At 36.2% G+C, this 72089-nt stretch overlaps 3 protein-coding genes across 8 annotated transcripts; 2 read left to right on the top strand and 1 right to left on the bottom strand.

Moving 5' to 3' along the window:
- Window positions 1-35286: 35286 nt before the first annotated feature.
- LOC145957054 (uncharacterized) lies at window positions 35287-36396 on the top strand. The gene is made up of 4 exons (XM_083073281.1): window positions 35287-35517; window positions 35585-35689; window positions 35769-35841; window positions 35922-36396. Exons 1-4 carry the CDS (start codon window positions 35354-35356, stop codon window positions 36078-36080), a joined length of 501 nt encoding a protein of 166 aa, XP_082929407.1. The 5' UTR covers window positions 35287-35353; the 3' UTR covers window positions 36081-36396.
- A 27488-nt stretch (window positions 36397-63884) lies between these two features.
- LOC109792637 (spindle assembly checkpoint component) lies at window positions 63885-66320 on the top strand. Of its 3 annotated transcripts, none has more exons than XM_020352057.3 (9): window positions 63885-64015; window positions 64114-64283; window positions 64361-64423; window positions 64528-64547; window positions 64627-64671; window positions 64781-64842; window positions 65136-65272; window positions 65363-65451; window positions 65984-66320. In XM_020352057.3, the coding sequence occupies exons 1-9, from the start codon at window positions 63940-63942 to the stop codon at window positions 66111-66113; spliced, it is 792 nt and encodes a 263-aa protein (XP_020207646.1). In that variant the 5' UTR covers window positions 63885-63939; the 3' UTR covers window positions 66114-66320. The 3 variants fall into 3 exon arrangements, with proteins under 3 accessions (XP_020207646.1, XP_082928586.1, XP_020207647.1); XM_083072460.1 differs by having other exon boundaries at window positions 65351-65451; XM_020352058.3 differs by lacking the exon at window positions 65363-65451 and having other exon boundaries at window positions 65988-66320.
- LOC109792638 (retrovirus-related Pol polyprotein from transposon RE2) lies at window positions 65770-71835 on the bottom strand. 4 transcript variants are annotated; one of them, XR_014433040.1, is made up of 2 exons: window positions 70428-71750; window positions 65770-66256 (listed from the first exon to the last, which is right to left on the bottom strand). XR_014433040.1 is itself a non-coding variant. In XM_083072461.1 (2 exons), the coding sequence occupies exons 1-2, from the start codon at window positions 71533-71535 to the stop codon at window positions 66129-66131; spliced, it is 531 nt and encodes a 176-aa protein (XP_082928587.1). In that variant the 5' UTR covers window positions 71536-71835; the 3' UTR covers window positions 65770-66128. The 4 variants fall into 4 exon arrangements, 2 of the variants coding, with proteins under 2 accessions (XP_082928587.1, XP_082928588.1); XM_083072461.1 differs by having other exon boundaries at window positions 71133-71835; XR_014433039.1 differs by lacking the exon at window positions 65770-66256 and adding an exon at window positions 69896-70121.
- Window positions 71836-72089: the final 254 nt, after the last annotated feature.

Below are 72089 nucleotides of genomic sequence, written 5' to 3'. Positions count from 1 at the left end.
ACGAAAAGCGAGGTACTCACCACGGCGGCCTGGGCGACTTGCTCAGCAACCTGGGAGAGGGAGCAACTCGCTCAGCAGTCTCCGTAGCGGCCGTTTTGGGAGCCTCCCCGGGCGGAGGGCTCCCAGTAAGGTCGACTGCGCCGGCATCAGCAGCCTTGGAGGTCACCTCCTCCGTCCCATGAGGGGTAGAGGTCCCCCCGACCTCTTTCTCGTCCCTCTTTCTTTTTTGGTTGATCTTCAGGGGGGAAATCTCCTCTTCTTGAGGCTCGGGGACCTCTATCTCGGCAACGTTGTAGCGGTGCTTCAGCTCACGCCACTTGCTCTTGCCCATTATGCCTACAAGCACAAAAAAGAAAACACATCAGCAAAAGAAGGTTACACAAACCCTAACAATCTAAAGAGGACGAGATACTCACTCTCTAGGCCCCTCTCCTTGTACGCCGAATTCGCAAGCGACAGGACGAGCTCGCAATCCAGCAGGCGAGGAAGCGGGGTAAGGTTCTCAATGGTAGCCTTCTCTGAAGCCGTCAATTTCAATTGGCCCACCCCATGAAACCTAGACGGTTTGGGGCACCAATAGAAAGGGAACTTCGACAACCCGCCGAAGTAGAACGCCCCATCCTCCAAGGGGTCGACATCCACAAGGATAACCCGAAAAAACTCTTGTTTATAATTTTTGTATGACTGGGAGTAAAGAGTGAATAAACCCCCATCCCTACTCCCACTCAGAGACAAAACGCCATAAGGCGGAACGCCTATCTTCAGCTAGTAAAAATGAAGAAAGACGGGAAGGCACACCTCTATACCTAGAGCAGAACACAGGACTTGAAAAGCCCTCAAAAAACCCCAACTGTTTGGGTGCAACTGGCAAGGAGCCGAGTTGATAAAATTCAAGAAATCACACTCGAATTGAGTGAAGGGAAGACAGACACCTAAATCCCTAAAGAAGCATTGGTAGACATAGAAATGGGGAGGGTCAGTAGACTTCCCCATGTACACGCCTCCACCGGCCCGACAAGGTTCAAGTCGGATCAGTCGAGAGACGGAAGGGTCACAAACTCTGTGCGATTTCCAAATCGCATTGACCTCAAGAAAGGACCGAAAAACACTTTGAGCCTCCCCCATCTTGTGCCGAACCCAATCGTAGCCAGGGATGGCTGGAACGAGGTCCTTAGGCGGGTTCACCACCTTCTTTTTCTCGGCAGCGGCCGTCCCGGTAGCCACCGCCTTGCCCCGCACCTTACCCTTGCCCTTGGCAGGCACGGAGGATCCAGAACCACTCTCTGCAGCCATAAAGAAAGCAAGAAAGACTCAAAGAAGGAGAAGATTGGAGAAAGGAGAGAGAACAGAGAAATCGAAGTACCTGGTACCCCTTTGACAAAAGAAAGAAGCAATAAGGAAGGAGCAGAACCCAGTTGTCGGGAATGGCGACGGAAACAGAGAAGACAAACAGAAGAGAGAGAAGCGGCGTGCACGAGAAGTTGAAAGAGTGAAAAATGAGTAAAGTGAAAAGGGAAGAGGCGCGAGTGAAAGAAAAGGGTTCCTCCCAAATTCAAAACAGTCATGACACGTGTCAGTCAAGGGGCACATCTGACGACACATTAATTGAGAACCATTATGACAAAGGCAAACCATCATTACATAACCTTCACTCCCATTAACGCGCCACTTGCACGTTTTCGGAAAATGACCAGTTGCGACACATGGCATCTCGATAAGAAGGCGTACGCGAAGGGTCACAGCCACTTGACGAGCTCGGTCTTAACTCCTTGACTGATGGCAAAGGTAGGAGAAGTGGATGTGATTCTTCTCCTTAGCTTCACCTTAGCTTGAATCTTCTTCAAAGGAGATGGAGACCGAATCTTAAGAACACTTGAAGGATGAAGAATTCTCGGATGAACTAGGCCTAAGCCTTGGATGGAAGCATCCAAGCTTAAGGAGCAAAGGATTCCTCACTTCAAAGAGAAGGAAAGAGATGAACTCTCCTAGGGTTTTGAGGTGAGAATTTTTGGTGACTTTGAAAGGAAACTCGGCTCAATGGCTCTCAAATTTCATTCAACTCAAAGTGAATACAATGTATGGGAAAAACACTTAAGTAGGCTTCCGGTTATGCAAACTTTGGGGGCCTAAATCAAAGGCTACATGTGGCGCCCAAAATTTGAATTCAAATTTGAAATTTGAATTCAAATTTTGGCTCCCATGTGCTTGGCAGAAAATTCAGGTACTAAAGGTGCATCTAGGTTGAATTTGGAGTGTCATTTAGGGTTAATTTGAGTGTCACATGTTCAGCCACCAAAGGTGTTAAACATGTGACTCAAATGTAACTTAAATGGCTTCCAAATTAAACCTAATTTAACCTAATTAGCCTACTTTAGTATTCCTTGTATTTTCCTATTCTAATGACCTAAATACATTGGTCAAACAAATACAATGGAAAGGAAAAATTACAAGAATGAAAATGAGCCCAATATTGGGTACCAAAAACCCAAAGGCCCATGAAGCCTAAAACTAGGCCCAACAAGCCTAAAACCTAAAATGCTACTCTATGTGGTCCAAAATACAAGACCAAAATATATTCAAACTAAGCTAAAAAAATATAATAAGAATGTTCATATCAAGATAGGCCCATGTTGAAACTTGATTTGGGCCTTCCAAGCCCATTGGGCCCATTGGGCCTTGATTGGCCCAATCTTCTATGTCTAGCCCACTCCTCTTGGATCTTTGAGTGTGTCACCTCTTGCATTCCAAAGTATGATTCCATCATCCCCTTCCTCTTGAAAAGGATTTGTCCTCAAATCTAGCGGATGCATGGAAGAAAAATTAACACCTACATGTAAAACATGCAAGGAATAAGAAGTGAGATGATAAGATAAAAGATCATGGATCCTAAGAGGAGTCCTTCTATCTAACCTAAAGAAAGATAAAATATCAAAATTAGACTCTCTAAAACTAGAACTAGGCTCCTCTTCTAAGCTTAACCTAGAAGTAAAACCTAAAAATGTAATGACAATATGACCATGACAATGGAAAGAATGATTTTTAAACACTACAATATCTTGCCTAAAGTACCCTAAATGGTAACCTAGGCTTTTCCTAAAATATAAAGAAAACACTACTAGAAAACGTCCTAAACAATTTTGGATTTGGTTGTTTACTAGATACTCAGAATCATATAAGCTATATTTATCTTGTAGGGAAGGAATCATATTAAGTTCGAAAGAGTAAGAACTTCCCATAAGAGCAAACATAGAATATAGATTATTACAAGTTGTATCTATCAAACAATGAAAACCAAAAATTGGGTGCTTTATTAAGACTACAAAAATACTTTCTCCCTTGTGCACCTCCAAGGAAGTAGTATAAGGAATAAAACTAGAAATAATCCACTCCTCCTTCACTATATCTTGAAGTTGAAAATTCTTGGTTTGAATTTTATTTTGTTTCTCATTTTCAACTTTAAGATAAGTGGCAGAATTAGGATAAGAGTTAAGACTTTTATGAATAAAGAGAGTTCTTTTTAAGGCTTGTTTGGAAATAAAATAACTCTCTTTGGTCACAAAGGTCTTAGTGGAGTCCCCTTTATCCACACTCTTTCCTTCTTTCCTTTCTTTATTTCTTTTTCTTTTCATTTGCTTTTGATCCTCAAACACTTGGGGTGGTGTTAAAGGATTAAAAACAATTTCCTTATTTTTATGAGTGAAGGATATTTTGTTAGTGAGGCCATCATGTATAGTGTGTTTATCAAATTGCCACGGCCTACCAAGCAAAATATGACAAGCTTCCATAGGGATCACATCACATAAAACTTTGTCTTTATAATCACCTACAGAAAACTTGACCTTCACTTGTTGATTTACCTCTAATTCCTCACCTTCATTGAGCCAATGAAGTTTATAAGGTTGAGGGTGAGGAATAGTGGTAAGGGCTAACTTGTTAACCAACCTTGTACTACAACAATTTGAACATGATCCACTATCAACAATGAGAGAACAATTTCTTTTGGAAACTAAACATCTTGTGTGAAAGATGTTCTCTCTTTGTGATAGTGAAGTGGGACAAGGTTGACTTCCAAGAAGCCTTTTGATCATAAGAAGATCACCATCAACAGGATATGACTTTTCAACTTGATGATCTTCCTCACTAGTCTCACTATCACTTGTAGTGGTAGAACTAGATTCATCAAGACTACTATAAATGTCTTGTCCTCTCAAAATCATAACTTTTTTAGTTGGACATTGAGAAGCTATATGGCCTCTCCCAAGACATTTAAAGCATTTGATGTCACTAGTTTTACTATTAGAAGTGACAACATTTTTATTTTTTTATTTTTCTATTTCTTTTTCTTGACCCTACTAGAGTTTTTAGAAGAGTCATATTGACCCTCCCTCTTGTCTTCCTTCTTGTTATAAGAGCTAGTTTGAGTTTTGCCTTTGAAAGAATTTTTTCTCAAATTTTGTTGTTCCACTCTTTTACAAAGTTGGACCAAATCATCAAGGTCCCTATAAGGGAGTAACTCAACCCTATCTCTTATATCAAAATTTAGACCACTCAAAAATCTAGCAATGGTCAATCTTTCTTCTTCCCTTATCCCAACCCTTATGAGATACAACTCCATTTTCTGTCTATACTCCTCCACACTCATGTTCTTTTGTTGGAGTCTTTGGAGCTTATCCATAAGCTCCCTACTATAATAAGAAGGTATGTGCCTTCTTCTCATAGCACTCCTCAATTCATTCCAATAAGTGATAGGAGGGTCATTGTGAAGTCTTCTCTCTCTCTCCAAGGATGTCCACCAATACATAGCTTGTCCTTGGAAAGCTAAGGTGGCCAAGGAAACTTTTCTTTCCTCACCTACTTGATGACAAGTGAAGATTTGCTCCCCTTTCATCTCCCAATCTAAGTAGGCATCCACATCTTCTTTTCCATGAAAGTAAGGGAGATCAACCCTTGATTCCCTCACTTTGGGTTCCTTAATGACTCTTCTAGGTTTGGGTTGGTAGTATGCATCAATATTCAAACTACCCTCATTTTCTTGGCTTTGAGAGTCATTGGAACTCTTGGTTGAACTTTTTGAAGAACTATTTTGACTTTTTCTTTTATTGATTTTTTTTAAAAGTTTTTCTTCTTGTTGCTTAATCTTGTTTATCTCTTCCTCAAGAGCAATAAGTTGTACTTCTCTTTCAATCTTTTATTTTTCTTTTTGAAGTACCTCTTGTTGCTTCCAAAGTTTTAGTGCTTCAACCTCCTTGACAATTCTTTTAAAACTTTTAGGAGATTCAAAGTCACTACTACTTTGAGAAATATGACTCATGATTAAGCAATAAGAATTTTAAATGCAATGAAAAAGAGATAAATTGTTTTTGGTATTTTCTAGGAACAAAAATAACACTTGGAAGTCTAAGTGTACAAGTTGCACTATCAAGGGAGGTGAGCTACTAAGAGCCACTTAATAACCAAGCCTTTTCAAGTGGAAATCACTAAACTCCTTTGTGGTATTTTCAATTCCCCAAAACTTTTCACAAAATTTTTTATGATTATGCTTTTCACAATTTGTTTTTAAAGCTAACTAAGCGTGACAAGTAAAAGCTACACAATGCTAGAAGAATTAAGGAAATAAAAGTAAACACAATTAAGATGAAACAACTTAAAGGAAGCAAGGATAAGCAACTAGTCGGTTTGCCCTAAGTGGAAGCTTGAAACATATGAAATTTCCAAGCCACTTCCACTAGTACTACACGTGAGTAGGCTATCAAGGATTAGATATACCTGACCAGCTTCTTAATACTCCCTCCAAGCTTTACAAATTGGTTTAAAATACAAGAGAGATTGCAAAAATTTAAACTAGCCTAGAAAGCAATAACTGGTGGCTTTAGTGACCAAGTTAGTGAAGGATTTGTTGTCCAATTTTCTAACACTTGTTTAAGTGTTTTTATCCGCCACTATCCCTTGAATTAATTTGCTCCTGGACCTGCACAATGAACACAACAAAAAATGGTTAATGAAGGCTGCTCACAAGGTGAAAGGAATGGTCACTCTTGTGAAGGTGGTTTAGAAAAAGTTTGGTCACTAAATTAGGTCAAATTTGTAGTCTTAATGTCCAAAACTTTTCTTACTCTTTGTTGAGTCAATGCTTGATCCTTAAGCAAGGATTTGAGGCCACTTCCAGCACAGAATGATTAATGAAAGAAAACAAGACAAGCAACAAAAGCACAATTTAAGAAGCTTATACCAAAATTGGAAGATTAAAGTGTATATGACAAGACTCAAAGATGTCCAACAAATAAAACTGAAAAATAAGACTCCAAAGAAAGCTAGCACTCAGTTAGGAAGGTTCCTAGATAGGTACTAGAGTAGATTAACAACACACAAAAAATTTGAAAACAATTGGATAAGTATACACAAAGTAGTAGTCTAAAGAAAATCAAGGAATCAAGTGAATTTTTCTAGTTTGTACTCTTCTCGGCTTTTTCCTTTTAAATTGCTTTATATATTTTTTTTTATTCTTTCTTTTTCTGAATTCAAATTAAGATTCCAGAGAAGGTATTTGCCTTTTGTTTTCAAATTTTTCACAATTCCAAGTTATAGAAACCGAGACTACAAGTTGATCAAAATTCAAGTGAAAAATGATGAAACTAGTGCACTAGTTTTTAGGTTTCTTGTAATGGATTCTTTGTTCACTTTTCTCTTCTTTTTTTTTTTTTAACTATTTGAAACAATAGGCTCTGTATTTTCCTCTGTTTTTCAGCCTCTATGCTTTTAAAATTTGAATCCAAAAAGATAGTGCACTAGAAGTAGGATTAAGCACTTGAAAATTTAAGCAACACAAATTTTTTTCAAGAATTTTCAATAGGAAGTGATTTGAAAACTTAAGTACACAAAGGAAACCTAACTCTAAAGAAATTTGCTAGAACTAATAGCAAATTATGAACTCAATAAGGTAAAATAAAAATCACATATAGGTAGGCAAAAGATTACACAAACCGAGACCAAACAATATAGACAATGCACTCAAAAGAAAATTAGGTTAACATGCTATTCAAGGAATTTTATAACATATAAGGACCAAACACAAACTCTAAGACAAAACAAGAATTAAAAACCAAAATCTAATGCAAATGCATGAGGTCCAATCACGGACACTTACAAGGAATGGAGAGACTCAAATAAAAGCAAAAATAAGCACAAGCAAAAAGGTCCTAAACAAGTTGATTGTGGAAGAAATCAAGAACAATCAAACAATGGATCTATGGAACAAATTTACTTCAAAACAATTAGATCCGAATAGAAACTCAAAGAAGACATACAAGAGTACACAAACAGAAAAACAATCGGACAAAACACAAGAGAACTTATCTCCTTGAAGAACCTTGCTCTGATACCAAAAATGATGGCAAAGGCAGGAGAAGTGGATGTGATTCTTCTCCTTAGCTTCACCTTAGCTTGGATCTTCTTCAAAGGAGATGGAGACTGAATCTTAAGAACACTTGAAGGATGAAGAATTCCCAGATGAACTAGTCCTAAGCCTTGGATGGAAGCATCCAAGCTTAAGGAGCAAAGGATTCCTCACTTCAAAGAGAAGGAAAGAGATGAACTCTCCTAGGGTTTTGAGGTGAGAATTTTCGTGACTTTGAAAGGAAACTCGGCTCAATGGCTCTCAAATTTCATTCAACTCAAAGTGAATACAATGTGTGGGAAAAACACTTAAGTAGGCTTCCGGTTATGCAAACTTTGGGCGCCTAAATCAAAGGCTTGTCGCCACCCGCTAAAACGGACCTTGGCATTCGTGACGATGGTTGGACTCTTTTTAAGTTTTGAAAAATGTTGGATTGTTAGAATGACTTATTCTCAAACTGAGACCTCATCGAACTAACAATTTTATTAAATGATTCACCAATCCATGTTAATCCCAAGCGGGACCCTCCATGGATTAGTGGTTTTCGCAAAAAGAAGGGTTCTTGGAGTCGCCACCAATGTTTTACTCAAAACATTGGAAAAAGGGATAAGGCAATTGATTTTCGCAAATCAACCTTGGCCATTACAACCAGAGTTGGGTAAGGGAGTCGGTTACGTGTGGGGAAGGTGTTAGCACCCCACAACGCCCCTTTCGGGTTCCCTATGACGGATTATTTCATAAATAACAGTGTAAAATTACTAAATTACCCCTATTTATTAGAAACGATTATAAGCGGAATATTTACATGATGAAAATTCTAAATATGCAATGCAACAATTAGAAAGCGGTAAAAGAAGGGATTTGGAAAAGAAACCTTTGAAGCGTGCTTTTATATATTTAAACAGACGTTAGGAGGCTTTTTGGCGCTCCTTCCCACTACACGCTCGCTCGTTCCTTTCCTAAAAATAATTTTTACTCCGGAAATCAAAGAGATTTCCCTTCGACTAGTTCGAATCCTCAAGCTAAATGCTCAGAACTCAAGAACTTCGTCGGATCGGCTCTCGGAGAGATTTCTAGGGCAGAACACTGCTCAAAAACCCCAGAATACTCAGCCAGAGGGTCCAAAAGTATGGAAAAAGTGTGTGAGGACGTGCCAATGACGTCCTATTTATAGGATTGAGGCGCAATACGGCCTGGGAGGTCAATACGGCCCGTACTGGGTTTTTGAACTACAGTACGGCCGTATTGAATTTGGTACGGCCCTACTGAAGTTCAAAAACTTCAGTACGACCGTATTGATTTCACTACGGCCCGTACTGAAGTTTTTTGAACTACAGTACGGCCGTATTGAATTTGGTACGGCCGTACTGAAGTTCAAAAACTTCAGTACGGCCGTATTGAGTTCACTACGGCCGTATTGCAGTTCAAATGGCTCAGTACGGCCGTACTGAACCTCTGGGAGGGTGTATTGAGCTCCAATCCTCGCACACCCTTATTCTAAGCTACTCTAAGACTTCTAGACCTACAAAGAATCATCCTAGGGTCTTCCAGGAGTCCTCCCAGTTGACTTTCCTTCGGTCTTCGAGAGTCTTTGAGCTTTATTTCCGACCCGGAAAATTTTAGGGGTCTACAAGGCTACATGTGGCGCCCAAAATTTGAATTCAAATTTGAAATTTGAATTCAAATTTTGGCTCCTATGTGCTTGGCCGAAAATTCAGGTACTAAAGGTGCATCTAGGTTGAATTTGGAGTGTCATTTAGGGTTAATTTGAGTGTCACATGTTCACCCACCAAAGGTGTTAAACATGTGACTCAAATGTAACTTAAATGGCTTCCAAATTAAACCTAATTTAACCTAATTAGCCTACTTTAGTATTCCTTGTATTTTCCTATTCTAATGACCTAAATACATTGGTCAAACAAATACAATGGAAAGGAAAAATTACAAGAATGAAAATGAGCCCGATATTGGTACCAAAAACCCAAAGGCCCATGAAGCCCAAAACTAGGTCCAACAAGCCTAAAACCTAAAATACTACTCTGTGTGGTCCAAAATACATGACCAAAATATATTCAAAATAAGCTAACAAAATATAATAAGAATGTTCATATCAAGATAGGCCCATGTTGAAACTTGATTTGGGCCTTCCAAGCCCATAGGGCCCATTGGGCCTTGACTGGCCCAATCTTCCATGTCTAGCCCACTCCTCTTGGATCTTTGAGTGTGTCACCTCTTGCATTCCAAAGTATGATTCCATCATTGACCCACGATCTTCGGTATCACGGCGTGGAATGACCTCAGAACACGCATTTGGAGATCTCGGTCTAGACGAGATCCACAATCCAACCAGATCATAACTGATCTCAGAAGATTTCGGTCCAGACGAGATCCGCTATCTAATTAGATCATAGCTGATCTCAGGCCCAAGGCCCAACGCAACCCTAACTCACACTAAGGTACATGCATTACTTATACGAGACATCTACTCATACAAACCCTAACTTTAGCATCGGAGTCTTTTTTGCAGGTACCGCCCCCATCTTGGAATACCAACGTACCAGTAAAGGAGGCTCACCAATATTACTCGGCGGATCATCTCTACAGCAGATCTCCGGTAAGAACAGAAACCATCAAGCATGGAAACAAGAGCCAACATAACAGATTCATAAGGATTAAAAATGTAAGAACACCAGGAATGAATAAACCTCAATGAATGCATTTAACCGAGTTAGAGAGTATTACAATCTAGCCTTCCATGGAGGAACAAAAAGAAAAACGAAAAATAAGAAGAAGAACTACAGAAAATAAGCTACAATAAAAGCAAGCACACCAAATGTTGTCCAAAAATGGTGTCTTTCAAAATTCGTCCAGGATCCAAAAAGGGAGTGATGACTATCTCCTTTGTCCCCCTAGGTTGACCTAAATAAATTGACCTAGGTCCCCCTATGAATTTTTGAATTCGGGTCCAACTATTGGGCTGACCTAGTTGGCCCATTACACACCAAAATACGAAATAGAAAACTAAAATAAAAACTATGCTGAAGTTGGTCCACGTGGCAGGTCCATGTGGCAGTGCTCCTAGTCCAATAAGTGATTCCAAGTCCTCTGCAAAATGATTATGAAATTAATTAGGCTAATAAATCCAATTAAATGAAGTTCCAGATTAATAGCCCAATAAACCTCAAAACAATAAAATATGGCAAGAGAAAACAATTAGACACTAACAATATTTAATAGGAGATTACAAAGGTAGGAAAATGCACAAAAATTATAATTTATCATGGACTTGGACGAATCCAAATACGTCCATCAAAGTCTACACTTCCAATTTCTAAAGATGGATCAATAGAGGATGATGATCCAACAATTGCACTATCAGTACCATCAATGTAAGGATTTGTCTATGGTTTTTCAGTCATATTTGGGGATTGTGTCAAAGAAACATGAGGGGTAAGTATAGACTGGTTAGTTTGAGGAACTAAATGTGGTTGGGAAGTGGAAGTAACATGAGGGGTAGGTGTAGCTTGGTTACTTTGGGGAGTTGTAGGTGTTTGGGAGGTGGAAGCATGTGTAGGTTGTGTAGTACAATGTGGGGGTTCTCCAATACAATGTGTTGGCTGAGAAGTAGAAGGTGGTGGCATATTGGTGGTACCTCTACCTCTCCCTCTTCCCTTACCTCTACTAATACCTCAACCAGTGCCTCTCCCTCTTCCTCTATCAATCATGTTGTTACTCACAATCTATATACACAATGTACAACATTAACAAATGAAGTTTATTAAGACATCAATAATAAGTTCAAGATTAACAAATAATATCTACTATATAGTAATACATGGATATCCACAACAACCACAAGATTATGACATCAAAGTCTATTAATGTACACATATCAACAACAATTACAACATTACTTGATGTCAATATGAAACATGAAATTAAGTTAATTCTTCTTTTTCTTCTTCTATTACATAAAAGAGTCAATATGAAACATGAGATTAAGTTAATTTGAATCTATATCTTTATAAGTTTCATCATAATCATCTTCATTACTTGATGTCAATTGTATGTCTTCTTCTTCTTCTTCTTCTTCTTCTTCAACTATGTCATTTGGAACTTTCTCTGCTATGCCCATAATATCAACAAGACTTTGTTGAAAGTTATCAATTGAAACAACTAAAGGCATTTGTTGTAGATCATCATCTTGGTAAGTAACATTTGTTTCAAATTTATCATTTCCTAATGATTGAATTATATTGTGTGCCTTGGTTTTTATGACACCAAACCAACCTTGTTGTCCCTCAAGAAAGGATGTAAAATACATGTTACAACCCAAAAAATTTTGATCTTGTAACCTATGGTTTAGACATCCTTTCAAAAATCTCATCAATTAAGGAATGCCTAGACACCAAACTAATCCTTAATTAATGGTTTTGAAAAATGAGTTCATGGAGTCGCCACCAATGTTTTACTCAAAACATTGGAAAAAGAATTTTTTTTTAAAAGCCCAATAATGGCCTTGATAATCAGGATTGGGTTCGGGGGTCGGTTACGTGTAGGGAAAGTATTAAGCACCCCTACGACGCCCTTTATCGGCACCCTTATGATGAAGTTAGTATAGTAAAAATAATAATATAAATACTTAATCCCCTTTATGAATGGTTATTTACATTCTTAAATTTAAATTAAGTGATTGACCCTAAAATGTCTACATATTTGCTTTTATTATAACAATATTTAAAATAAAAGAAGTGAAAGATAGAGCAAGAGATTGATGAGTAATACCTCGTAGCAAGCTTTATTAGATCTTCAACTATGGATACTTTTAGGCACTTTTTAGCTACCTTTCACACTACAATATGCCTCACAAAACTCAAGAAATACAATAAGAGGGAGAGAAAGAAATTTCAAGCTCTAAAGAGTCTTGGACAAAATTTTCTGGCCTTGAGAACTATGCCCGAGTCTGCTATTTTGGAACGGGTCATTTTGGATCCAACCTTTATGTGTTAATTTTGTAACTGGAACGACCCGCTCTTAAACTAGAACGGCCCGTTACAGAGATGAGTTTAACACATAACTGACTATGTGGAACGGTTGTGCCAAACAAGGAATTCAAGGCCTTTTTAATAACTTAGAACGGCCCATTCCAATTTAGGAATGACCCGTTCCAAACTTAGGTTTTATCCTTTTTTTAGGAAATTGGAACAACTCATTCCAAACCAGGGTTTTAGGGCCTTTTTGTAACTTGGGACGACCCATTCCAGTTTAGGAATGGTCGTCTCAGTTTGGGAACGGCCCGTTCCGGGCTACTAAAACCAGCTTATTTGGGCTTTAGGTTTTCTGATGTCATGTCCTATTGTTTTCATGCTTCGGGAGCTCCTTGTCTTTATAGTTAACATCCATTTCCTTGTTTTTGTTTGTCTGGACGAAATTGGGTGTCTACAGCTGCCCTTCTTTACTTGTCCTTTGGAATAGTAATGTGTTACTTTTACAAAGGCAAGTAAAGACATAGACATTTCGTCCGGGTCTTCTCTTCATCTCAGTGGTGCTGGCGCTTCTACGTTTTTTCCCTTAGATAGGTGTATTTGCTCGTATCCTCACCCTTTAGAGCAGTTGAATGTTGGTTGTGTACTCTATTGGGTAACAAGGTTGACAAACTATACACCTGATCTTTAGTCTTCAAGTAGATGCTCCATTGTTTCTCTTGTGATAGTGCGTTCTTTTATTTGTAGCTTGTTAAAGAGGGAGTATTTTCGTAGCTCAGCTTCTCCAGGCTGGACTGACATATAGGGCTTCAGTCAGCCCAATGCTAGTTTTGGGGTCTAGAAACCCTTTGTAGTATTTTCGTAGCTCAGCCTCTCCAGACTGGACTGATATTTTAAGGCTTCAGCCGACCCAATGCTAGTTTCAGGGTTTAGCAACCCTCTCTGTTGTTGTAGTATTTTTGTAGCTCAGCCTCTCCAGGTTGGACTAATATTTTAAGGCTTCAGTCGGTCCCATGCTAGTTTTAGGGTCTAGTAGCCCTCTCTATTGTTGTAGTATTTTTGTAGCTCAGCCTCTCCAGGCTGGAATGATATTTTAAGGCTTCAGCCAACCCCATGCTAGTTTTAGGGTCTAGTAACCCTCTCTATAGTTGTAGTATTTTCGTAGCTCAGCCTCTCCAAGCTGGACTGATATTTTAAGGCTTTAGTCGGCACAATGCTAGTTCTAAGGTCTGGCAACCCTCTCTATTGTTGTTGTTGATGTATTCTCATTGGTGTTGTGGGATGAAATAATGCCCCTAGGTGGTTGGATAGGAGATGCTTGATGTGCCCCTGTGTTAGTGGGTAGAGAAGTGGATGGCTGGCAGGGATTCCGTTGCTGCCCCTGCCATGTGAGTATTGTGATGCCTCTTTAGGCGTCTGCTTGTGGTAGTTTTTTTTTTGAATTTCATTTCTTTTTTAGCTTCGCCTTTTTCATATTCGAAGCTTTCCTTTTTCTGCTATTTTTCTAAATGCTTCGGCTTTTTCAACATGTATGAAGCTTGCCTTTTTCTGTCTATGGCTGGTCATTATAAGGGACTTGCTTGATCTTGTATGATCTGTTGTGAGGCGAGAATTTTGCCCCTTCACATGTGGCTCCCTTCTTGATTGCTTTCTTTAGGGGTTTTATTCGTGATGCATGCATGGATTGAAAATGTTTGTAGCCTACTGCCATTTTGGATAATTCCCTTTGGATGTGAAAAGTTATTTATTTCAAGTGCGTGCGTGCTTTTTTGTATTCCATACATACGCGTTTAAGCTTTTTTAGAAATCTATTGGTATCAGGCGGCTTCCCTTTACCCCTTTAGTCCTCCTTTTTTTTTGTTTTGTGTATTTTTTTTGAAGCTTCGCATCGACTTTTGCTTACTTTAGGGGCCTGTATAGGATTGCCTCGTTTATTTAACTTCTTTTTACTGGGCTGTTTCGATTTTTCCTTTTAATACCAAAAAACATCATTTAAAGATAAAGGGTTAAAAGAAATAAGAAGAATGATATTTTATTGCAAATCAGAAAATTTCGAGGAGGGTTACAAAAGGAGGTTTGAAAGAGAAAAGTTGGCTAAGGTTGGCCAGTGTCTAGGCTTGAGCGATCATGGCTTTAAGAAACGAAGCTTAGCATTCTCCTAGTCATCTAATCAGCACCACTTCAAGTAATTACTTGACTTCTATAGAGGGTTGATGGGGTTTTTAGTTCGTTCATCCGTTTTGCTTTAACGCCCTTTTTTTTAGCTTAAGCATAGAACTTCTTCACGGCGTCAGAGTTTACTGGGTAAGCGAGTTCTTCACCATCCATGTTGGTGAGGATTAATGCTCCTCCAGAAAAGGCTCGCTTGACCATGTATGGGCCTTGTAGACACCCAATTTTGTCCAGGGGCATACAATCAACAAGATAGGACATTAGAGGGCCCAAAAGCCCAAATCAACTATTTTTAGTGGCCCGGAATGGGCTGTTCCAAAATCAGAACGGGTCGTTCTCAAGTCCAGAACGGGCCGTTCCGAGACTCCTAAAAAGGCCTAAAATTGTAGGTTGGAACGGGCCGTTCCAGACCAGAACGGGTTGTTCTAAACCAATCAAAGGGCCTAAAATTTGTACCCCAGAACGGGCCGTTCTCATTTTAGAACGGGTCATTCTGGTTCCGGGAACGGGCCGTTCTGATTTCAGAACGGGCCATTCTAGGGTGCAAAAATAATACATAGCGTTCGAATCCGGAACGGGCCGTTCCGAATCCAGAACGGGTCGTTCCGACCCACGTCTAATGCTTATAAATAGAAACCTCGGCCAGAGTTTTGAGGACCCCAAAAATTTTGTCCAGGAATTTAAAAAATTTCGTTCAGACTCCTTAGAGCTCAAAATTTCTCTCTTTTTCTCTCTCCCCCTCTCTTTTGTATTTCTTGAGATTTTGTGAGGCATTGTAGTGTGAAAGGTTGCCACAAAGCACCTAAAATCTTCCTGTATTGAAGATTCAATAGAGCTCATTCAAGAGGTATTTCAGTTAATCTCTTTCTTTTTTTTATTTCTTCTCTATAATAAATATTGTTATAATAAAAATAATCATATAGACATTTTAGGGTTAATTGTATAATTTAAATTTCAAGCATGTAAATAGTAATTCATAAAGGGGATCTAATATCTAATTCTTATCATATTAACCTCATCATAGGGTACCGATTGAGGGCGTTGTAGGGGTGCTTAATACCTTCTCTACACGTAACCGACCCCCGAACTCAAATGCCATCCAAATGCACACTAAATCACATGTTAATGAACCAAGCACATGGCCGGACTCCAAAATTTAAATTTGAATTCAAATTTTGGTGCCTAAGGTTAGCTTAAACCATACCATGGTTTAATTTAACCTTAGGTTAAGTCTAGCTTGTCACACACACTTCCTAGGCCTACATATTCACTATGGTCGTAGCATGTAAACACTTTTGGCATATATGAGATTCATTTCTTCTAAATTGAGTCCCCCACGGAAAGTCACTCTCTTCTCTTCCAAGGAGAACTCTCTCCTTCTTGTCTCCTTGAACCTTCCTTTTTGGAGCTTTAGGAGTTCTTTCCAAAATTGCTAGCATCATTGAGTCAACCTTGATTCTTCAAGCTAGTTTCGGCCTTGAAGCTTATCTTGGTTCAAGCTTGAAGAATTTCTTCCATTCGGTCAAGAAGCTTGCCATATAGGAGCTTCATCAAGTGGTATCTAGAGCATTGGTTTCATCAAGAGATAAGTACTTGATCTTTTGGTGAATGTTTTCTTTCTTGATCCTACAAATTTGTTTCACATGTTCATGAGTAGAGTCTCTTTCTAGATCTAATTTCTTCATCTTATGATAGATATAATTTTCTTTTGTTTGAAAAGTGATTCATATCATTTTTCATGATTATTTGATCCGTATGAATCATAAGCCATAAAAAACGTTAGGTTTCTACCTTGAGTGCGTTTTTATTTCTTGAGTCTTCTTCATTGAGTTTTGAATTGGTCATATTCATGTGTTTAAGTCATTTAATTTTTGAATCTATTCAATTTTTCATTAGAAGTCATGTGTAGTTCTTACTTGTTTCATAATTCCTAGTGTGCGCTTAAAAAAAAATTGTGTGATACATGAACAATTCTGTTTTGACCGAATACTAAATGTGCTTTGGTGCTTTTGATTTTGAATCATTGAGTTCATGAATTACTATTAGATCATTAGTAATTCTCCTTAGAGTTAAGGTTTCTTTGTGTCATTTGGTTGTCTAATTTTTGTTTTCTAATTTCTGTGGATCTAAATCTTTTGAAATTAGTTGTTGGAAAAGTGTTTTTGAATTCAAATTTTGAAAGAAATTCAAGTTAGGTCGTGGCATATGGATTGAATTGTTGAAGCAAGAAATGCATGAGATCATTTCATGACATTTAGGTGTAATTTCAATTACATCTTGTAAAATTCAAATTTCAAATTCAAACAATCCGGTGCTACCTAGCTTGTAGTATGTGACCGAGAATCATATGTGAACTTTCAAAGAAAGAAAAAGGCAACTCCTATATAAAAAAAATAATAATAATAAAAAACAAGACATGTATAAGAAAATGATCATATAAAAATAATCAAAAAGCCAAAAAGGAGTTCAAAATATTTGAATCAATTCGGTCAAGGAGTTTTATGTTATAAAGAGTGAGCAACTATTTCAACTTTGAAACATTGTGATCTCTTTTTTGGTATTGTTGATCTAATCTAGCACTATTCTTAGGTATATTCCTTCTTGAAGCTAGCTAAATCTTTTCATTCAAATTCATATCTCTATTCTACTCTTTGCCTTCCTTGATTTCTCAAATTAATTTGGTTGTCCACTAGCTATTTGAAATCTAAATGTTGAATCAATTGGATGCTAACTCTTCTTGTTAGAAACTAAGGCTCCAAGGGTCATCAAAAGGAAGCTAAGGTAGCTTTGAAGGAGGTGTTTGAATTGAAGGAGTTTTGGATTTTCTTACCATAGAAATCATACTCAAAATTATTCACTCAACTCTAAAAAGCATCTAGCAGTTGGCGCGTTGGAGTGAAGGAGTCATTCGGCCAGATTTGATTCAACTAGAATTTTTTAGAAAATTTGTAACAAAATCTGGAAAAACATAGTTAGGAGATAGAATTAGAGACGAAAATTTTTACATCACAAAATTTCTGTCACTAAATCCGTCGCTAAGTCTATCTCTAACTCGGTGGCTATTTTCCTTTAATCTTTAAGCCACCTTTATGATTCAGTTTTGTTTTAACGTTTAATTTTTAGTTGTAATTGATCATTTGGAGTGTCTTGGGGGTGTTTTAGGTACACAACCATCTCTCCATAGGACCATTTAGCTTGCGCTAGTCTTGGTGAAGTGGTCCTTGAAGGTCTTTGGTACCTATCAAGCTTCACCTTTAAGGATTCGACAAGTTAGTTCTTTATTTTCAGCAATTTAAATTGATAATTGAATACTTGTTCATCTAGTTAGTTCACTATCACAAGAAAAACAAAATTTTCATTAAACAAATTGTTTTTGGTGAAGTTTAACTACAAGGGGGATTAGTAATTTTTACCCAAAGAGGCTTGGTTGTTAAGTAGCTCTTATTAGCTCACCTCCCTCCAAGGTTCAATTTGTATACTTAGTCCTCCCAGTACTTAGTCTAACAAAGACATATTGAAGCTCAACTTGCAATCTTAGAGGAAGAAACCCGAATTTTGAAGCAAAAGGAAGAAAATTTACACATGAAGCACCGAAGTAAACATGGTAGTTCCCATTCCCATTGTTTAACCTTAGGGGTTTCTATCCAAGAAGAAAGCCTAGCATTAGGTAATCATTATCAACCACCCCCTAGAAGGACTCATAGGGCACCCAAAGTAAAGGAACCCAAGGTGGATCTCCCTTATTTTCATGGAAAAGATGATGTTGAAGGGTACCTTGATTGGGAAATGAAGGTTGAACAAATCTTTGCTTGCCATCAAGTAAGTGAAGAGAGAAAGGTGTCTCTTGCCACTTTGAGTTTTCAAAGCCACACCATGTATTGGTGGACATCCCTTGTTAGGGATATGCATCTCCATAATGATCCTCCAATTCAATATTGGAATGAATTGAGGAGTGCATTAGACACATACCCTCATATTATACTAGGGAGCTTATTAATAAGCTTCAAAGGCTCCAACAAAGACACATGAGTATTGAAGAGTATAGACAAACCATGGAGCTATATATGATGAGGGTTGGGATTAGGGAAGAAGAAAATCTTACCATTGCTAGGTTCTTGAGTGGTCTCAACTAGGAAATAAGAGATAAAGTGGAGCTTTTGTTAGAAAAGAATGGCACAATCCAAGAGGGGGGTGAATTGGATTCTATGACACTTCAAAAAATTTCAGAGTATTTAGGATCTTTATTTCAATTAAACTTTTCTAAAAATGAATTTTCAATGAAGTTCCTTAAAGACTTGTTATTGAACAATGAATTCTATATGCTTTCTTGATTAATCAATAATGAGGTTCAAAGTTAATACCAATATGTAATGCTTTGATTCAGTTCAAACCAATGTTAATCATGCACACATGTTAATCAAGAACAATCTTCTTTAATGTACAATCAAGATATTACACAAAGTAAAAGATAAGAGTAAGAGAAGATTGCACAAGTCTTTTATCCTGGTTCAGCCACTCCACATGTGACCTACATCCAGTCCTCAATCATAACCTAATCAAGATTTGTTCCACTATCTTAATGAAAAAGGTTTACAAGCATACCACACATGCATATACTCCAACATTCAAGATAACCACTTTCTTGACCTCAAGAAAGCACCCCTTGTAGAAACCCACTACAAGAATTCCTTACCACTTGAGAAACCCTCTCAAGATATACAAGTATTCACAAAGAATTAAGGAACAAATTCACCTGGAATTCAGAAGCAAATCTTAATCTCTTTCCTTTCAAGAATGTGATGATGATGATCTTTTCTCAAAGCTTTTCACAAACATTTTTCTTCTTGGATTCACAAAGAAAACTCTCTAAGATTGTCACAAAGACTTCACAAAAACGCTTTTCTAATTTTGATTCTCAATTCTAACTCTTGTTCTGAAGTTTCAAAATGTTCAAACTATTTATAAAAGTTTCAGAACTAGATAATTGATTATTTTAAAGAATAATCGATTATTTTGTTCTTCATAATTTCTGGAAATCAACCAAGAACAATTTAATCGATTATTTTGCTGGATAATCGATTATTCCAGAGAGTCATTTCTAGGATAATCGATTATTTCACAAATAATCGATTATTGCAGCAAAGCATCCCTTTTTGCCTGTTGCTGGAATAATCGATTATTTTGATATAGATTTAGCTCATGCACACAACACACACAAAAGATAAACTCAATCAAAACAATTTTATACACTATAAACTACTCCTATTACATAGCATTTTCCTTTGACTTTGTTTTTGACTTCTTTGTTGTTGATGTCCTTGGTACACACTTGTTATCATCAAAACTCTTCAAACTTCAGAGGTGATCAATCTCAGGCTCTCCAATCTCAACAATCTCCCCTTTTTTGATGATGACAAACCATGCTAAGCTTGATGACAAACCATGCTAAGCTTAAGCAATTTTGTTCATTTGCTTTTGCCTTTTACAATCAAGACCTGCAAAACAACCAGAACAAAACCTTTCTCCCCCTTTGGACATCATCAAAAACAAATCAAGCTATGTATGTCCACAACACACAATATGAGCCATATGCACACACCTTATATGCTCAGATCAATACCAACAAAAAAAACTGATTTGAACAAAACAGAGGTATTGGTCATTGATAAAACTTTGTGAACTCAATTTATAATCACCAGCCAAATTTACCAGATATAATCCAATATCACAAATCAGAATCATTAGATCAACAACTCAAACATGAATTGGTCAACCAAAATTACAAGTTACAATCCACAATTCAGAATGTTACAATCCAAAAACATTATCAATTTGACTCACCAAATATCAAATATCAAGATATCAATGCTCAAAAAACAGAACATCACCATGCTCAAAAACAGAGCATCATAGCATCAACCAACCAAATCAAAATTGTCACACCATCAAAACCAATATATCAGCAATTTAAAACTTCAAATACCATCAGAAATTAAATTGTTCAACAGATTAAAGCATTCAAATTGTTCCGGAATTAAAAGTATTACAGCCAAATTGAAATTAAAATTCAAAAAGAATTTAAACTTCCTAATTAAAACAGAACAGAGCACTAACCAATCTGAGTCCTCAGGCATCCCAAGGTGAGTCTTGAGTCGGTTAACCTCACGGTCAAGGTCATCAAACCTATCAAGAATACCCGAATACATTGACTTATGCCTTCTAGAGATCTCCATCACAGCATCAAGCTTATTAATCATAATTTGCTCGAATGGAGAGAATGGCTTAGGCTCCGCCTCTTGCTCCCGGTCAGGTTCAGCTTCGACCTATGGTGGCTGGTCCTCGTCATGAGATGGAATGCCATCTTCATCTGTCGCCAGTTCAGGGGTTAGAGGTACATCTCCCTTGAATACCCACTTATCTTCCTGTTTGAGCATCCCCATGTGATGCAAGGAAGATTTCTCAATCTTATTAGAAGCATGGAGAATTATTTTCTTCTCCCCTGTCAAGTCTACCCCTACATTCTCAAAAATTTTAGACAGTAACAGAGCATACGGAATTGGACCATCCTCTTTCCGTCTTGCCTTCCACATACAATCATTCACCACTGATACCCAATCAATCTTGATTTTCTTTTTAATCACATGCATTAATAAAATGTCATCCCTTGACATTTGGGCATGGTTATGCAAACGTGGTTTTAACATCCAAGCAATAATAAAGGAAATCAAACGGGACAAATAAGTTTTAAAGACAATAGTAACCAAGTTAAGTTCAAATAAGTTTGAACTTCCCTCAAGATCAAAAATAGAAAATAGGACACCATGAGATGTATCCAACAAATCATACAAATCAAAAGTTGGGTGCTTTATGAGGACAAGTAAAGTAGAAAGAGTTTTAAAGACAGAAGGCTTATCTTCCTTAGGCACCACCAAGGAAGTAGCACAAGAAGTGGGACTAAGTGAAGTCCACTTCTTCTTCACTAAATCTTGAAGTTGAGATTCTTTTTCTTTAAAAAGGATTTGTTTTTGAATCTCCACTTCATGACTAGTGGCAACGTGAGAGAAAGAGTTAAGGTGTTGATGAATGAAGATAGTCTTTTTTAAATCATTTTCAATGGGAAAGTGACTCTCTTCAAGCATAAGCCCTTTGGAAGAAACATTATCCTCCTTACTCTTCTCTAAGAGTGTTGGTTGTTGTTTTTCATTTTCTAACCACTCTTGAACTTTTTCTATATTTTTCTTTATTTTTTCTTTCTTTTTTATTTTCTTTTCTCTTTCTTTTCTCTTTCTTTTCTTCTAAGTCCTACCTCTCTTGTTGTATTTTCTTCCTCATGCATACTCCTAGGGACTCTAACTTCTTTGCCTATTTGAGATCTAGTTGGAACAATCCTAGGTTTGGATCCACTAGTTTCTCTCCCCTCAACTAATTTTGCAAGTAATTGTTTTATTTCCTCCTTATTCCTAACATTTTCTTTTTCACTTTTTCTAATTTCTTCCTCTCTTTTTATGTGTTCCTCTTCTTTTTTTCTTATGTACTCTTTTAACTCTCTAATCTCATCTCTAACACTAGACCTAGAACTACAAGAGTTATGACCATGTACACTAGAATGATGACTCATCTTTGATCAAAAAGGTTTTCACAAAACTGTTTTCAAAAAGGTTTGAAAAAGGTTTTCACAAAGAATGAGTGACAAAAAGGTTTTCACAAATGGTTTTCAAGGTGCAAGATAGGTAGAAAAAGGCCTAAGTGTACAAAGTGAACTATCAAAGGGAGGTGGACTACTAGGAATCACTTAATAATCAAGCCTTATCAAGTAAAAATCACTAAGTCTTTTCTACTTTTCTCACAAAACAATTTCGCACAAAAATAAAGTGTGTGTGTGTGCATGTTCCCCCTAGTAGGCAAAAGCAAGCCTTCTAAACGGAAATTGAGACAAAAATAAAGTCCTAAGCAATTATACTACTAAAAGCTTTAAAACATGCAAAGGAAAAATACTTAAAGCATATACTAGTCGAAGTCCTAGGTGAAGGTTTTCAAATCACCTTCAACTACACGAACTAAAACCAAAATGAAGAGGTTTAAAAATGGCCAATTACAAACCAAGATAAAAGAAAGCAAAGGCCAAAATACAAAAGGCCGAAAATTCACAAGAAAGAAACAATTAGGAAAACAAAATTTTCAAGTCTTCAACTCCTCCAATTTGGCTCCCCTTCACAAGGAACAAACAAAGTTAGTCCTCTCCTTTGGTGTTTGCACTCTTTGAGATACGATATCCTTCTCCAAAGCACTTGGTGATGGAATAACACTAAGGCCAAAAAGACCAAGAGGTGATATATTGAAGGAGGCAAGAGGAATGGGTTAGTGTTGAAAAACCATAGGAGGAGTAAGCCTACTTTTGGGCCTTAGCTCCTAAGTTTTTATAACATTTATTTTTATTCCTATTTTTGCCCTTTTCTTTTGTATTTCCCATTTTACTCTTGTATTATGGGGTGGTTTAGATCATAGGTTTTTAATTTTGGGCTAAGGTATTTAATTAGGGAGCTAGACACATTTTTGGTGGTGTTTGGACCTATTTTTGGACTTAGAAAGGCTTAGGCCCAAGTGGAGGGCAAAGGTTGCATGATCTTATCATACACCTAGATGTAGCCTAACTAAACCCAAAGATTCCATCCTTGGCCACCAAGTTGCATCTAGGGTTAATTTGGATTTCATTTGGTGTGCATTTGGCACCCTAAATGCAACCCTAGATGCCTCCCACTCCTATAAATACCCTAGGCACCACACCTTGTAAATACTTTGGATATTGAATATAAAGAGAGCCTTTTATGCCTTTATATCTTTCCTTAGTCACCCTTGGCTAATTCGGCCACCTCCCTCCCATCTCCACCTTGAGAGAAACAACCCTAGAAGTGGCCTTCATCACCATGAAGTGAGCCAACCCTAGAGTACCTTTCTCAAGCCTTTCATCAAGCACCTTTTACCCAACCTCCATTTTCGTCCATTCCATCATCATCCACCCTAAAACCTTGTGCCACCTTTGAAGAACTTGATCCTTGGAGAAGGCGTCCTATTCTTTGTTGATCATCTCAAGTTTATGCAAGTAAGGATGCCATCATGTGGTATCTAGAGCCTTGGTTCTTCAAGGGTAACACTTTCTTTGTCTCTACATATATTCGGTCATGTCATGTCATCCTTGTTTGTCTTCTAAGTGTGCTTAAATGAATCATCATAATTGTCATATTTTGATGATCCATAAATCTCCTTTCTTGTATTGATTCATACCATATCTTCCTTGTGAATCATCTTGGCATTTTAGGCTTTCTTATTTAGGTTCTTACCTTTTTCTTTAAATTTTTTAGTTGCTGGAAATTTTGGGCTGCATGATATATTAATGCTTTTTATTTTTTTAATCCATCCGGTTTTGTCATAAGCTTGTCTCTTTGAACTACCTTGAAAGAAATTCCAAGTTTTTTATGCTTAGCCTTTGAAATGAACAAAAAATGACATGCATGCCACTTGTTTGATGAAATGACCGTGAGTCCTTGATGTGCTTTAGAGAGTCAATCATGCATGCTAATTAGTTCTAGCATGTTCTACATTCCTAAAGTATCATGTGTGATTAATTTCTTTGCACATACTTGCTTTAAAATTTTTGGCCACTTTGTGTAATCCTTCGTGCACTTGATATGCCTATGTTTTGTTTGATGTTTTGAGTATGAAAATAACTTTTATGTGCATATTTTTGCTGCTGGACATTTCACATTAAACCTTAAGAAAACACTAAAAAATTGTCTCATTAAGCCATCATAAGTCACTAAAAAGGATACTCCAAAAATTTGCTAACCAAACCAACAAACACAAGTGTAAAACCCAAGCAAAGGAAAGGTATAAACATTCAAAAAAAAAGAATAAATAAAAAAGAGTGGCTGGACTTTTGGGACAATAAAACCGCACCTTAGCCAAGTATAAAAAGGAACAAAATCAAAAGAATCAAAGACAAAAGAAAAAGGGAACCTTTGCTAGACTTGTGGAGTTTTGGACCAAATTTTCATACCTTGGCACATGGAGTTATTCTTGGAATTTTGGATAATGCTTATTGACTTTATGAGACATTTAATCAAACACATTAAGTGCATTACTTTCTTTTAAGCCTATTTGATAAATTCTATTCTAGTGCCATTCTAGGACTTATTCTCTTGTGTGCTTACCTCTCTTAATGTGCCTTAATTTTAGTTTTGTGTCTTCTTTCTACTCTTAAGTTTATCTTATCAATTCCACTTGAGTTTAGCCTTTTTAATTGTGCCTTTTTAGTTTTTCTTTCTTGGCCTCTTGTACTCTTGGATTTTGGTTTCTTCTTGACCTAGGTGTGGAAAGCTTCTAAACACCACACACTTTCTTGGTGGATTGAGTGGAGGGTCTGTCCGATTTGAGTTCAAGGAGCTTTGGAGGATTACACTAAATCAAAGATTGCAAACACCATTGAAAGGCTAACCTTGGGTTTTCATTGTGAAGGGGTGGAGATTTGAAGACTTGGAGACACAAAATTTTCTTTTCTTACTTGTTCTTTCTTGATTAAATTTTTGGCCTTTTTTTTTATTTTGGGCTTTTGCTTTCATTCATTTTGGGTTGTAATTGGCCATTTTAAACCTCTTCAATTTGGTAGTAATTTTGTGTAGTTTGAAGGTGATTTGAAAACCTTCACCTAGGAATTCGACTAGTATATGTTTTAAGTTGCTTTCCTTTACATGTTTTAAAGCTTTTGGTAGTATAATTGCTTAGGTCTTTATTTTGTCTAAATTTTCGTTTAGTAGGCCTTTCTTTTGCCTATTAGGGGGCCGTGCACACACACACAAGTATTGTGAAAAAATTGTTTTGTGAGAAAAGTTTGAAAAGGCTTAGTGATTTTTACTTGAAAAGGCTTGGTTTTTAAGTGATTCTTAGTAGTCCACCTCCCTTGATAGTTCACTTTGTCCACTTAGGCCTTTTCATACCAATCTTGCATCTTGAAAACCTTTTTTTTTTGTGAAAACCTTTTTATCACTCATTCTTTGTGAAAACCTTTTTACCAACCTTTTGAAAACAAATTTGTGAAAACCTTTTCTTGATCAAAGATGAGTGATCATTCTAGTGTACATGGTCATAATTCTTGTAGTACTAGGTCTAGTGTTAGAGATGAGATTAGAGAGTTAAAAGAGTACATAAGAAAAAAAGAAAATGAGCACATAAAAAGAGAGGAAGAAATTAGAAAAAGGGAAAAAGAAAATACTAGGAATAAGGAGGAAATAAAACAATTACTTGCAAAATTAGTTGAGAGGAGAGAAACTAGTGGATCCAAACCTAGGGTTTTCCCAACTAGGTATCAAAAATCCAAAGAGGTTAGAATCCCTAAGAGTATGCATGAGGAAGAAAATACAAAAAGAGAGGAAGAACTTAGAAGAAAAGAAAAAGAAAAGAAAGAAGAAAAGAAGAAAAGTATAGAGAGGGTTAAAGAGTGGTTAGAACAAGAAAAACAACAACCAACACTCTTAGAGAAGAGTAAGGAGGATAATGTTTCTTCCGAAGGGATTATGCTTGAAGAGAGTCACTTTCCCATTGAAAATGATTTAAAAAAGACTCTCTTTATTCATCAAGACCTTAACTCTTTCTCTCACGTTGCCACTAGTCATGAAGTGAAGATTCAAAAACAAGTCCTTTTTAAAGAAAAAGAATCTCAACTTCAAGATTTAGTGAAGAAGAAGTGGACTTCACTTAGTACCACCTCTTGTACTACTTCCTTGGTAGTGCCCAAGGTAGATAAGCCTTCTTTCTTTAAGACTCTTTCTACTTTAGTTTTCTTCACAAAGCACCCAACTTTTGGTTTGTATGGTTTGTTGGATACATCTCATGGTGTTGTATCTTCTATTTTTGATCTTGAAGGAAGTTCAAACTTATTTGAACTTAACTTGGATACTTCCCTACAAGACAAACTTAGATTATATGAGTTTTCTAGACTCCTCTTAACACCTTTTTCCCATATGTATCTAACAAATAATGCAATACAAAGTTGTTTAGGTAATTTTTTAGTTAAGTTTTCTTTATTTTCCAATACATACCTAGGTCACTACATTGGGTACCTCCAACAAGATATTTTAGTTCTTAGGACTAGTGCTTTAGTGTGCTATAGTTTTAGTCTTTTTAACTTTTTAGGTTTTAGTTATACACCTAGACTTCACCATGGGGAGGATCCTATCCTTAATATTAGAGAGTCTAGTCCTTTTAGTTTAAACAATCTTTTTAGCATTTTTAGTGGAACTCCTCTTAGGATACACTTTCCATTTCTATCATATACTGTCACCTTTAATGCTTATTTTTATGTTTTTGTTGGTCATGAGGCCCACCATGAAGAACCTCTTGATTTGAGGTCAAATCCTTTTCAAGAGGGAGGGAATGATGGAATAACACTAAGGCCAAAAAGACCAAGAGGTGATATATTGAAGGAGGCAAGAGGAATGGGTTAGTGTTGAAAAACCATAGGAGGAGTAAGCCTACTTTTGGGCCTTAGCTCCTAAGTTTTTATAACATTTATTTTTATTCCTATTTTTGCCCTTGTCTTTAATTTCCTATTTTACCCTTGTATTTTGGGGTATCTTAGTCATAGGATTTATTTTCTTTTGTATTTCCCATTTTACTCTTGTATTATGGGGTGGTTTAGATCATAGGTTTTAATTTTGGGCTAGGGTATTTAATTAGGGAGCTAGACACATTTTTGGTGGTGTTTGGACCTATTTTTGGACTTAGAAAGGCTTAGGCCCAAGTGGAGGGCAAAGGTTGCATGGTCTTATCATACACCTAGATGTAGCCTAACTAAACCCAAAGATTTCATCCTTGGCCACCAAGTTGCATCTAGGGTTAATTTGGGTTTCATTTGGTGTTCATTTGGCACCCTAAATGCAACCCTAGACGCCTCCCACTCCTATAAATACCCTAGGCACCACACCTTGTAAATACTTTGGATATTGAATATAAAGAGAGCCTTTTGTGCCTTTATATCTTTCCTTAGTCACCCTTGGCTAATTCGGCCACCTCCCTCCCATCTCCATCTTGAGAGAAACAACCCTAGAAGTGGCCTTCATCACCATGAAGTGAGCCAACCCTAGAGTACCTTTCTCAAGCCTTTCATCAAGAACCTTCTACCCAACCTCCATTTTCGTCCATTCCATCATCATCCACCCTAAACCTTGTGCCACCTTTGAAGAACTTGATCCTTGGAGAAGGCGTCCTATTCTTTGTTGATCATCTCAAGTTTATGCAAGTAAGGATGCCATCACTTGGGACCTCACGGATTTAGTCTCCACTCAATCCCCCAAAGAAATTTTGCTAAGGGTATCTTGGAGATAGTACTTCACCTACACTCAAAGACAACAAACCAACCAAGAACAAGAAGGAGGCCAAAGGAATAAAAACTGAAAAATCTCAATTAAAAAGCTAAAATCAAAGAGAGATTAATGAGACAAACATAATAATTTCAAAGAAGACAAGCAAAAATTAAGACACATTAAAATGGCTAGCACTCAAAAGAGAAAATCCTAGAATGGCACTAGAATGGAGTAAGTCTTTAAAGGTTTTGCAATTGTAAACTTAAGTCCTTTTTGGTGAAGGTCCAGCCACGGTTTTGTGTCTCAAAGAGGATCCAATAAGGTCCAAAAAGTCAGTCCAAGTCCAACTCCAATGTGCAAGGGTTATTAGGTCAATGTCCACAAGTCTAGCAACAATTCCTTTTGTTTTCTTTTGGCCTTTTGGTCACGTTTTTTTTTCAATTTTTCTGTCCAGATTTTGTTTATATTTTCTTTTAAAATGTTGCTTGGCTTTTACACTTGTGGGTGATTAAAAATGCAGCACATAAAGGAGTCAAATTTAGAGAGACAAGTGGCAACACATGAATGGGTGATGAGGCATATTGTGAGTGGAGTGTGTCTTGTACTATTTTTTCTTTTTGTGCAGATTTTTTTAAATGATTCCAGCACTCACACACAAAATTTAATCACTTCACACATGTGCACAAAGGACAAAAGAATAATCATGTAATGATGTGCATGGAAAGGTGGCTAATCATGTATGTGTAGGAAGCAAATAACACATAGATTTCAACACAAATTTGGAGCATGCGAAGGACTAATCAACATGCATGAATGACTTCTAAATGGTGCAGTAAATTTTCAGCCACCTCATGGAAAAGCACATACATCAAATATTTTCATTTTTTTCATACATCAAATGGGTGCATCATACATATAGATATTTGTCTTCTTGAGATGGGTGAGAGAAACACACTTTTGACAAAACCTAAAAGGTAAAAAGGATCAAAAGGAGATGCAATATATGTTCTTCATGTTCTTGAAATATTTTTTCCAACAAAAAAAATGAAAAGCAAGAAATGGCATACAAGAACCTAAGACTCAAGAAAAATCCTAAAGCACAAAATGAGGCTCATGAATAAGAAATGAACCATGGAGTAACATAAAAGAAATTTATAACAAGGTTTTCATGGATGACAATGGACTCAAAGAAGACGCCAAAGAAGACTCAAAGAAAGAAAAGACTCAAAGAAATGGAAAGGAAGCTAGTTACCCTTGAAGATAACCTAAGCTCTTGATACCAAATGATGGACTCCTTCCACCAAGGGGATGATCAAACGTTCAATGGTGAAGAGGAGCTCCTTTCCAAGGCCAAGATGATGACCTTAAGGTTGGATGTTCCTTCAAGGGTGAGGCAAAAGGAAGGTGGGCGTAAATGGGTTGATTTGGGCGAATATGAGAGATGAAGGGAGGATGGTGTTTTAGGTGCTTCTAGGTTGGCTCTCTTCACTAAGTGGAGGTGAAGGCCACTCAAGGAACCCTAAACTCACTCAAGGGAGGAGATGGGAGAGGTAGGCCGTGTAGGCCAAGTGACTAAGGAAAGGATTTGAGGCAAAAAATGCTCTCTCAAATTCATATAATCCAAAGTATTTACATGATGCATAGCCTAGGGTATTTATAGGAGTGGGAGGCATCTAGGGTTGCATTTGGAGAGTACATGAACGAAATTCATAAGCCAAATGCACACCAAATGAAATGTAAAGGAACCCTAGATGCAACTTGGTGGCCAGGGATGGAATCTTTGGGATTAGTTAGGCTATATCTAGGTGCATGATAAAACCATGCAACCTTTGCCCTCCACTTGGGCCTAAGCCTTTCTAACACCAAAAATAGGTCCAAGAGCCACAAAAAATATGTCTAGGTTTTGTTCCCACCCTAATCAAATACCTTAGCCCAAAAATAAAATCCTATGATCTAAAGCACCCCATAATACAAGGGTAAAATGGGAAATACAAAAGAAAATAAATCCTATGACTAAAATACCCCAAAATACAAGGGTAAAATTGGAAATACAAGTAAAATAGATCCTATGTCCAAGATACCCCAAAATAAAAGTGATAGCAAAACTAGGAGAAGTGAAAGATGTTCTTCTCCACGGATTTGCTTAGGCCGGATCTTCTTCAATGGAGGATGAATTCTTCAACTCAAGAACACTTGCAAGCTATGAACTCACGGATGAACTCAACCTAGAACTAGGAGGGAAGCATCCAAGCTCAAGCATCAATGGAGAGCACACTTCAAAGAGAAGGATTCTAGGTGAATTCCTAAGGCTTTTGAAGATGAACTCAAGGAGACTTTGAGAGGAAACTCGGCACTATGGCTCACAAATTTCATTAAACATTCAAAGTGAATACAAATTGTTTTAGGAGGGATCATATAGGTCACCGAAATTGGGAAGCCACTTGGCGCCACATGATAGGTCACATGTTGCCGCCAAGGTTTGAATTCAAATTCAAATTTGAATTCAAACCTTGTGTCACATGTGCATAACCGGTCATGTGTAGCTAAATGCAAATTAAGTTGAATTTAGTATGTATTTAGGGTTGCATTTCGGTGTCACACTTGTGAAGCCAAGGTGGTGCCAAAAGTGTGACCTAAATGCAACTTAAATCCATCCTAAATTTAACCTAATTTGTCCTAACTCAAATGAACTACTAATCCTCCTTAATCCCTAATCTAATGACCAAAATACAATGGTCTAGTGAATACAATGAATAGGAAAAAATATAAGAAGAAGAATGAGCCCAATATTGGGTATCAAAAGCCCAAAGCCCAAGAAGCCCAAAATTAAGCCCAATATACCTAAACCCTAATCTATGGTCAAAATACAAGACCAACAACAAAGTAAATTCCTATGCTAAGAAAATACATTCAAACATGGTGTTCATTCAATCATAGTCCAAATGAGAAGCACCCTAGGCCCACCAAGCCCATTGGGCCCACTAAGCTCTGAAGCAGTCAAATCTTCAAGTAATCTCCTGGCCATTGCTCTAGTGGTTGGGCCTTTAGCCCATGCTCTTCCATCAAAAAGGGTAAAAATGGAAAATCAATGACAAGGGCAAAATAGGAATAAAAATAAATGTTATGCTAATAAAAACTTAGGAGCTAAGGTCCAAAATAGGCCTCACTCCTCCTATGGTTTTTCAACACTAATCCATTCCTTTTGCTTCCTTCAATACATCACCTCTTGGACTTCTTGGCCTCAATGCTATTCCATCAAGCTTTATCAGCTTGCCCTTCACAACTGATTGCATGATGCCTTCATTGCTTGTTGCAAAGCAAAGAAATAACCTGATCAGTTCAGGGTAGTAAGGTCCCTCCATTTCCAAAAAATTCCCAAGTTCTTGGTGCTCCAGTAGGGTTGGAAAGCTAAACCCTTCATTCTTGAACCACTCCAACTTAAGGGTCTTGGGAGGGATGATTCTCCGACCCGCATACCACTCAAAGTAATATTCTTAGGTTTTCTCATCCGCGAACCATTTGGAGATTAGTTGCCCTGAGGGAAGAGGATGCTTGCTCCCCCTCACTTCCAGCTTCTTGGGTCTTTTGGAGGAAGAAGCCATGAATGGGTCTTGGTGGAGAAGAAGAGAATGAGAGAGATGAGGAGGTTAGGGTTTGAGGGTTTGAGAGAATGTGAGAATGTGAAGAAATGAGAGGTTTTGGGGGTTCTTATGCTCTAGCACGTTTCTAAGTGGGGAGGTTTCTCAACTGAAGAGTTATGGGAAGTTTAAGGGTTTGGCGCGCATATAAATCGTTCAACATGCTTCAGGAATGTCTAAGGTCACCCAGATAATCGATTATTTATACAAATAATCGATTATTTGTATCAGTAAAACCCTTTAAAAACACTATCTGCTATGAATAATCGATTATTTTTAGAATAATCGATTATTCCAGAGAGTTGTTTTTCCTAACTTTGCCCAGATAATCGGTTATTCTAGAGGCCTTTCAAATTCCTCTTCCCAGATAATCGATTATTACCCTAGATAATCGATTATTCTAGAGACTCTTGAAATTTTTCATACCAGATAATCGATTATTTCCCAAATAATCGATTATTACAGAGGCTCTTGGAATTCTTCATCTCCCAAATAATCGATTATTATTATGGGTTCATTTGAAATAATCGATTATATTTTAAGATAATCGATTATTCCAGAGAAGTTCTGCTTCTCAGAATTTTAACCTTTCAAATTACTCCAAGTCTAATTTGCTCCTTGAATACTCTCTTTTATGCATCAATGTATCATACTCATTTCAAACAATCATACAATTACTCTCAAATCACAATCAATTCGAACAAGATTCATTGATTATCCCTAGTTCAATTCTTAATTGGTTAAATCTTTCCCTTGGTAGAGGTTTTGTAAAAATGTCAGCTAATTACTTACTAGTCTCAACAAACTCTACAACACAATCATTCCTTTAGACATGATTTGGGATTTTGGTCAAATTTATTGCACTTGTATTGTCACATCTCAGAGGTATTTTATTTAGCTCAGTTCCATAATCTCTTAGTTGTTGCTTCATCCAAAGAATTTGAGCACAACAACTCCCAGCTGCTATATACTCAGCCTCAACTGTACTTAGTGCAACCACTAGTGCAAAAAGAGACTTTTACGTCACCTAAATGACGTCGGAACAAGGCACCACCGATGTTATAAAAATGCGGTGGCAGAATGGTAAATAATGGGAACTAATTTACGTCGGACAGAGGGGGGTCCGACGTAAATTATCCCATTAACGTCGGAGTTCTCACTGTCCGATGTAAATTTACGTCGGACTACTGGGGTTCGACGTAAATTTACGTCGGACAGTGAGAGCTCCGACGTTAATAAGATAATTTACGTCGAGCCAACCCTCACCCGACGTAAATATGCCCCTAAAATCAAACGCGCACTCCACCTTTCATTCCCGCGCTCCCTGTTTAGAAACTAATAATCCCTTTTCTCTCAATCTCTAAGTCTCTCAGTGCGTTTGTTTCTACATTGGACGTTTGTAACTCTCTAAGTGTCTGCACATTACACGTTTGAGGTTAGTTTCTTGTCTACGCAAATTTTTTTTATTTTCTGCTATTTGTTCATCTGGAACGGCCCGTTCTGCTTGCAGAACGGGCCGTTCTGCTTGTAGAACGGCCCGTTCTCCTTGTAGAACGGCCCGTTCTGCATGCAGTACAGGCCGTTCTGTTTGCAGAACGGGCCGTTCTTCTTAAATTTTTTGTATTGTAAATTGTTTATCTAGAACGGCCCGTTCTGATTTTAGTATGGGTTATTCCAGATAGGTTTCTGTTTGTGTATTATTTGTTTTTTTATTAGTTATTTTGTTGCTATATTGTTATTATATTTTTTATATTTGTCTATTCAGTTAATTCATTGTTTTAATAATGAAAATTTAATTTTTTCAGGATTATGGAGGATTCTGGGTCTGGAAGTGGAAGGAGGGAAGGTAGATCTGTCACCCGATTGTCTAGGTTGACAGCTGGACGCATTGCCAAGGAGAGGACACCGGTTGAGGTGGATCCTCGTTCTGGCAAGGCATCAGGCCCAAATGCTGCCAAGTTTAAGAGCTATTTAGGAGTCCTAGCTCGACGACATGTTTCTATTATCATTCCATCATGGGATGACGTTCAGGAGGTTGACAAGAACCTCATGTGGCAGGATATTCAGGTATATACTTTCACATCCCTTGAATATTATATAACTTAAATACATTATTTATTAATTGTTGTTATTTTCATAGAAAAATTTTGACATTCCCAACACTCAGGTCATGAGGAGGAAGATGTTATCTGCCCTGGCCACCAGGTGGAGAGACTTCAAGACTTTCTTGACACGGGAGTATGTATTTGGAGAGCGACAAAATGAGACTCCCTGTCTAAAGTACCAGATCACTAATGAGGAGTGGATGCAATTTCGTGCCACTCGATTGGACCCTTCGTGGCAGGTTAGTTATTGATAACTCTTACATTGACACAAATACTTAAGGTATATTTTAATTAATCTCATTTTCTTTTTTGTATTATTGCAGGCTAAAAAAATAGCTGCCCAAGAACGACAGGCCAAGAATGATGCACCCCATCTATTGTCAAGAGGGGGATATGAAAGAAAAAAAAAAGAAATGAAGAAGGCTAGGGCAGAGGCAGCAGGGGTTGAGTCTGCTGACCGTGTGGAGTCACCTCCCCGCCATGAGATGTGGATAGCAGCCCGGACAAAATCAGATGGGCAAATGACTTCTGAGTCTGCAAGGGTCGTTGCTGATAAAATAGTAAGTAAAAATATACAAACTAAGACTCTTCATTTCAACTCATTTAATTCATAAGTGTAGTTTAGGGTATACTTATTGTTAATATGTTGTAGGAGGGTTTAATTGAGCAGAGCACCCAGGGCTCATTTGTTTCCAATGGTCGGGATGATATCCTCACAACGGCCATAGGAAGGCCAGAGCACGGAGGCCGTGTGCTTGGTGTTGGTGGTTCTTGGAGCCACCGAGATTTCTTTGGTGCCCGATCATCGAGGAGCACTATTGACTCTTGCAGTCAAGAGGTTATGCAGAGAATGGAGCAGAGATTGGAGATGCAGTTTGAAGAGAAATTGAAGAATATTCAAAAATAGTTTGAACAGAAGTTTGAACTTTTGGCTCGTTCTCAGCAACAGACTGCAGTTGCTCATGATGGTGTTCGAGTCAGCACTAAAGGGAGTTGTGCTGCTCCAGATCCCTCACTGGATCAGACTCACACTGATGTACCAAACCAGTGTGAGTTATATGTTGAGGATGACCCCCCACGGTTAGTGGCTATTGGCCGAGTATTTGAGGGTGGCTCAACCATCCATGGTGTCCCTCTACAGCCAAACTGGACACGGGTTGTGGTTGACCAAGTTCAAGATGCTGCTGCTCCAGTTCCTTTGCCCAATATAGAGGTTCAACTAGTGGGGCAGGCAACCGGCACATTTTTAGCTTGGCCAAAACGTTTGGTCATGCCACTTTCAGCACGGGCAAAGGTAATTATATTATTGCTCTTTTATATTCTTATAATTCTATTATTGTTTAACTAATTGTGATTATTTCTTTAGGATTTTATCAATCGTGGTAAGGAGGTCATGAGAGAACCTCATGTTGATGATGCTAATATCGCAGCAGCTGAGGATGATCCCATATCTAAGCTTCTAATCATATTACCACGATTAAAGAAGAAGCCAATTCAATTGCAGTGGGACATTAGAGTTTTTGGAGTTGATAGCACTGCTGTTCCACTATACATATCTATGCCTGATGCATTAGAGATTGTTGGGGAAACTCCATGTTAAATATTTCTATCATACAGCTGTGGGCCATGTAAGTCATATTTTCTTTTATGAGTCTAAATTTACAATAATTACATTTAACTTATAATAATTATTTGTGTTAGGTACATGGACAAATTGAGTGTGGAGCATGCACAAGCAGAAGTATATGGATTTATTGAGCCTCAATCCATCCAAAAATCAGGAAACACACAGGTCCAGATCCAACAATATATGCAAACATGGATGAGTGACTCAAGAAGAGATATATACATGGCTCCATACATTGACGGGTTAGTTTTTTAATTGGTTTTTTAATCATGGTAATTTTATAACTAATTTTTTTGTCATACAATGTAGGTCTCATTGGCAGTTAATGGTAATCATTCCTAAGGAATACACCGTGGTGTGGTTTTGTTCACTACATCGAAAACCAAGCCACGAAATTAAATGCCAATTACAAGGGTAATTAAATTTTTTCATTATGTTTTAAAACTGTAATTATATATATTGGCTAACATTTGTTTTTATTTCAATTAATTAGAATCGTGTCTGGAGTTAATATTTTAAGTGGAAGAGCCAGATCATCAAAGTCATTGCATTTCATATACCCTAAGGTTAGCAAATTAATTCATATAGTCAATAATATTTAAATTTATTGACTTTGGAAATAATAGTTATTTGTTTCTCATTTTAGTGTAATAGGCAACAAGACTCGTTTGAATGTGGCTATTACATCATGTATTGGATGAGAGCCATAGTTTCTGCGGGTATTATTGATTCTTGGGCGCAGGTAATTCATATCAAAATTTATTTAAGTATATTTACCTTTAGGATAATTAACATTGCATATTAATGACACTTAAATTAATGTTTCAGGTCTTTCAAGATCCATCTCCATTGCCCAAAGATGAGATGCTCAAGATAAGAGAACAATGGGCAACTTTTTTTCTTCAAAGTATATCATAGTTAGATTTCTAAGTTTAGTTAGTTAGATATTATGTTTATAGTTTGATAGTTAGTTAGTTTAGTTAGTTAGATAGAATTGACAAACATATGTTTTATAGCTTTTTTAGAATAATAGGATTTACATTGTCATAATTTATGTTTTTTAAGATTTATATATTATTTTCTTTTTGTCATTCAATTTTGAAATATAATTTGAATTTCTATTCTGGACTGCCTGGTTTAGATTTGGTATTCTGGACTATATATATGCAGGTGTTGGGTATATAAAAAATTTATAAACGTTTTAAAAAAAAAAACCCATAATTTTACGTCGGACATGGCTTGCCCGACGTAAAATTACTTCGGGCCTTGCAATGGCCGACGTAAATTTACGTCGGACAAGCCATGTCCGACGTAAAATTATGGCATGCTTGTTGTCCCTTTTTACGTCGGGCTGGGATAATGTCCGACGTAAATTTACGTCGCGTTTTAGAGGCGACGTAAATTTATGTCTCCCGTATTAACGTCGGAACCTCTTCCAACGTAAAAGACCCTTTGTGTACTAGTGAACACAAGCTTGCTTTTTGTTATGCCATGAGACAAGTGCACTACCTAGTAGGTGACAAGTACCACTTGTGCTTTTTCTATCTAGTCTACACCCAGCATAGTCTGAATCTGAGTAGCCTATCAGACTTAGTGAGACTCCCTTTGGATACCACAAACCTACATTAGTTGTACCTTTCAAATATTTAAGAATTCTCTTTACACTCTTCATGTGAGATTCTTTTGGATTAGCCTGAAATCTTGCACACAAGCACACAGCAAACATTATATCAGGCCTACTAGCTGTCAAGTACAAGAGTGATCCAATGATACCTCTATACTTTGAGTTATCAACAACTATGTCTTTCTCATCTAAGTCAAGATTGCAAGTGTTTGATATTGGTGTGGCAGCCTCCTTACACCCTTCCATACCAAACTTTTTCAAAATTTCATTGCAATACTTGCTTTGACTTATGAAAATCCCATCACTCATTTGTTTGATTTGCAACCCCAAAAAGAATGTAAGCTCCCCCATCATTGATATTTCAAATTCTCCTTGCATGGTTTTAGCAAATATTTTGCATAGAGAGACATTGGTAGATCCAAATACAATATCATCCACATAGATTTGAACATACATTGTATCATTTTTAAACTTTTTGACAAACAATGTATTATCTACTTTTCCTCTTACATAGTCATTCTCAATCAAAAATTTGCTCAACTTGTCATACCATGATCTTGGAGCTTGCTTCAAGCCATAGAGTGCCTTTTTAAGTTTGTACACATGATTAGGATTTTTAAAATTCACAAAGCCTGGTGCTTGCTCCACATACACTTCCTCTTGTATCAACCCATTGAGGAAAGCACTTTTCACATCCATTTGATAAAGCTTGAAATTCACTATAGAGGAATAAGCAAGAAGTAATCTAATGGCTTCTATCCTTGCTACAGGAGCAAAAGTCTCATCATAGTCAATTCCCTCATCTTGATTATACCCCTTAGCCACTAGCCTTGCCTTATTTCTTATAATAATTCCTGATTCATCAAGCTTATTTCTAAAAACTCACTTGGTTCCTATAATTGGATAATCAGTTGGTAATGGCACTAAATCCCATACTTCATTTCTTTCAAACTGATTTAGCTCCTCTTGCATGGCCATTAACCAATGTTCATCTTTTAGTGCTTCATCAATGCTCTTAGGTTCAACTTGTGACACAAAAGCCATTGTATTGCAAATATTCTTAATGGCACTTCTAGTTGAAACACCCTTACCAATATTTCCAATTATGTTATCCATTGATAAGTCCCTAGAAGTTTTCCATTCCTTAGGAAATTGTTCACTAGTTTCGTTTGTGTTTTCATGTGATTCACTCTCTATAGGCTTTTTATTAGATTCACTCTCCATTAGAGGTTGATCAAGTAAATCAGTCAAGTCTTCAATTTCAGTTTGCCTTGTCTCTTGTTTGTTGGTCTCATCAAATACAACATGGACAGATTCTTCAACAACTAGAGTTCTCTTGTTATAGATTCTATAGGCTTTGCTATTTGTAGAATATCCTAGAAAGATTGCCTCATCAACCTTTGCATCAAATTTTCCAAGTTGCTCTTTCCCATTGTTCAGCACAAAGCACTTACACCCAAACACTCTAAAATATGAAATGTTAGGCTTCCTTCCATTGTAAATTTCATAGGGTGTTTTCTTTAATATAGGTCGGATCAGAACTTTATTTAACACATGACAAGCTGTGTTAATAGCATCAGCCCAAAAATATTTTGGCAATTTTGTCTCATTCAACATAGTCCTAGCTAGTTCTTCAAGAGACCTATTTTTCCTCTCAACAACCCCATTTTGTTGAGGTGTTGATGGAGTTTAGGTTGAAGCAATGGAGTAATTCTTGCCTCTTATGACCTTCTCCGAATTTGAAGACCTTTTCCTTGAGCTTGCTACGAATTAAAGGATGGAAGAAGATGAATGGAATGGTAGGAGAAGATTCCCTAGGCTATGGATGGAAGTATCCTAGCCAAAAGAACCAAAAGAAAGCTCACTTCAAGTGTAGGAAAGTTTAGGGATTCCTAGAACTAAAGGAGACTTTCGGTGACCTTTGAGAGAGAATAGGCTGAATAATATTTTCAGAATTCTCTATTGATTCAAAAGTGTCTACAAAATGGAAGGATACAAGCATATAAAGCCACGGATCAAGGAGCCACCCATGTGCACTAGCAAATGGCGCCAATTTGAATTCAAATTCAAATTTGAATTCAAATTGGACGTCCAACTATCCTAAACCATGTGCAGCCAATCCTTCTAGATTATTAATTGCATTTAGAGGTAATTTAGGGTTCATTTGAATGTACACATGTGCATCCCCATTTGGCACAAAACATGTGACTCAAATGAAACACTAATTACTCCTAAATGTAATTAACATTCTATGATTCATGCTTTATTGCTTAATCCTTCTAAATTCCTATTCTAATGGCCTAAATACAATGGCCAAGCAAATACAATGGAAAGGAAAAATTACAAGAATGAAAATGAGCCCAATATTGGGTACCAAAAGCCCAAAGGCCCATGAAGCCCAAAACTAGGCCCAATAAGCCTATGGCCTAGAATGCTATCCTAAATGGTCCAAAATACAAGACCCAAAATATAGGAAACCTACACTAACATGATATATACAAGACATAAGAAAATAGCTAAAACAAGATATGGCCCATGAGAAGTTTAACTTGGGCTTTTCAAGCCCATCGGGCCCATTGGACCTTGACTCGCCCAATCCTCCATGTCTAGCCCACTCCTCTTAGCTCCTTCAATATGTCACCTCTTGCCTTCCTAGGCATGATTCCATCATCCCCTCCCTCTTGAAAAGGATTTGTCCTCAAATCAGGAGGATGCATGGAATAAGAATCATCACCTACATACACAACATACCATGTATAAGAGGTGACATGTTCAGAGGAAAAAAATGGAATGTGGATCCTAAGAGGAATCCTTCTAACTAGCCTCGCAAAGAAAACTAAACTATTAAAATTAGACTTCCTAAAATTAGAAATAGGATCCTCTTTTAAGTATAACCTAGAATCAAATCCTAAAAATGTAGTGACACTATGACTAAGACAATGAAAAGAATGATTCTTAAAAACTACAACATCTTGCCTAAAGTACCCTAAATGGTAGCCTAGGCTTTTCCTAAAATATAAAGAAAAAAATACTAGAAAACGTCCTAAACAATTTTGAATCATATTGTTTGGTAGATAAAATGACTTGGAAAATCTTGAAAACTCATATAAACTATTTTTGTCTTGTAGGGAAGTATGCAAAATAAGTTCAAATAAAGATGAACTTCCTATAAGATCAAAAATAGAATATGAAATATTACAAGATGTATCTATCAAACAATATATTCCAAAATTTGGGTGCTTTATTAGAACAACTAAGGTAGAAAGAGTCCTAAAGAGAGGGAGGCTATCTTCCTTGGGCACCTCCAAGGAAGTAGCACAAGAAGTAGAACTAAGTGTAGTCCACTCCTTCTTCACTACATCTTGAAGTTGAGATTCATTTTTCTTAAAATATTTTGTTTTAGAATCTCCACTTCATGACTAGTGGTAGCTTAAGGGTAAGAGTTAAGGTTTTTATGTATGAAGAGAGTATTTTGCAAATGGTTTTTAGAACAACTCTCTTCACTCACAAGTCCTTTAGAGGAAATGTTTTCCTCCTTACTCTTCCCTAAGAGAAATGCCTTTTTTCTTTCTTTTTCTCTTGTTTTTCTCAATTTTTCTTTGGCTAAAAGTTTTTCTTCCTTTTGTTTAAGAATGTGAATTTCTTCCTCTAACATTGCAAGTTGTGCTTCTCTTTCAAATTTTTCTTTTTCTCTTTTTAACACTTCTTACTTTGTCCAAGGTGTTAGTGATTTAAGCCTTTGAGTAGGATGTGAAAAACTTTTTGGAGAGCTTGAATCACTACCACTTGAGGAATATTTTCTCATGATTAAATAAAAGAAGAATTTTTATATGCTATGCAAAAAGAAAATATTTTTGGTCTTTTCTAGGAACAAGACTAACACTTGGAAGTCTAAGTGTACAAATTGCACTATCAAGGGAGGTGAGTTACTAAGAGCCACTTAATAACCAAGCCTTTTCAAGTGGAAATCACTAAACTTCCTTGTGATATTCTCAATTCCACAAAATTTTTCAAAATTTTTTTTTTAATGTTGGATGATTTTCTCAATTGTTTTTTATTACAACTAGACGTGAACCATTTAAATTCTACACATGCTAGTCGAATTAATAAAGCAAAGTAAATAAACTAAGACAAACAAATCAAAGGAAACACTATTAATCAACTAGTCGGATTTTCCCTAAGTAGAAGCTTGAAACATATGAAATTTCCAAGCCACTTCCACTAGTACTACACGTGAGTGACTATAAGGGATTAGATATACCTGACCAGCTTCTTAATACTCCCTCCAAGATATTACAAATTGATTGAATTTACAAGAAGAATGCAAGAAATTAAACTAGTCCTAAAAACAAAGTTGTGACGGTTTTGTGACCACTTTAGTGACGGATTTTTAGCCACATTTTTCCATCACTTGTTTGAATGCTTTAATCCACCTCCAACCTTGTTCCTTTGATGCTCCTTGAACCTGCACAGTAAACACAACAAATAGTTGAAAGAAGGCTGCTCACAAGATGAAAGGATTGATCACTCTTGTGAAGGTAGTTTTTAGGAGTTTTAGGTCACCAAATTTAGGTCAAATTTTAAGGTCCTTGTTTCAAAACTCCTTTCCTATCCTTGTTGAGTCAATGTTTGGTTCTTTAGCAAGGATTTTAAGTCACTTCCAGCACAGAATTTTATTCAAGGAAAACTTAGACAAGCAACAAAAGCACAATTTAGAAAGCTTATACCAAAATTGAAGAGTTAAGTGTTTATGACAAGACTCAAAGAAAGCCAAAATTAAAACTGAAAATTAAGACTCCAAAGAAAGCTAGCACACAATTAGGAACAGTCCTAGATAGGCACTAGATTAGATTAAAAAAAACCAAACAAAATTTGGAAGTAAACAAAGAAGAGGAACCAAACTAGTAGACCAATTACTTGTGAAATAAGTGTATTTTTATCTACTTTGTTCTTCTCGGCTTTTCTTGCTATATTCTTTTTTATATTTTTTTTAATCCTTTGCTTTTATGAATTCAAATTTCTTTTCCAGAGAAGACACTTGCCTTTTATCTCAAAAAATTTCACAAATCAAATGTATATAATCCGGAGCTACTAGAATGATCAATTTCAAGTGAAAATTGAAGTACTAGTGCACTATAATTTGAAACTTTTGTTGGATTCTTTTTGTTCTTTTTTTTTTAACTATTTTGATTTAATATGCTCTGTATGTTCTCTGTTTTCCAGCAAGAAATCTTATACAAATTGAATCCAATACCAATAGTGCACTAGAAGTAGAATAATTCACTTAAAATTTCAAGGTACAAATGATTGATTCAAGCTTTGATATGGAAAGTAAATTTGAAAACTATTGAACACAAAGGAAGCTTAAGTCTAGGAGTTCACCAATGATCTAATGATGAACATGAACTCAAAAAATGAAAAAAGAAAAGCAAACAAGCAAGGCACATATGATTAGAATTGAATCTCAACCAAAATTCAAAAAAAACTCAAAAAATTTCAGCATATGAACACAAGCACATCTTGAATTTTTTTTGACATTTTAAAGGACTAACATGACTTGACAAAACTTAAGATTCAAAAATCAAAATCAAAAACATGCATAGACAATGAGATGACCGAATCAAACAAAAGAAATAAGAAGTGACTCAAACAAATTGAAAACCGGACAAGGTAGAATTCCTAGACTCAATGTGATTGCCGGATTTTCAAATACAATCACACCAATTGGATATCTCAAAAATTTTGAACAAGAATTTAGATCCAAACAGCAAAACACAATTGAGACATAGAAGAACACAAAAACACAAAAAAAAAATCGGTGAAAAGAGAGTACTTAGCTCAAGGAAGCAACCTAGCTCATGATACCACTTGATGGAGTTTAGGTTGAAGCAATGGAGTGATTCTTGCTTCTTATGACCTTCTCCGAATTTGAAGATCTTTTCCTTGAGCTTGCTACGAATTAAAGGATGGAAGAAGATGAATGGAATGGTAGGAGAAGATTCCCTAAGCTATGGATGGAAGTATCCTAGCCAAAAGAACCAAAAGAAAGCTCACTTCAAGTGTAGGAAAGTTTAGGGATTCCTAGAACTAAAGGAGACTTTCGGTGACCTTTGAGAGAGAATAGGCTGAATAATCTTTTCAGAATTCTCTATTGATTCAAAAGTGCCTACAAAATGGAAGGATACAAGCATATAAAGCCACGGATCAAGGAGCCACCCATGTGCACTAGCAAATGGCGCTAATTTGAATTCAAATTCAAATTTGAATTCAAATTGGACGTCCAACTATCCTAAACCATGTGCAGCCATTCCTTCTATATTATTAATTGCATTTAGAGGTAATTTAGGGTTCATTTGAATGTACACATGTGCATCCCCCTTTGGCACAAAACATGTGACTCAAATGAAACACTAATTACTCCTAAATGTAATTAACATTCTATGATTCATGCTTTATTACTTAATCCTTCTAAATTCCTATTCTAATGGCCTAAATACAATGGCCAAGCAAATAAAATGGAAAGGAAAAATTACAAGAATGAAAATGAGCCCAATATTGGGTACCAAAAGCCCAAAGGTCCATGAAGCCCAAAACTAGGCCCAATAAGCCTATGGCCTAAAATGCTATCCTAAATGGTCCAAAATACAAGACCCAAAATATAGGAAACCTATACTAACATGATATATACAAGACATAAGAAAATAGCTAAAACAAGATATGGCCCATGAGAAGTTTAACTTGGGCTTTTCAAGCCCATCGGGCCCATTGGACCTTGACTCGCCCAATCCTCCATGTCTAGCCCACTCCTCTTGGCTCCTTCAATATGTCACCTCTTGCCTTCCTAGGCATGATTCCATCATCCCCTCCCTCTTGAAAAGGATTTGTCCTCAAATCAGGAGGATGCATGGAATAAGAATCATCACCTACATGCACAACATACCATGTATAAGAGGTGACATGTTCAGAGGAAAAAAATGGAATGTGGATCCTAAGAGGAATCCTTCTAACTAGCCTCGCAAAGAAAACTAAACTATTAAAATTAGACTTCCTAAAATTAGAAATAGGATCCTCTTTTAAGTATAACCTAGAATCAAATCCTAAAAATGTAGTGACACTATGACTAAGACAATGAAAAGAATGATTCTTAAAAACTACAACATCTTGCCTAAAGTACCCTAAATGGTAGCCTAGGCTTTTCCTAAAATATAAAGAAAAAAATACTAGAAAACGTCCTAAACAATTTTGAATCATATTGTTTGGTAGATAAAATGTCTTGGAAAATCTTGAAAACTTATTTAAACTATTTTTGTCTTGTAGGGAAGTATGCAAAATAAGTTCAAATAAAGATGAACTTCCTATAAGATCAAAAATAGAATATGAAATATTACAAGATGTATCTATCAAACAATATATTCCAAAATTTGGGTGCTTTATTAGAACAACTAAGGTAGAAAGAGTCCAAAGAGAGGGAGGCTATCTTCCTTGGGCACCTCCAAGGAAGTAGCACAAGAAGTAGAACTAAGTGTAGTCCACTCCTTCTTCACTACATCTTGAAGTTGAGATTCATTTTTCTTTAAAATATTTTGTTTTAGAATCTCCACTTCATGACTAGTGGTAGCATAAGGGTAAGAGTTAAGGTTTTCTCATATGCCTTGAGCAGCAAGTATCAAGATACCATAGTAGGTTCTTGGCCCTCAAGCATTCCTACAACAAAGATTCAGAGAAATAATTTAGGTACCCATGTGAAGGGTCCTTGTAGGTTAGTTCTCAGCCTTTGGCTCTTTTTAATCCAAACCATTTCTCCATTTGGAACTCCATATTTCCTAGAGTAGCAGTTTCTTATTGTGTGACCTCTTTTACAACAAAAATAGCAAGTTGTTTGTCTAGAGAAATTGCTTTTAAATTTTCTGAAATCTTGGTTTTTCTTAAAAGCTCCTTTCTATGACTTGAATGGCATGTTCATGCTTTGATTAAAACCAAGTCCACTCCTATCAAAAGTGTTTCTTTGTTTTCCCAAAAGAATATTCAAATTTGCATTTCCATTTGTGAACTTTGCAAGAGTGGATTTTAAATCAGCATTTTCTTTTTCAAAAGTCTTGCAATTTTCACAAACATCTTTTGAGGAGGAGGAGGTTTCACAATGAGCTTCACTAAAGTTGAAAATATTTTGAAGATTTTCATGCTCATGTTTCAAATCCTCAAGCTCTTGTTCAACTTTAATTAAAGCATTTTCATACCATTTCAGCTTATTTTTAAGCTTTGAATTTAAGGCATCTAATTTCACAGCCTCTTTATGAATTTGTATAAAATCTTCTTGGAGTTGATCATAGTCCGGATTAGATTCAAAGTCAGAGTCACTTACAATTGTGTCTTGGTCAGCTCCAGCCATCAAACACAAGTTGTTCTCCTCAAATTCAGATTTATCACTTGTTGTGCTTGAGTCATTATCTTCCCAAGCAATGTAGGCTCTCTTCCCTTTGCCATTTTTCTTCATTTTCTTCTCCTCTTGTTGCTTCTTCAAGAGGTTTGGACACTCATCTTTTATATGTCCCGATTTTCCACACTCAAAGCAATTAAAGGAGGATGTGCTTGCTTCCTCTTTCTTATTAGTCTTTCTATTGAACTTGTAGGGGGAATTCCTCTTTTTCCTTGAGAATTTTCTGAACTTCTTCACCAGCAAGTTGAAGTTCTCAGTTTTGGAATCATCGGAGCTTGATTCTTCACACACCTCTTTACCTTTGGCAGATTTCAAGGCCTTCAATGATACTCCTTTGCCCTTCTTGTCCTGCTGTTCATTTTATTCAAATATGTGCAGCTTTTGCTCATGCTCTCTTAGCTTCCCAAAGAGAGTAGCAAGGGTCAAAGAGGTCAAATCCTTTGATTCTTCTATGGCTGTCACCTTTGCTTGCCATGTTCTGTCCAAGCATTGCAGCACTTTCAAATTCAGCTATTCTTTTTCAAATCTCCTCCCAAGGTCAATAAGGTGATTTATCAAGTGTGTAAATCTCTTTTGAAAGTCAGAAATAGATTTACCATTGTTCATTCTAAACAACTCATATTCTCTTATGAGAGTGTGCTTTCTAGATCTCTTTACATCACTTGTTCCTTCATGAGTGACTTGCAAAGTATCCCACATTTCTTTAGCAGATTTACATTGTGATATTCTAAAAAACTCATCAATAGACAATGCAGATGTAATAATGTTTTTGGCTCTATAGTCATATTGGGCTCTTTTCTTTTCATCATCACTCCACTCAGTCCAATATTTTTCTCTCTTCTCATCATCATCTTTTGTCATAGGGATATAGGGTCCATTTTCTATTGCATCCCATACAGCAATATCAATTGCTTCAATGAAAATTCTCATCCTAATTTTCCAGTAGACATAGTTTTCACCATTGAAAACAGGAGGTCTATGAATAGACACACCCTCACCATAGGGTAGGTTGCTATTGGCCATTTTTGAAATCTTGAATAACTCTCAAGAACCTTGCTCTAGATACCAATTGTTAGAAAATAATGGCACAATCCAAGAGGGGGTTGAATTGGATTCTTTGACACTTTAAAAATTTTCAGAGTATTTAGGATCTTTATTTCAATTAAACTTTTCTAAAAATGAATTTTCAATGAAGTTCCTTAAAGACTTGTTATTGAACAATGAATTCTATATGCTTTCTTGATTAACCAATAATGAGGTTCAAAGTTAATACCAATATGTAATGCTTTGATTCAGTTCAAACCAATGTTAATCATGCACACATGTTAATCAAGAACAATATTCTTTAATGTACAATCAAGATATTACACAAAGTAAAAGATAAGAGTAAGAGAAGATTGCACAAGTCTTTTATCCTGGTTCAGCCACTCCACATGTGACCTACATCCAGTCCTCAATCATAACCTGATCAAGATTTGTTCCACTATCTTAATGAAGAAGGTTTACAAGCATACCACACATACATATACTCCTACATTCAAGATAACCACTTTCTTGACCTCAAGAAAGCACCCCTTGTAGAAACCCACTAAAAGAATTCCTTACCACTTGAGAAACCCTCTCAAGATTTACAAGTATTCACAAAGAATTAAGGAACGAATTCACCTGGAATTCAGAAGCAAATCTTAATCTCTTTCCTTTCAAGAATGTGATGATGATGATCTTTTCTCAAATCTTTTCACAAACGTTTTTCTTCTTGGATTCACAAAGAAAACTCTCCAAGATTGTCACATAGACTTCACAAAAACGCTTTTCTAATTTTGATTCTCAATTCTAACTCTTGTTCTGAAGTTTCAAAATGTTCAAACTATTTATAAAAGTTTCAGAACTTGATAATCGATTATTTTAAAGAATAATCGATTATTTTGTTCTTCATGATTTCTGGAAATCAACCAAGAACAATTTAATCGATTATGTTGGATAATCGATTATTCCAGAGAGTCATTTCTGGGATAATCGATTATTTCACAAATAATCGATTATTGCAGCAAGGCATCCCTTTTTGCCTGTTGCTGGAATAATCGATTATATTTAATGATAATCAATTATTTTGAGTTAGTTTTCAAAACTTTGTTTTAAGTCTCAATAACTTCTTAATCCTTTTAACTCATCATCATACAATCCTTAATCAGATTAGATATAGATTTAGCTCATGCACACAGCACACACAAAAGATAAACTCAATCAAAACAATTTTATACACTATAAACTACTCCTATTACATAGCATCTTCCTTTGCCTTTGTTTTTGACTTCTTTGTTGTTGATGTCCTTGGTACACACTTGTTATCATCAAAACTCTTCAAACATCAGAGGTGATCAATCTCAGGCTCTCCAATCCCAACAGCTTTTACCATATAGAGATTTAAATGATTTGGTTCAACTATGTATCAAGGTTGAACAACAACTTTTGAGAAAAAATTTCAAAAAGGAAATCTCTTATTCATCTTTTTATTACAAGAAAGATCACAAGAGGGAGAGAAATTTTTGTGAAAAGAAAACTACTTTTGATTCCTCCAAGAACCTAGACAAGGGTAAGGAAAAAGAAAAAGAAAAGGGAAAATACACCTCCCACACTAGCACCAAGTCTAGTGAGATAAAATGTTTTAAATGTCTTGGGAGAGGTCACATTGCTTCTCAATGCCCCAACAAGAAGGTTATGCTTTTAAGGGGCCAAGACATTTATAGTAGCCAAGATGAGGTTACTACTCTTCCTCTTCAAGTGAGGATGAAGAAGAGACAAGTGAGGAAGAAAAATATGAGGTCACATACCCTTATGATGGGGAACTTCTTTTGGTAAGAAGACTCCTTAGCAATCAACCTAGTGATACACATTCACAAAGAGATAACATATTTCATACAAGATGTAACATTTAAAACAAGGTTTGTTCTCTCATTATGGACAGTGGTTCTTGGTGAAACTGTTGTAGCACTAGGATGGTTGATAAGTTAGGATTAACTACTACACCTCATCCCAAACCTTATCAACTTCATTGGCTTAATGATGATGGGGATATGGTGGTCAATCAACAAGTGGAGGTAGAGTTTTCTATTGGGAATTATAAAGATAAATTTAAATGTGATGTAGTTCCCATGGAAGCTTGCCATGTTTTGTTAGGATTGCCATGGCAATTTGACAAACAAACAACTCATGATGGCCTTACTAACAAAATAACCTTCACACATAAGGGTAAAAAGTTTGTACTTCATCCTCTCTCACCATCTCAAGTGGCTGAGGATCAAGTACAAATGAAGGCTAAACGTGACCAAGAAAAAAATTAGAAAACAAAAAGGGAAGTTAAAAAAAACCCTAAAAATTAGGAATCAAAAAAAATTCTAGAGAGTCTAGTGTTCCCTCTCTAGAGATAGTTTAACAAGGAGAGAATTTTTCTACTAAAACTTTGTCAAAAACTTCTCTCTTGATTGAACCATCTTCATATGTCCTCAGTTGTAGAGGAACACTCACATGCACTACTACAAGTCATGTAGAAACTTCTCTACCTTTTGATATTCAAAATCTTTTAGTTGAATTTGATGATGTATTCCCTAGTGAGGGACCAAATGGTCTTCCACCTTTTAAGGGTATAGAACATCAAATAGATTTTTTCCTAGGAGCTAGTCTTCCCAATTTACCAACTTATAGGACAAATCCACAAGAAACTAAAGAGATAAAGAAGCAAGTACAAGACTTGTTAGATAAGGGATGGGTTCAAAAGAGTCTAATCCCTTATGTTGTGCCTGTCTTATTGCTGCCAAAAAAAGATGGAAAATGGAGGATGTGTTGTGTCTGTAGAGCCATCAACAACATCACCATAAAATATAGGCACCCAATTCCTACGCTTGATGATATGCTTGATGAACTGCATGGTTCATCCATGTTTTCCAAAATAGATCTTAAAAGTGGCTATCACCAAATTTGTATTAAGGAAGGTGATGAGTGGAAAACTGCTTTTAATACTAAATTTGGATTATATGAATGGTTAGTAATTCCTTTTGGGCTTACTAATGCAACAAGTACATTCATAAGGTTGATGAATCATGTCCTTAGGGATTGCATAGGTAGATTTGTAGTTGTTTATTTTGATGATATTTTAATCTATAGCAAGAGCCTTAGTGATCATGTGGATCACTTAAGGCAAGTACTTCTTGTGCTTAGAGAAAATCACTTGTTTGCCAATGTAGACAAGTGCACCTTTTGTGTGGATAATGTTATATTCTTGGGATTTGTAATGAGTAAAAATGGGGTTCATGTAGATCCCGAGAAAATCAAAGCCATTCAAGAATGACCTATTCCTACTAATGTAAGTGAAGTTAGGAGCTTCCATGGTTTGGCAAGCTTTTATAGACGTTTTGTTCCTAACTTCTCTTCATTGACTTCAACTCAATGAGTTAGTGAAGAAGGATGTGGTCTTTCTTTGGCAAGAAAAACATAATTTAGCCTTTCAAAAGCTTAAGCAAAAGCTCACTCAAGCACCTGTTCTAGCTTTACCAGATTTTAACCAAACTTTTGAGCTACAATGTGATGCTTCAGGAATTAGCATAGGAGCGGTGTTGTTACAAGGTGACCATTGTAGACACCCAATTTCGTCCGGGGGCATACAAACGAAGAAATGGACGTCTATTATTAAGAAAAGGAGTTCCCAATCATGAATATCAAGACATGACATCAGGAGGATAAAAGCCCAAAAAAAAAGCTAGTTTTAGTAGCCCGGAACGGGCTGTTCCAAAACTGGAACGGGTCGTTCCAATTTACAAAAAGTGCCTGAATCCCTAAACTGGAACGGGTCGTTCCAAAATCGGAATGGGCCGTTCCAGGCTCTTTAAAGAAGGCTAAAACACATATTTGGAACGGGCCGTTCCCAAATTGGAACGGGTCGTTCCAAATAACAAAAAAGGCTTCAATTTTTCATTTGAAACGGGCCGTTCCAGAGTGGTTTTTATGTGTTAAACGCGCCTCCGGAACGGGCCGTTCCGATTTCAGAACGGCCCGTTCCAATACACTAAATTAAAACATAAAGGCCAGATCCATAACGGGCCGTTCCGATTTCGGAACGGGCCGTTCTGGACCCTGTCTGAAGCCTATAAATAGGAATCTCGGCCACATTTTTTAGGGACTCCAAAATTTCGTCCAGAGCTCGAAATTTCTCTCTTCTTCTCTCTTTTTCTCTCTCTTTCTCTCTCTTGTATTTCTTGAGAGTTTGTGAGGTATTGTAGTGTGAAAAGGTCGCCACAAAGCACCTAGAATCACCATTAACAAAGCTTGATACGAGGTATTTCAGTCAATCTTCTTCTCTCTCCTTTATTTTTATCTTTGTTTCTTATTTCTGATAAACATCATTATAATAAAAATAATCATGTAGATATTTTAGAGTCAATTGTTTAATTTAAATTTCAAGCATGTAAATAGTCATCAATAAAAGGGGATTTAATATTTATATTATTATTATTTATAATGTTAACTTCATCATAGGGTACCGATTAAGGGCGTTGTAGGGGTGCTTAATACCTTCCCTACACGTAACCGACCCTCGAACCCAATTCTGGTTATCAAGGCCATTATTGGACTTTTAAAAACTTTTTCTTTTTCCAATGTTTTGAGTAAAATATTGGTGGCGACTCCATGAACCTATTTTCAAAACCATTAATTAAGGATTAGTCTGGTGTCCGGGCATTCCTTAATTGATGAGATCTTTAAAAGGATGTCTAAACCATAGGTCGCAAGATCGGAAATTTTCGGGTTGCGACAGATGGCGACTCCACTGGGGAAGTTTAAAGAGGGTCAGGCCCATTTAATTGATGAAGTTAATAAAATAAAAAATAATAATTTAAATATTTTTTCCCCTTTACCTTGTTTATTTTCTTTGTTTGACTTTAATATGTGTTTGCCTGTTTAAATTCAGCATTTGTTTGAAATAAAAATTGTACACAAACCTTTGCACACAACAGTTCCCCTTACACCCGGGGGCATGAGGGTAATAAACATAGGGAGTGGTTGACATACGACCGGCCCAAGTTTGGCCTTGGAGCCTGCGAGCCTTGTCGGAAATCACACTCAAGGTGATAACCGGTTACTCTAGCCCGAAATACTGCGACAAACCTTAGAGTTTGTCAGGTGACGGTGATAGAGATACTGGGTCCCTATAATGGGAGCACCTTGGGGGCCTTAAGACCAGTGAGATTAGAACCGTCCTATACAATGCACTTTTCTTGCAGGGACCACAGACCAAGGATTTAAACGTGACTGTTCGCGGGTGTACATTTGTTTGAGCATATGCGTGTTGCATTTGTTTGTATTTATTTATTTCAAATAAATAAGAATTACAAACAAACAGATATCAATAAAAAAAACTAAAACTAACGCTCTTCTGTATACCCTAACTCTAAAGCATCATATAGGGTAGTTTATTTTAAAAAAATATATATATAGCAAAAATCATGCATCATTCTCCTTTAGTAACAAAAAAATGATAAAATTTAGGCAAAAACAAATATCATGCATTTTTTAGTTTAGCATATGCATTCATTAGAAATGGAAGGCACATATAATAGTATGCAAAGATGTTCTCTAAACAAAAATCAATGAGAATGATATTCATTGAATCTCTCAAGTGACCTTGTATCCTATTCTAGGTTTCATATAGATAACATGCCTTCTTTGTAAATAATAAATAAGAATAAAAAGGGAAATCTAATTTGTGCGTGTTAGTCGGATAATGGAAATTACTGTAATCAAATGCGAGCCTGACACATCAAATCGGGGGACACTTATTAGTAATTGGGGGCATCACACGCCCAAATTGACGATTCAAACATCGAGACTTTCTCTTGCAGAAATAACAATTGTCGGGATAAGAGGAATGGTCAAGAATGGACGAATCTTTGCTTTTTAGGGAATTACATGACAAAACCCAATTGAAGAATGAAGACATTGCATACAAAAAACCCGTTAGGATGAAAACCCGTAAAGGGCATCCTAGGCAAAAATTAGGGTGAAAAATAAAATCAAAATCCCGATAGGATACGTCCTATGCAAAAGTAGGGATATATAAAAATAAGAAATGTCTATCTGAGTTGGAATTGAAAGGTGGCTCGAGTATTCCCTTCGAAAGCAAGAATTCACAAAGGTTTCACTCCAAATGCAAAACACCGACGTTCAAACAAGTGGAAAGGTTTTCTTTTGGAAATTATCAAATCATTCATGACTCTCTAGGGGGCAACTTCTGTCTATCTCTCTGTGTATGAATCACGAACTCGGGGCATGCCCGGGCCTTCGAGCTTTGCTAAAGGGGCACGTGTAAATTGGAAGTACTATTTTAAATGCCATAACATTCTTTCATTTCTCTTCTCCCTATAAATATTCACTCTAGACCTCATCCATCAACCCTTAATAAACAAGTTGTATTTGCGACAAAGATGTTACTCGATAATAGCATGGAAAGGATAACAAAGTAATCACATGAATCCAGACATGACTAGGGTTTGATAAAATAAAGACATCCCATACCTCACAAACGCTGCAAAAATGAAAGCCTGGTAGGAAACCCACCAAGGGGGCTGCGCAAAAGTTAGGGCAAAATCTGCTAGGCAACCCACAATCAAAAAAGGGTAACCTAGGCAAAAGTAATGATAAAAAAAATGTCCGCTAGGGAACGCATCTCAAGTAACTTAGGCAAAAGTTAGGACGTCAAAGCAGTGACCTGAGTTTGAAAACTGAAAGGCAGCTCAGGGGATCATCTAAACAAAGCACAAACCCAAGTCATCACTCCACTTTCCAAAAAGGCTAAAACACAATAATAGCTTCCTTGCAGCAAATACGTTTGTTTAATAACCCTAAACACCAAAGCCTACCTTGGCCAGCCCTTCTTCTAAAAACCCCTTTTTTGAAAAATCCTTTCTAACAACCCTTTTGAAAAAGATAAATCAATACAAACATCCCTTCTTTTTCTCTTAACCCTTATGGCATTAAAATGGTACCGAAAAGATACACGCAAAATGCACAGTGAATACTCACGGAGGGAAGGCATGTCCTCAAATAGAGGTTAGAGACGCTTGACCACACATCGACTGGATAGTCAAGGAGCCATTGAAGCTTGGGCTCAAAAGAACATATCCCGACGATAATCACAAACGACATGGATAAAAAGGAATCGTCACCATTAACCTTAACACGTACAGGTTAATTTCTCGACAAAAAATAAATTGCATCTTTAGGAACAAACACATGAGCATAAACTGCATCGCATGCATATGAGTTAGGGGCATATGGAAGGGCGTTACACAAAAAATAAAAGAATCATTCCTGTCTTGCATTTTCATTGCATCCATGCATCCATGCATTCTACTTGTTATGGGTCAGAAGGAGCCATCAGGACAAAACACTCGTCAAAGTAAAATAGCCGAGCATGAGCCAAGCAGTTGCAAACGACAACATGAAGTGATTCTATGTGCCCACTAAGCAAAGACATATCAATAGTGGAATAGAATCAACCAAATAAGCAGACTCATAAGCATGAAGAGGCCATCGCGCCCTACTCCTCAACCGAATAATGGAAGATTCATGAAAGTGCCAAGACCAGGAATGTTTTCCTACCAAAGCCAGGAGTGGCTTCCAAAATAATACTCATCAATAAAGATTCAGCAGATAACAACATCATAGGAATAGATTCCTCCATCAATGATGACAATAAAAAAAAAGAAGCAACATGAGAAAAAGGCAAGCTTCAAAAATGTCAAAAAAGCCGAAGCATTCAAAAAATGATAGCAAAAAAGGCAAGCTTCAAACACGAAAGAGCCGAAGCTAAATAAAAATGAAATTCAGAAAAAACCCTACCACAAGCAGACGCCTGGAGAGGCATCACAATACTCACCTTGACAAGAACAACACCAAAAAACTTACCAGCCATCCCACAATAAAGGCGCCTGGAGAGGCATCACAATACTCATGTGGCAGGGGCAACACTAGAATCCCTGCTAGCCATCCACTTCTCTGCCCACCAACACAGAGGCATCACGACACACCTCCTACCCAACATCCTTGGGGCAATATCTACCAAAATTCAAGCAAGCCAATGAGGGCACCGACAGTTTCCTCAAAATACAACAAAGGTCTGGAGAGACTGTACTCGCATCCCAATACGGTATACGACAAAGCTGTGAGGGAAAGGTCTGGAGAGACTGTACTCGCATCCCAATCCGGTATACGACAAAGCCGTGAGGGAAAGGTCTGGAGAGACTGTACTCGCCTCCCAATTCGGTATACGACAAAGCCGTGAGGGAAAGGTCTGGAGAGACTGTACTCGCATCCCAATCCGGTATACGACAAAGCCGTGAGGGAAAGGTCTGGAGAGACTGTACTCGCATCCCAATCTGGTATACGACAAAGCCGTGAGGGAAAGGTCTGGAGAGACTGTACTCGCGTCCCAATCCGGTATACGACAAATCCGTGAGGGAAAGGTCTGGAGATACTGTACTCAAATCCCAATCCGGTATACGACAAAGCCGTGAGGGAAAGGTCTGGAGAGACTGTACTCAAATCCCAATCCGGTATACGATAAAGCCGTGAGGGAAAGGTCTGGAGAGACTGTACTCGCATCCCAATCCGGTATACGACAAAGCCACGAGGGAACGGCCTGCAGAGTCTACGAAAATACTACGGCCTGTAGAGGCTACGAAAATTCTACGGCCTGTAGAGGCTACGAAAATACTACGGCCTGTAGAGGCTACGAAAATACTACGATAGCGAGGGTACCGCCAAGTTCCTCGAAGTCAAAATCAGGATTGTCGTCGAGCTTCCATCAGTGGGCCGGCTGAAGCCCTAAATATCAGTCCAGCCTGGAGAGGCTGAGCTCATAATATACTCCCTCTTCAACAAGCAACAAATAAAGGAACACATTATCACAAGGGAAACAATGCAGAAGCACCAAAGAGACGAAGAGAAGACCCGGACGAAATGTCTACGTCTTTCCTTGCCTTTGGAAAAGCAATACATTACTATTCCAAAGGACAAGTAAAGAGGGGCAGCTGTAGACACCCAATTTCGTCCGGGGGCATACAAACGAAGAAATGGACGTCTATTATTAAGAAAAGGAGTCCCAATCATGGAAATATCAAGACATGACATCAGGAGGCTAAAAGCCAAAAAAAAAAAGCTAGTTTTAGTAGCCCGGAACGGGCTGTTCCAAAATTGGAATGGGCCGTTCCAATTTACAAAAAGTGCCTAAATCCCTAAACTGGAACGGGTCGTTCCAAAATCGGAACGGGCCGTTCCAGGCTCTTTAAAGAATGCTAAAACACATATTTGGAACGGGTCGTTCCCAAATTGGAACGGGCCGTTCCCAAATTGGAACGAGCCGTTCCAAATAACAAAAAAGGCTTGAATTTTTCATTTGAAACGGGCCGTTCCAGAGTGGTTTTTATGTGTTAAACGCACCTCCGGAACGGGTCGTTCCGATTTCAGAACGGCCCGTTCCAATACACTAAATTAACACATAAAGGCCAGATCCAGAACGGGTCGTTCCGATTTCGGAACGGGCCGTTCTGGACCCTGTCTGAAGCCTATAAATAGGAATCTCGGCCACATTTTTTAGGGACTCCAAAATTTCGTCCAGAGCTCGAAATTTCTCTCTTCTTCTCTCTTTTTCTCTCTCTTTCTCTCTCTTGTATTTCTTGAGAGTTTGTGAGGTATTGTAGTGTGAAAAGGTCGCCACAAAGCACCTAGAATCACCATTAACAAAGCTTGATACAAGGTATTTCAGTCAATCTTCTTCTCTCTCCTTTATTTTTATCTTGGTTTCTTATTTCTGATAAACATCATTATAATTAAAATAATCATGTAGATATTTTAGAGTCAATTGTTTAATTTAAATTTCAAGCATGTAAATAGTCATCAATAAAAGGAGATTTAATATTTATATTATTATTATTTATAATGTTAACTTCGTCATAGGGTACCGATTAAGGGCGTTCTAGGGGTGCTTAATACCTTCCCTACACGTAACCGACCCCCGAACCCAATTCTGGTTATCAAGGCCATTATTGGACTTTTAAAAACCTTTTCTTTTTCCAATGTTTTGAGTAAAATATTGGTGGCGACTCCATGAACCTATTTTCAAAACCATTAATTAAGGATTAGTCTGGTGTTCGGGCATTCCTTAATTGATGAGATCTTTAAAAGGATGTCTAAACCATAGGTCGCAAGATCGGAAATTTTCGGGTTGCGACAACCATCCCATAGCTTATTTTAGTAAAAAACTTCATAGAGTTGCCTTGAACTACCTAACCTATGACAAGGAGCTTTATGCTTTGGTTCGAGCCCTTCAAATTTGGGAACATTATCTTATGACCAAGGAATTTGTCATTCATAGTGATCATGAATCACTAAAATATTTGAGGGGCCAAGGTAAATTAAATAAAAGGCATGCAAAATGGGTTGAGTATTTGGAGCAATTTCCTTATGTCATCAAATATAAGAAAGGTTCTACCAATGTAGTAGTTGATGCCTTATCAAGAAGGCATGTTTTATTAAACACCCTTGGTTCTCAAATACTAGGGTTCTCAAATCTTGATTTTGCTAACTTTTATCTTCTATGTATTCAAAAGCCTTACCAAGGTTACTATATTTCTAAGGGGTTTCTTTTTAAAGAAAATAAACTTTGTATACCCCAAGGATTTATTAGGAAACTTTTGGTAAAGGAGAGTCATGAGGGTGGACTCATGGGGCATTTTGGACTTGAGAAAACTCTTTTTCTATTAAAATAGAAATTCTTTTGGCCTCATATGAAAAGAGATGTCCAAAGGTTTTGTTCTAGATGTATAGCTTGTCTTCAAGCTAAATCTACGGAATTTGTGACGACATACAAATGTTGACTAAAATTCCGTCACCGACTTATTTATTATAATATTGTGACGTATTTTTGTGACGGAATATTTATAGATGAACTTAATTCGTTACAAAATTTGTCACTAATTTTTTTTTATTTAGTGACGAAATTTGTGACGGATTTTTTAGAGACGAAATTTAATCCGTCACAAACTTCAATAAATGATACTTCGTCACAAAACTTAAAATTCCCTCACAAAACGCGTCACTATTAGAGACGATATTGTTTCCATCACAAACATTCATCACAAATATTAATTTTTCTAGTAGTGATAGTTTTTGTTGAGTTTATGTAAATAGTTGAATAGAGTGCACATCATTCAAGTGTTGTAGCTCCTTGAGTTGGCACCAGCATGCATCAATGGGAGTTTTGTACCGAGATCTGATTTGCTTGCCCCACTCATCAAATTCATTGGAGTAGAGAGTAAACGAGTAAGAATGTTAGATGTGCACTAGTGGTCCCAACTGTTCTCAACCAGATTAAGCAAGTCTAGCTCACTTAGCCATGCATTCTCAAATCGAAAGGCCCATTTGGTGCGCTTGACATGTTTTATGTAGAGATTGAGTATAATAGGATGATGGCCCGATCTCGAGGCTATGGCTGTGTGAAAGCTGTAATGGGGAAATAAATCCAGCCATGTTTTGTTTGAAAAGAATGGCGTGATTCAAGAGGGGGTGAATTGGATCAATCAACATTTTTAAAAAATTTATCAGAATCATGGATCTTTATTAAAAAAATATTTTCTAAAAACAATTTCCAAAGAAGTTTATTGAAACCTTGGTATATGGGATATGTTCCTATTTACTTTTATAACACTTTTTTAAAGATTCAATTCACAACCATGTTAACATGTGTTGTATAAAATTGCAGATGCAGCTATGAGCAACCTGAAACACCGAACAAACGTTAGTAAAATTCCCCTGAGGCGTGTGATGGCACTAACCTTAAGGACTTATCCACGGGATACGCGCAAGGGCCCCAGGATACAACAAGGTCGTCTCAAGAAATTGAGGAGCAGAACTGAAAATTAGAAAATTTGAGAACTCATAAAGAAGGAAGAGAGAAATGAGTTTTGTGGGTGAGAAAATAGTGTGTCGAAGGCCTCTATTTATAAAGTCTCAGAAACCCTAACCAGAGGCCTCTATTTATAAAGTCTCAAAAATCCTAAAAAAACACGTAATTAATCTGGAAATTAAAGAAAATAAATCTAGTAATTAAAGGAAATTAATTCGGTAATTAAAAGAAAATTAATCCAAATTTCTAACGGTAAGATATTAATGACAGAATCAAATTTGAATTTGAAATGTGAAAAACTGCCATTTTCAAATAAGGTTTCCTTAATTAATTAAAAATAATTTAATGTAATCAAAATAAAAATATTTCCAGATCTCATTTTCTTTTGGAATATCATATATGTACAACAATCCCCCACATATTTCAAAAGAAAATACTTTATTTTTTATTGCATTAAAAATGAGAGATAAAGAAAAGAAAATGAGTTCTCATATTGACTGTAATACATTGGACCTGGTGTAGCAAGCTATATGAACCAGTCCTAGATTGATAATACTTAACATACAGTGAGATTGGTGTAACAAGTTATATGAACCAAAACACTTAATGTATATTAGCGGTTTTATCAATCATATTACACCCCCACAATTCTTGCAGTTATCCTTGTTTTGCACTACTAGGCCATGCGCGTGCCCGGTATTCATGAGTGCTCTAGAGATCTCGCCAAGAACTCATGCAAGCGGCCCCACTTGACACTCATATAGGTGATTTCATCAAGTGCATGCTGCAAATCATACACCACCCATAAGAGATATGAAAATCATTAAAAGTTTTATAATGTGTTAAGCTTTCTCATCATAAAGCTTAACAATAAAACTTACCCTCTCAGTAATGCAGCTCTAGCACTTTCTCATATTTTAGGAAGAGTCAAAAAAATATTAAAATTGATTAAAATTAATTTAGTGCTAGCAGAACTGACAAGTAACTTTATTCATGGGATCTCCAATCACAAAGGTTGGGTTACCATCACTTGTTTGTTTACAAGTGGCTTAATAAAGTCTCATTCCCCTCGATGTTTAATATAACAATATCTTCCTTAGGGATTTAAGTGATAGGATCGGCCGAATCCATTATTAACTTCACATAATCGATAAATTCAATCATTTTATATAAGCAATTGCTTTACTACATTATTTTCAATGTTATATTCCCAATGGAATATTTACTAAGAGGTTTTTCAACCACTCAGCCTCATAATCAACCATATCAAGAGAAATAAACTCTAACTCAACAATTATTTAATTGGTTGATCTCAAAGTAATTGCACCACATCCAAGTGTAGTGACATAACCACAGATGGATTTTGTCTCATTTTGATCAAAGATCAAATAATAATCATCATTGTATTTCTAATACAATGGGAAATCCACCATGTTGAATACCATCAATTTATGGTATCTTTCCAACATCTTAGTATTAAAAATTATAATATAGATAATTTCACATTTTATTATGCAATTAAAATATTTAATCGATTAATATACTAGACCAATACTAGTTATCTTCTCATAACGTGAAGTTTCTCTCTCATGTAATGTCATGTAGGTCAAACTCATATATCATGTATTACCTTGAAAGCAAATAACAAAAATATACTAGTCATCAAATCAAGTATTGATCACAAAAATATGAGGGAACTTTAAACCAATATCTCAAAACATATAGCAAATATGTTCAACATCACATAAAGTAATGTACCCAAAGCTCATCATATATAATTATATTGGTGTTAAGGGGAGTTTCATCTCATTTATGAAAATTAATAACAATAACAAGGTGTATTAATAATTAAATATTCTCATCATGAAGAGAATCTCAAATATTAATTGCCTACATCATTTCTCATACGATATCTCGCAATTACTCTTCTCATCCTCTCATCACACCTCATTTTTTCTCTTAAGTGATAGTACTTTTCAAGATCATACTATACCACTAGTTATATTTGTCAAAGCTATATTAATCAACCTCCAATATTATATCTATACTTTATTTATTTATTTTATAAAAAAAATTACCTTTTGACTTTGCAGCTAAGCCAAGGAAACCTCACTTGCCTAGTCACATTCTGTAACAAATTTCATATTGTTTAATGTGGTTGTACTCACCGATCAATATACTCATTAAATTCATTGAGATCAACAGTCATCGGAGAACCCCTAAGGTCATCCACCTTAGATCTCTCTTCCTCGGCCTTCTCCTTCTTGTTGCTGTCGTTCGTCTTTTGATTCCCGAATGTCGGTGTTCCCTTATCCATTTTTGATTTCATGGATTGATTATCTGATTTCAAAAATTAGGGTTTGCACCACCTTTGCCGATGAAAGAAACCAAATCCAAAAATTACAAAATCCCAAAAAGATTTTCATGGACAACATAAGTCCTTAAGATTGTTGTATAAAATTGCAGACGCAACTATGAGCAACCTGAAACACCGAACAAACGTTAGTAAAATTCCCCTAAGGCGTGTGATGGCACTGACCTTAAGGACTTATCCGCGGGATATGCGCAAGCCCCCCAAGATACAACAGGTTCGCCTCAAGAAGTTGAGGAGAAGAACTAGCAATTAGAAAATTTGAGAACTCATAAAGAGGAAAGAGAGAAATGAGTTTTGGGGGTGAGAAAATAGTGTGTCGAAGGCCTCTATTTATAGAGTCTCAGAAATCCTAAAAAAACACGTAATTAATCCGGCAATTAAAGAAAATAAATCTGGTAATTAAAGGAAATTAATTCAGTAATTAAAAGAAAATTAATCCAAATTTGTAACAGTAAGATATTAATGACAGAATCAAATTTGAATTTGAAATATGAAAAACTGTCATTTTCAAATAAAGTTTCCTTAATTAATTAAAAATAATTTAACGTAATCAAATTAAAAATATTTCCAGATCTCATTTTCTTTTAGAATATCATATATGTACAACAACATGCACTGATTATACCTCAATTAAACCTCTAAACACACAAAAATATTAATCACATGTGAACATATGTGAAACAAGTTAATTATTCAACTTAAACATTGCACAAAGTGAAAGAGTAAAGATGAAAGAGAAGTGAAAGATTATTTATCCTAGTTCAACTACTCATATATATCCAGCTTCTCATACGCTATTAATCTCAAGCAATGATTCAAACATAATATTCATGAGCGTAACTCGACATATACCAAGAACTAAATCACAAAACATTTAGCAAAAGTAATTGCACCAACATTCAATCATAATACCAATTTAGCTAATATCAAATTAGCCAATACCAAAATTAAAAACTACCAAGCCATAAAATTCAACACGCATAAAATTCAAATTGTTCCAGAATTTAAATTGTTCAAAGACACATTAAACTTAATCCAAACGAAAATGTGCCAGAATTAGAAATATTAACACCCAATTGAAATTAAAATTCAGAAATTTAAAAACTAGAAACTAGAATCCTAAAACTAGAACAACAGCTTAAAACTTCATTCTGAGTCCTCTTCAATTCCTAGCTGGGCCTTGATCTTTGCTATCTCATAGTCCAATGTGTCAAACCTATCAAGGATCCCAAAGAATTCTGACTCGTGCTTCTTGTTCATCTCCATGACAACATCTATCTTATTGAGCATTAATTGCTTAAATGGTGAAAAAGCCTTAAGTTTTGGTTTAGCTTTTGGTTCCAGTTCAACTTGGGGGCAGAATATCCTCATCATGAGATGGTACACACCATCATCATCTGTGGTTGGCTCAGGTATGGGTGGAATAACACCCTTGAAGATCCCCTTGTCTTCCTGTTTCAACATTCCCATATGATGAAGAAACGCCCTCTCAATCCTATTAGAGGCATGGAGAATTATCTTTTTCTCCCCCTAAAGATTTATCCCTGTATATTTTCAATCACTTTTGACAATAACAAGGCATAAGGAATAGGACTATCCTCCTTACTTATAGCCTTCCAAATGTAGTCATTAACAACAAAGACTCAATCAACCTTTTCCTTCTTTTTAATCACATACATCAACAAAATATCATTCCTAGACATTTGAGCATGATTATGTAATCTTGGCTTAAGCATCCAAGCAATAATAAAGAAAATTAACCAGGAGCTTTTCTTCATTCCACCAACCAAAACCTTACTATTGGTGATCTCCGAATTCCTCTGACAGTCCTTAAATCATAGGCACAAAAAAAATAAAATAAATAACAATACAAAAAATTAGAAATTGAGAAGAAATGAAAAAAGAAATAATCACTCCTACCCATTACTCAAATCATCAAAATTCGATTAACGTAAGTTATAAAACTAAATAAGCCGATAATGATTAGATGAAAAATCCTATTTAACTTGATAAATACATTGAACAATAAAAATAGTTTGAGAATTTACCGATTATAAATAGAGAACTCATAAGTTGTTTTCAAAGAGAGAGAAATGACAGCGTTGTGTCATAAAGTGAGGGATAAAAATGTCTAATGAAAAGTAGAAACTACAATAAAATATCCTCTTTATAGATTGTTATAGATGTTGTGTTATAAATCAATTTGATACTTGATATGTATTAAAAAAAAAAAGACCTAATTAAAAAACAAAACTTATTGGGTATAAAAGTAATTAATTTGTAATTTCAATTGAAAAATATCTTTATAGTGTGTTTGGATGAAGAATTTTACAAATTCAAGGATTTTTAAATTCTTGATATTTGAATTACTTTGATTTCAATTTCCTATCATTCTTAAAATATTTTGTTTGGATGAGTTAATTCAAATTTCTTAAATTTTAAATTGTTAGGTTGAATATAATAATTTGATTCCATTATAATAAAATTGATTTTAAAAATATATTTATATGTTGAGATTTTTAAATTAAATTTTATAAAAATAAATATTAATCCATTTTTAAATATTTAATAATTTTAAAAATTAATATTAGATAATATTTAATAATTTTAAAAATTAATATAAGATAATATTTAATAATTTTAAAAATATTTTTGAATCTCCAATAATTAAAAGAATGAAGAGATAAGATAAAATATATATGTGAAATAAGAAAAACAAATATGAGGAATTTTAAATTCTCCCATTTTTGGGAGAATTTGAAATTCTACTATTTTAAGGAATTTCACAAATGCTTGAATTTCAAATTCTTTGTAAATTTCTCATCCAAACAAAGCATTTCACCTCAAGAAATTTGAAATTCTTCAAATAAATGAATTACTCTATATAAATTTCTCATCCAAACACACCATTAACGTAAACCAAAGATTTTATCCGTGAGATTATGAGCATTGTGTTACTATACACTCTGGTAATATTAATAAGTGAATAGATTAAAATTATCCTTTGAAAACAAATTGATGTGATATTAATGGATAATATATATATATATATATATATATATATATTTATATTTTACTGTATTTAGAAATGAAATAAAGAAGTTTGAAATATAAATTATAACAAAATAAATTTTATAAATATATTACTGTAAAAGAAAGGGCATACAATTTATATAAAAAAAATGTTTGGGGGCATATGATAGAATAGAAATAGAATGGGTGGGATGAGATGGAATAGTAAATATAAAAGGTGAGTGGGTGGAAGATGCGGTAGAATATGGCGGGAAGGGGAAGGGGAAGCGATTCGCTGTTGAGCCTCATCCGCAATTTCGCGGCTGAGAAATCTGAAGGAGGTATTTCTGTTATTTCATTGCTTTTGCCTATTGGCATTGGAAGGAAGAGGTATGTATGAATATGATATTATTATGATGTTTGCAATTGAATGGCGAAGAACGAAGAGTAGTGAGTCTGAGAAAGCAGATCGAGAAGCTTACACGGGAGCTGAGCCAGGCGAGTGCGGAGCTTGAGAATGCCAAGCGAGCCAAACAAGTGGTTGAACAGGATCTTAAAGGCTTCCAACTTCAATTGATTTTGAGTGAAGCTTCGGCTCAAACACTAGAGGTTACTTAATCACTTACTCTTTCTCTCACTAACTCACTCTTAAGTCTTAATATAATTCAATTCTTCAACACACGCAGGCCAGGGTATCTCTAATTCAAGAACAAATCTCTGCCGTTGGATCTGATTTGGAAACTATCAAGGTACACGCTCTCTGCTATGCTATGCCTATGGCCTATGGGATTTTATTTAAAGTGTTTTTCTCATTGGACCTAATTGTTTGCATGTTGTGCTTTCATCACTCAAGTCTGAAGAAGCACATTTGCGGTAACACATCTCTGCTCTTTCACTCATTTTCCAACTTCAATACACTTACCACTTACAACTCTTCCGTGTGTTCTTGCAGTGACCAGTTCTTCCACAACATGCTTCATCTCAATGCCAGCATAAGGTTCATCGCGTTAATCACAATCTTGTGCATTATATATGAAAGCTTACGTTTTTGGAAACAACTTTTGCAACATTGCCACATGTAGTTACTAATCCTTCGGTAAATGCAGGAATTTTCAAGAGAGCATTATTACTTACGACATAGAAGCCGTTGATTGCGCAGCCTCTAGAGGTTTTTTTTTTCTTTTCTTTTTAATTCTTTTCACTGTTATAAATAATGAGTGTTGGTCTATTAGCTTTATATGTAAAAATATGGAACATGAAAAGCACAAAACAAAACTAGAGGATACTCGTGTTATAGGAGAAGGAGATTTGTTTTAACTTTGTTTCTGTCCCTTCACACAAAACTTTGTTTGGACAAGTAGAAGCAAATTGTCTTTTCTGGTACTGATTTCTGTGCTACAATATTAATCTACTTAAATCTTTTTGTCTGGAAACTGAAGATGCCTTTTGATATTGTTTTAGATGCACCAAAAGTAATATTGAAAGAGAATGATGCTGAAGTTGCTTTAAGGGCTCTTGAAAGTACACTTTTGGAGGTAATATGCCAAACTGCTAAAGTGGATGAGGAATACCAAGCAGAACAAAAGAATTATAAGAATGTAAGTTGAAAATCTAATGCTAGACTGTCAAGGTTCCTTATCCTTATTTTCGTAGATTTTACTTTTTATCGAGTCAAGGAGAACCTGCAGGTCCAGCAGCAATTATTTGATTATGAAAGAAAGGTGTCTTTAATGAGCATGATAGTCATGGAAACAAAAGAATTGCAGGATCTGACTATATATCCTTACAAATATTTAACTAGTTCATTTGTTTTGATGGTCTCTGCTTCATAGGGTACACAACCTAAAATTATTTTACAATACAACCCATAAAAGCACTACTTTGACGATGCATAATTGTACATGAAATCAGTCAATTTAATGGGTGTATTTCGTTATCATATAAATTAGCATGTTCCATTGTTGTTTTTTTTTAGGAAGCATGCTCCATTGTTAAAAGCTACTATTTCGGCATGTTTCATACGGAGTTGTATGCATAGAAACAATAGAAGGCAAACTTCAGCTGATCACTATCTAGATTTTTGTCATTCTGTAAATTTCATAAAGCATAATAATTAAAAAAAAAAAGAAGATATATATTCTTTGTCAATTTTAATACAAAAGAGAAGCATGCTACTGCTCTATCCCTCCTCTCCCTAATTTTAGTACAAAAATTACTTTAGTTCACATGATCTTAGCACCATTAATGTAGATAAAGAATTTTAATTGATTAATTGGGGGCAGCTGAGTTATGTACTTAACTGGAAACAAGCAGTCTTCTAAATTAGAAGCAACATACAGTTCACTTGGTGAGGAGCTTCAAAGGAGATGTATGTGTCCTAATTGTCATGTGGACAATTTGGAGTCTTTCAGTGAACTTCTGGCAAATCTGGAGAAATGACATGATGCAAGTAGTCTACTTCTCTACCAAGCATGTAAGGCGTGGGTCGCATCGCATTGTAATGACACTGAAATACTGAACTTTGCTCATATCGTGTGTTTTGAGTTTGAATAGACTTTTCATTCTAGTTGACAAATGAAGACCTGTTTGTATGGAAATAGAAAACAGAACAAATTGGTAATGCATTATATTGATTCTTCTTTCTCATGTTTGTTTCTCATAGATTGCATTAGCTACTAACCAATAATATCTATAAAATTTGCAACTTCTGTATTGTAATATGTTGAGTTGGCAAGACTGCTCCACAGTAGAGCTAACTTAGCAAGATACATCTTGATTCTTGAAAGGGATAGTACTCACTATACCTAGACAGTTTCCATCAATGCAAAAAATGTATTTGTAGAAATTTATGAAACGAATTATACACCCTTTTTCAGATAATCAAAGCCTCGATGACGTCATGTATCATCATTTAACCATAGTCTTGTTGTGTTGGCACTTAACATTACCTTAAATTCTTCCTTAAGAATGACAGTAAGGTCAGGTTTCCCTCCTGGGTTTTACCCCAGCCATAATGGGAATCAAGAACTTAGAACCCAGTAAGATCATAGTTTTTTTGGGGGGGCAGAGATTAGGTTTATTTTATTTCTATTATTATGAATTATATTGTTATTTTATGGCGATTAAAAGTATTTTATGAACTTCTTACAAAAAAAGGAATATTTTTAATAAATTTTAATTTTTACATTTTAAAATATTCGGGCTCATGGATTGGGTTGGACTAGAAAAAGTTTAGCTCAATGTTAAATGGGTTGGCCTGACCAACTTGGAAATCCATAGATCCATCTAACATGAATGGGTCAAGTTAGTCTAAATTAACAACTCTAATAAAATGTTTATCGAGAAAATATGTATTTACAATGTTTGGAAGATTAATTCTCAAAAATAAAGATTAATTATCAAAATTATTTTAAGATATAAAAAGCTTATAATAACTGTGAAATCTCTAGAAAATCCGAGAGAAAAGAATGATTGAATGCGAGCGGAAAAAATGCATTCTGTTTTCATTAGTCGTTTTGAACAGTTACAAGAAGCATTATATAGCTATTGGCTAAGCTAAACTGTAAAGTTAAGGAGCACATCTGTTAACACCCCCCGCAAGCTAGAATGGATGTTAATCATTCCAAGCTTGGAAACTAGATATTGAAATGGTCCTGGAGCAAGTGGCTTAGTGAGTAAATCTATAGTTTCATCCTTAGAAGGAATGGGCATGAGATGCAGCAACTTAGACAGAATTTTCTCGCGTACCAAGTAACAATCAAGTTCAATATGTTTGGTTCACTCATGAAAAACTGGGTTTGCTACTATATGAAGTGTAGAGTTTCTGTCACAAAAAAGCACAACAGAACAAGTGAGTGGAATGCCAAAATCTCGAAGAAGATACACCAACCACTGAGCTTCACAGCTTGCATGAGCTAAGGTCCTATATTTTGCTTCAGAAGAAGATCTTGTTACAGTTGATTGCTTCTTGGATTTCCAAGAAATCAATGCAGAACCAAGGAAGAAGCAGAAACCCGTGACAAATCTTCGTGTATCAGGACAAGTTCCCTAATCTGAGTCAGAAAAAAACAGTAAGGTGAAATGAAGATGTGGTAGGAAAGAAAAGACCTTTTGCAGGATTGCCTTTGATGTATCGAAGAGTGCGAAGAGCTGCTTGCAAGTGAATGGAAGTAGGATTGCTGAGAAATTGGCTAAGCTTGCTAACAGCAAAACTAATGTCTGGTCTAGAATTTGTTAGATAAACTAGCCTGCCAATGAGTCTTCTATAGACAGAAGCATCAGGAAGAGGTATCCCATCGGTTTTAGAAAGCTTGAGGGAATATTCCATTGGAGTGGAAAAAGGTTTGGAGGCCAATAATCCAGAATCTTGCAAGAGATCCAATGCATATTTCCTCTGATTAAGGGAAATACCTTTAGAAGATCTAGCAATTTCAAATCCCAAGAAGAACCTTAAAGGACCAAGATCTTTAATACCAAATTTTTTATTTAACAAGGATTTGATCTGGTTTATCTCAGAAATGTCAGACCCTACAAGTATCAAATCATCAACATAAGTGAACATAATTGTAAAACTAGTAAGAGACCTCTTGGTGAATAAGGAATAATCAGATTTTGATTGAACAAAACCAGCAGCAGGCCATATAAAGATTTGGTTAACTTGCAAAGCAAGGCAGGATCAGAAAGAGGCAATCCAGCTGGTGGTTTCATATAAACCTCCTCATCTAAGTCACCATGCCAAAATGTTGTATTAACATCAAGTTGTTCTAAGTGCCAATGTTGGATAGAAGCATTCTTATGGTGGTTATCTTAACAACAGGGCTAAATGTATCAAGGAAGTCAATTCCTTTAGTTTGAGTGAACCCTTTGCAACTAAACGGGCCTTATACCTTTCTATAAACCCATCTGCCTTGTGTTTGATTTTAAAGATCCATTTGCAGCTTATGGTCTTCTTTCCCTTAGGCAAGTGTGTCAACGTCCAAGTATGATTCATATCCAAAGCAAGTAATTCGTTCTTAATTGCTTCTTTCCAACAATCAAATTTAATGGCCTCTTGGTAGGTTGAGGGTTCAGAAACACGAGAAACAGATAAACATAAATGTTTATAAGAAGGAGAGAGAAGATCATAAGAGATAATTTGAAATAGGGTACCTGACCATATAAGATGATGGTGTAATGAAGCACCAGTCAATGCACAATGATAGTCTTTCAAATAATTTGGAGGCTTTAAGGCTCTGAGATTTTCTTTGCTGAACAGGAGGTGTAGAAGAAGCAGGGACAGTAGGTAAAGGCATATCAAAAATAGGTTCAGGTTCTGCTGGAAGGTTAATTTGAGATGGAAAAGATTCAGTAAGGGTGTAAGTGAATCATCTGGGGGAATGGAAGGTAAAGGAAAAATATCTTCAATCTGAGTAGGAAGGTTTGGATGGGATTGAGTGAAAGTTGAAGGTAGTTGTGAAGAGCCTTGAGATTGTTTTTGAGGAAAAATTGTTTCATAAAATTGTACATGTCTTGATATAAAAATTTCCCTATTCTTTAAATCATATAGAACAAAGCCTTTAACACCTCTTTGATAGCCAAGAAAAATGCATTTTCGTGCTCTGGAGTCCAGTTTCTTTCTGTTAAAAGTGATAGTAGATGCAAAAGCAAGACATCCAAATACCCTTAAATGTGAAATATCAGGAATTTTGTTGTGTAGCACATAATAAGGTGATTTTTTTGTCAAGCAATGAAGAAGGTGTTCTGTTAATTATATGGACAGCTAAGGCAGCAGCATAACTCCAAAAACAGTGTGGCAAACCAGAATGAAACAGTAATGACCTAGTGATATTTAAAATATGTTGATGTTTGCGTTAGACTAAGCCATTTTGTTGTGGTGTTTTCACACAACTTTTATGATGAATGATCCCTTTTTCAGCATAAAACTTAGAACGATTAAATTCAGGACCGTTATCAATTCGAACAAATTTAATTAGTTTACAAAACTGTGTTTGAAAAAGAGTAACAAAAGATTGGACTAAGAAACCAGTTTCTGATTTTAATTTCATAGGATAGATCCAGGTAAAACGACTAGTGTGTTCTACTATGGTAAGAAAATATTTGTGATCATGCAAAGATGGTGTAGCAATTGGACCCCAAATGTCAAAATGTACAAGATCAAACAATTCATAAACAGAATCACTATCAGGAAAGGATAAATGCTTCTGTTTAGAGAAATGACAAAAATCACAAGGCAAATTAGTTTTATCACATTCAATAAAAGGGTACAACTGTTTCAAAGTACAAAGTTTATCATGAGAGATGGCCAAATCTAAAATGCCAAAGATTATTCTTGTAAGAAAAAAAATTGTTTACACCGTGTAAAATGGTTTTGGGACAAGACTTCATTGTGTAAAGACCGTGTTGAACTTCAACTACACCAATCATCCTCATGGAACTTGAATCCAGAATCTGACAATCATGAAGGGAAAAAAGAAAATTTACAAGGTAAGGAACGAATGAGTTGAGAAACTAAAATAAGATTCAAAGTGAAATTAGGAATATAAAGCACATTGGTGAGAAATAGAGATTTAGAGAAAAACACTGTGCCAGAAATATTGGTTTGAATCTCACCACCAGTAAGTAGTTTAACATGGATAGGAGGAATGTGTTTATGACTTTGAAATAAGGACAAATTGTTACAAAAATAAATAGAGGCTCTTGTGTCAATGATCCAAGTATCTTTGGCAAATAAAATGTACAAGGTGCAAACAATACCTGAGGATTTGTTCACAAGAGAAGTAGAAATGTGATTAACCGTGGTACCATTCAAATTTGATTGTTGTAAAAGAGCCATTAAGGCTTGATGTTGCTCAGGAGTCAGAGTCATAGTTGGAGCAGAAGGCACTCCTTGCTGAGAAAGGACAGTAGCAGTATCATCACCTTCATCAATATTTTTGAGTGATTGAACATTATGAGCAGAATGAGAATTCTGCATATGAGGTGGATATCCATGTTTCTTATAGCAAGTTTCAATAGTGTGACCAGGGTGATCATAATGAGTACACACTTTAGAACTTCGGCCACGACCGCGACCCCTACCAGAAATGGAGGAGGACTGAGATCGAACACCAAAACCACCACGTCCTCGTGTCGAGGAAGGAAAATAAGCCAAAGTATGAGGATCATCAACAGGTACACCAAATTGAGGCTCTTGTTAGATCAGAAGTGAGAAAACATGATCAAGATCTAGTATTGACTGCATCATCATGATTTGAGAACGAACAACAGAGTATTGTTCATTGTTCATTGAGTCCTTTAAGAAAAGGAAGGACACAATCACCATCGCGATAAGAACATATAGTAGGAACATAATTGCAAGAAACTTGATCTCGCAAGAACATGAAGGTAGAGGACGAAATTGGTCCAATTCTTGCCAAAGAGTTTGCAATTGAGTGAAATAAGCGGTGATATTGAGCGAACCTTGACGAAGAGCGTTGATCTCTTCTTGGATATCAGAAATGCGAAAGAAGTCTCCCTGGTAGTAACGTTTTCGCAAAGTATTCCAGATCTCAATTGCGGTGTCCATCCAATGAGCACTCGGAGCAATACTAGCATCAAGAGAGTGAACAAGCCATGACATGACAATGGAATTACAGCGATCCCAATGGCCAAACATGGCAAAACCAGGAGGGGGACGAGGAAGAGTGTCATTAATGAAGTGAAGCTTGTTCTTCGAGCCAAGGGTTGTGGAAACATCACAAGACCAAGAATGATAATTGGAACCGTCCAATTTGATCAGAACGAGAGGAATTCCAAAGCTATCACCTCTGGTAAGGAAGTAACGATTTGACGTATCAAGAACCTTAGGAGGAGGAGCCGCCATGGAGGAAACAGTGAAGAAGGCTAAGGTCGAAAGTGAACGATTAAGAGATCAAGATGTAATGAACCATAAAAGGCTCTGATACCATGTGAAATCTCTAGAAAATCCGAGAGAAAAGAATGATTGAATGCGAGCGGAAAAGATGCATTCTGTTTTCATTAGCCGTTTTGAACAACCGTAACGAATAAGAGACATATAAGAGTAAGATACTATCAACAATGATACTCGTTACTTTTAATTTTGTTCAAATTTTTTATTAAGTTAATTAAACAATTACATTATAAAAACAAGAGATAAATTCTATTAAATGTCAAACTAAGCATAATATAACAAAATAATGCTTAGGAAGCATGTCTAAGTAAGTCAAATGTCGAGAACATTAAGACATGCAACACAATTATAATAATGAATCATCTAATAAGGTATAGAAAAGTAGACATCACAAAATAACCGTATAAAGTTTAATAAAAAAATTTAAAATATCTTTTTATTGGTTATAGTTTTACTTTACTTTTTAGTTTCTATAATTCAAAATATATTTTTTTAGTTTTTATATT

Source organism: Cajanus cajan, chromosome 4 (genome assembly GCF_000230855.2).
Source record: "Cajanus cajan strain Asha chromosome 4, NIPB_CcT2T_4, whole genome shotgun sequence".
Taxonomy (NCBI): Eukaryota; Viridiplantae; Streptophyta; class Magnoliopsida; order Fabales; family Fabaceae; genus Cajanus; species Cajanus cajan.
This window is presented reverse-complemented; position numbering and strand designations above follow the sequence as displayed.

What these genes read in the sequence shown, in the direction of transcription:
- LOC145957054 (XM_083073281.1), top strand. Translation starts at nt 35,354, where the DNA reads ATGGACAAATTGAGTGTGGAGCATGCACAAGCAGAAGTATATGGATTT. An exon ending in ATTAAATGCCAATTACAAGG is followed by an intron (nt 35,690 to 35,768) that starts GTAATTAAATTT and finishes TCAATTAATTAG; the next exon opens with AATCGTGTCTGGAGTTAATA. An exon ending in TGCATTTCATATACCCTAAG is followed by an intron (nt 35,842 to 35,921) that starts GTTAGCAAATTA and finishes TTCTCATTTTAG; the next exon opens with TGTAATAGGCAACAAGACTC.
- LOC109792637 (XM_083072460.1), top strand. Translation starts at nt 63,940, where the DNA reads ATGGCGGGAAGGGGAAGGGGAAGCGATTCGCTGTTGAGCCTCATCCGC. An exon ending in CATCTCAATGCCAGCATAAG is followed by an intron (nt 64,672 to 64,780) that starts GTTCATCGCGTT and finishes CGGTAAATGCAG; the next exon opens with GAATTTTCAAGAGAGCATTA. An exon ending in TGATTGCGCAGCCTCTAGAG is followed by an intron (nt 64,843 to 65,135) that starts GTTTTTTTTTTC and finishes ATATTGTTTTAG; the next exon opens with ATGCACCAAAAGTAATATTG.
- LOC109792638 (XM_083072461.1), bottom strand. Translation starts at nt 71,535, where the DNA reads ATGGCGGCTCCTCCTCCTAAGGTTCTTGATACGTCAAATCGTTACTTC. An exon ending in GATCAACGCTCTTCGTCAAG is followed by an intron (nt 66,257 to 71,132) that starts GTTCGCTCAATA and finishes CCATACAAACAG; the next exon opens with GTCTTCATTTGTCAACTAGA.